The 72,089-nt window shown below is 39.0% G+C and overlaps 1 protein-coding gene, 1 long non-coding RNA gene and 1 other non-coding gene across 3 annotated transcripts in view; 1 reads left to right on the top strand and 2 right to left on the bottom strand.

The window, feature by feature from the left end:
• LOC138355756 (uncharacterized) overlaps positions 1-7,225 on the bottom strand; it is a 14,140-nt gene extending 6,915 nt beyond the window's left edge. Inside the window, exons 1-3 of the long non-coding RNA XR_011224028.1 lie at positions 7,031-7,225; positions 3,615-3,778; positions 2,270-2,368 (exon numbers count right to left, since the gene is read on the bottom strand). This is a non-coding gene — a long non-coding RNA (uncharacterized lncRNA). The remainder of the gene's footprint in view (positions 1-2,269; positions 2,369-3,614; positions 3,779-7,030) is intronic.
• A 14,422-nt stretch (positions 7,226-21,647) lies between these two features.
• Positions 21,648-27,705, top strand: LOC123772091 (uncharacterized). The gene is made up of 3 exons (XR_011224027.1): positions 21,648-21,798; positions 24,292-24,419; positions 25,783-27,705. It is a non-coding gene; the product is annotated as an uncharacterized protein (transcript).
• A 9,369-nt stretch (positions 27,706-37,074) lies between these two features.
• On the bottom strand, positions 37,075-64,865 carry LOC123772092 (branched-chain alpha-ketoacid dehydrogenase kinase). Its single transcript, XM_045765028.2, is given in 11 exon segments — positions 37,075-39,415; positions 42,106-42,257; positions 42,470-42,640; positions 44,005-44,143; positions 44,610-44,766; positions 45,002-45,154; positions 45,440-45,553; positions 46,032-46,142; positions 50,546-50,566; positions 50,568-50,615; positions 64,518-64,865. Coding segments are annotated over 10 exon segments (1,263 nt in total). The 5' UTR covers positions 64,722-64,865; the 3' UTR covers positions 37,075-39,415; positions 42,106-42,112.
• Between the last annotated feature and the right edge of the window lie 7,224 nt (positions 64,866-72,089).

The raw sequence follows: 72,089 nt of genomic DNA, 5'->3' as shown, positions 1-72,089 counted from the left end.
CCAGCCAACATCATGTGACTGATGCCATGGTGGTATGGTAGCTGTCTTCAGAACACCAGTATATCTTCATACTTTTATTCATTGCTTATAGTTTATTTTTTGCATTTAAGGTCATACTAACTTGTTCACCTTTGCATTACATGATAGTCAAGTATTGTCATGTGTTATTTTTGTTCATTACTATTTCAGTAAATTGTTTAATTATTTATTTGATAATTTTCATTTGTTTCCACCTGCAACTTACACACTGCAAGGCCAATTGCAGCATTTCTTTCATTTATGTGAGGGAGAGCCATATCATCTTGGATCAGTATAGCTGTGATACCATAACCCGTCACACAAGATATCCAGTTGTAAGACTTTTGCCATCAGTGGTGGTAGAGTATGCAACTGGCATACCTTTGTTACAGGTTCGCTTCATCTCACAGCCCCAGTGGATTTTCTCACACATTTGAATACATGAAACAACTTTATTTGATACATTCCAAACCAAAGTACTGTACAGTACAGTAATTATCAAACCATCAAATGTGTGGGATAATCATAGTGCGCTAAATATCACTAACGTCGCCAATACAAGAACAAAAACGCATACGGCGAACAATATCAAAGGTATTGAATTTACCAAGAATTTTATCGAGGGACAATTGACAGTGAGGGATGGTCGGGAAGCAAGACACGTAAGTCCTGGAAGTCAGGACATGTAGAGACAACGGTTTGGACAATAAGAAGCAGGGCAGCGCTCCATTAAGTGCCCGTGAGTTAAACGTGTATGACCAATATACAACCTCGCCAGAGCCGTTTCCCACCACCGGTTACGGTGGTAGGAGGAAGGCCACGGGAACACACTACTCTTAAGAGCACGCAATTTGTTACCAGTAACAGAAGACCAACAACCCTGACAACGGGCAAGAATGGGGAAATGAATAACTGGGTAAAAGTCATAATAAGGAATACCTTTACGGGAGATGGGACAGGTGCGGATAGCTTCCTTAGCGGCAGTGTCCGCACGCTCATTTAAGAACACACCAATATGGGTGGGAATCCAGCGAAATTCCACTGTCTTAAATCTACTGGAGATAAGAAACAGCCAATGTTGAATTTCAACTACCAAAGGATGGACTGGATTAAAGGATTCTAGAGCCATGAGGGCACTGCAAGTGTCAACTACAAACACAGAGGAGGATTGACAGCGAGAAAAGAGTTGATGAAGAGCATAGAGAATAGCATAAAGTTCTGCCATGAAGATGCTAGTCTCCGGAGGCAGGAGACACAAAGGTGCAGTCAGGAAAAACAACAGAGTAGCCTACACCGTCTGCAGACTTAAGACCCATTGGTGAAGACGGAAATAGAGTGGAAGTGTGAAGAAAAGTAGTTCAAGGAAAAGGTGATTTAGAACTGTAGGAGGGGTAAAAGTTTTAGTCATGTGGGTCAAGGCTTACAGAATTTAGGAACGGGGACCCCTCCATAGGGGCAAAGACGGAATGACACAAGGGGAAATATTGGTAACACAAACTGAAAGAGCATTTTGTAAGAGAGACAACCATACAGAAAGAGATAGGTGGTGAAGGGGAACAGGAACCACAGGATGGGTAAAGTTCAAGGCATGACATAAGCAAGAGTGAGGGTGCTGTAAGGACCGTGCAAGGTGGAGAAGACAGTAGCGATCATGGCGATCCTGTAGAAACAGGACGCCAGTTTCAACATACAGGCTTAGGGTAGGTGTCGAAGGAAAGGTACCAGAGCTGAGCCGTAACCCAGTATGATGCAGTGTGTCCAGATGGTGAAGGGTAGAAGGAGAAGCAGACGAGTAAACAGGGCCATAATCGAGTTTAGACAGAATGAGAGAGGAATGTAAAGAGAGGAGCAGTGTCGATTAGCTCCCCAAGAAGTATGGGACATGACCTAAAGTTAGTTAAGGGCCTTAGAGCATTCAACTTGGACGTAAAAAATATGGGGCGACAAAGACAAAAGAGTGTCAAAGATTAGCCCTAAAAGCCTTAGCAGATTCTTTGTACAAAAGGGGATGACCCCTGTTACCTAACAGTAAATAGGTATCTGGGAGTTAGCTGTTACAGGCTGCTTCCTAGGGGGGTGTGTGTGTGGGAGAAAAAAATTTTTAGTAGTTAACCACTGAACTGCTCTGTCTCCAAATAACACCCTGGTGCACAAGAAATAAATTCTTTCCAAAAATTTTTTTTCTCTTCATATATTGTTAAAATGCAGAGTCTGATCACGGGGAAACTAAACAAAAAATATTGTATGTGACTTTAGCTGCGATGGAGCTGGGAAGTTGAGCAAATTATGGGCGCTGAGCGTTGGAGCGATGGGGGTCTCTCGGCCCCGCCACCCCGTGCGACGGCAGTTGCTGCGAATAAAATGTTGCGCAATTATTTTTTAGTTTCTCATTCATTTCTTCTTTTTTTTTGCTGTAATATTATTTAAAAGTGTGCAATTTGTGGAATTTATATAATTCAAAGTATAGAACATTGCTATGCTCAAAATTATGGGCCTCATATATGCGACATATTCTACAATCAAACAGTGTTTTTGCTGTTATTACACTATATACACACATTGTATATACCCATCTACGTATGTATTCACCATAACGATCCACTATGTTGGTATGGTGAGCCCAAAAAACATGAGTGAGCTGCCACACCCTGCCAGTCCTCCCTCCCTCCTCCAACACATTACTCGCCAACATTCCTCCTCCCAAAATACTGTTATTGTGTTTATTACACTATTTACACACGTTATGTATAAGTATGTACATGTTTTATTCATGTACATACGTACATACTTGCCATCTCCTCACCTCTCTCTCTTGCCTACTTAATGCTCTTGCTTCCCTCATCTCATCACAATCGACTTTATAATGGTCCAGGACGGATCGAAATGTCGTCGTCTATTCAATTTCCAGTGTGTGGTTTGGTCAACAATGAAATCTTCATGCAAGATCTTATAAAGAAAACCCCTAGAACGAGTTTTGCAGATACTGAAAGAGTTTAAGGTGAGTAGGGGATGGTTTGAGAAATTTTGAAAAAAGACGTGGTATTCATAGTGTTGTGAGGCATGGTGAGGGTGCCAGCTCAGACGAAGTAGGGGCTGAAAGATTTGTTCGTGATTTTAAAGATTTTGTAGATACTGTATTGATGGATATATTCCACAACAAGTGTTTAATTGTGAGGAGACATGGCTATTCTGGAAAAAATTGCCGAAGAGGACATACATTACCCAAGAGGAGACAGTCACTGCCCGGACACAAGCTAACTTGGGCTAACTTGTGTCAGGATAGGCTAACTCTTGTGCTGTGTGGCGATTTGAAAATTAAACCCTTGCTCGTGTATCATTCCGAAAATCCAAGAGTTTTAAAAAATATATAACGTGCAGAAAAACTGTGATGTAGAGTGGTTTGCCCTGCCATCAAAAAAATCTGCAAGAGAAAAGTTTGACACTAAAGGGCCTGCTTCTCGACAATGCTCCTGCTCATCCTCCAGACTTGGAGGATGCATTGTTGGGGCCACTTTTTTTTTTTAGGGATATTCCTGCATGGGCCCTAAGTTTCTGGCTAATGAACCAATGACATGAAGGAGGAGTTTTCAACCTACCTTGTGTTAGGTGTGCAGGGGTCAATAGGCTGAACATAATGTCAGGAGCAAAGGGGGGTGTTTGCCTCTTCAAACACAATTGTGACCATCTTCATCTCTTCGAACTATCCTAAATGCTCTCTTCACCTGTCTGACCAAATTGGGTGTCCAGACCACCTTTGAATCTGAAATTGTAAAATTTATAGTGATTTCAGAATATTCAGTCCATTTATACTAACAAAATTATATACAGTATACTGTAATTGAAATTTTACAGAATGATAAAGGCAATTTAGTAACTTTGTTAAAATGCACATGGGGGAAATACATGAAAATAGGTTAATATGGTTTGTAAGGTTGATGGGAAATGTTTATTACTTTTATGATTTAAAAGATGTATAGCCCTGATACTCCATCCTGGGTGCATTCCACCAGGTAATGACCACAGCAAAAGTTTTCCACGAGGCTCTATTGTCACACAAACTTTTCACATTTTCAAACTTGATTCATCTTTCCCCCCCCCCCCTCGTTCCAGGGGTTTTCTTTAAAAGGTCTTCATGCAAATGCCTTGGTTTCTCACAAATGATGGCCTCTGAAATGCTATCACCTACTAACTCCTTGTTGTGTATCCAAATTAATAAAAACTTTTCAACATCCTCAAGTGTTTGTGTTCTTTGTTTCGGGATTGTTGATATGCCTTTTGCCACTTTAACGCTCATAATGTGCTTTTTCTTAGCAAGTATAGTGTTTATTGTTGACATTGATTTGTTGTACTGCCTAGCTAGTTCAACAACCTGCGCACCGTTTTGACGTTTATGAATGCTCTCTTGTTTTTCCTCTATGGTCATTCTCACATGTGTTTTCTTGGCTTGAACCTTACCACTGGCTTTCTTGGGACTCATGGCAAGATATATAATAACAAATTTTATGTTCAAATAGCCAAAAATCCCAAAACAAATGTAATGCTTTATAAAGAATTCAGGCGCGATAGTTACTAGGCAGGAGACACTGGTAAACTGAGGTGCGATCACCATGCCACCACGCACTAGGTCAGCCCATACGCATATCAACAAACTCATTTCCCGAGGCAAAGTTTGTAACCCGATTCAAATTTTTCGAAGAAATTAGGCTCGTAACCCGAAAAGTTCATAAATATTCATTCGTAAGCCGAGGTATCACTATATATAACTAAAAAATTAAACTCAGGATTACTTTCAACCCCCACCCCTTTTGCTCTACTCCATCGCCACCTACCTTCACCCCCCTCTATGATGTACTCTTCTATAGACACCTACCTTTGCCCCCCTCCTCCCCTCTACTCCTCCATCATCACCTACCTTCACACCCCCTCCCTTCTCCTCCTCCATCGTCACCTTCCTTTCACCCTCCTCTATGATGTACTCTTCCATAGACACCTACGTTCACTGCATATAATGCTCCCCTCTACTCCTCCATCGTCACCTACTTTCACCCCCCCCCCCCCTCCGCTCTACTCCTCCAGGGTCGCAGACAATTTCACGAGCGTGAGAACTACGAGTTCTCTAACCACTCTCACACTCCTACTCTCTCACCAGTGAGGGGGAGGGAAGGAGGGAGGAAATGAAGGAAGAAAAGGTGGGGGAGAGAGAATAGGCAGGGGGGAGGAGGGCCTAGATACATTTCTTCCATATAGATAGGTAGACTGAGGGAGAGCTGCTTGCCAAGAGCCCTATCAGACAGGCTTCCTATTCCTCAACCCTCCCTAATATGCCACATCCTGGTCAGGACAACTTGCTCGATTGTTATTCTTGGTGTGACTCGAGAACTGACCTCGAGGCGGGGCATGGGCATGGATTATCTCCCTGGGGCACGCACCTCCCTGCCCCAGCTCTCTCTCTCTCTCACATAATCTATCAAGGGTCTAACATGAGGTCATTGTGCCTACCAGAAGTGTATATGTCCAAGGCTGGCCACCTGTCTGGACCATTCAAATGTATAAACACGTAATTAGTCTATTAAAATTATATATAATGCTACAATTATAAATTATTTTGTTCATGGTCATTCGTTTATCAGTATTTTAATATGAGGTATATATACGCATGTATGTATATGTTGACGTACGCATATATGATTATGTGTATGGAATGATTATGATTATGTGTAATCATATATGATTATATCTAATGGAATGCATTAGTAAGTGATGTGGTGGAGGCTGACTCCATACACAGGTTCAAGTGTAGATATGATAGAGCCCAATAGGCTCAGAAACCTGTACACCTGTTGATTGACGGTTGAGAGGTGGAACTAAAGAGCCAGAGCTCAACCCCAGCAAGCATAATTAGGCGAGTATATGAACGAATGCACATGTACACTTTCAAATTAATTAAGATACCTTGAGATACACAATGACTTAGTTTAAATAGTTTAAACACATTATGGTACTGATTTTGACATGCTGATGTCTGGAAGGGAGAGGGGGTGTGGGGGGTTATTGTCTGAGGTGGAGGACCAGAGGAGGGGGTCAGTGGAAGGATGGTGGCTGGAGGGATGCCATTGTTCTAATGGTTATGAAAACAATTATTGATGGCAGGAATTCAGTGGGTGTGTACTTCACCCGCACCATCACCATACTGTGCCCTGCTACAACCCCCCCCCCCCACTCCACCCATGCTGTGCGGGGCGTATTACACATTATGGGATAACCGACTGTCTGTCCATTCCTGTCTGCTCGTTATTGTAGAGGTGACCCACGTGTTACAACAATAGTACAGTAATTCACCTGGAACTGTCGTCGTAGGGAGAGGAAGGGCTGGTAGGGTAGGTGGAGCAAGTCTAGGCTCCTCAGGAAGGGTAGGACAGAGGGAATCAATGCCTCTTAGGGGTCCTATGGGCACATATCCTAAGTGCCAGTGGTGCCGGGCAGGCGTCGTCCGCGTTGGGTCACATGCAGTTCAAATCTGCCCCACTCGGCCTGCGCGGGCTGCCGCGCGGGTAGGCCGTGCGCCGTCGTCGTCCACCAATCAGGGCACAGCCCTGCCTATACTGTAAAATGTCTCCTTGGCGGGCACTTTGAATTCCCTCTACATTATGCTGCCCTTCCTTTTGAAAATTGTCTGCTTTATCGACTTCCTTCAAGACCACACGTTAGCCTCTTATCACGCCCTCTTACCACTCTCAGGGAGCCGGCTCTTCTATACAATAGTTACCACTCAGTCCCCAAGGTGAAAGTGTCCGGGCATACGACTTGTTACGTGTACTTATTTGCGATTCGTTTGGGCTGTCACGTGTGGTGATTAGTGTTGGGTAAGGCTAGGCCAGGTCAGGTCAGACTAGGCCAGGTCAGACTAGGCTAGGTAAGGCTAGGCCAGGTCAGGTCTGGTCAGGTCTGGCTAGGCCAGGTCAGGCCAGGCCAGGCTAGGCAGGGTGAGAGAAGTAAAGCGGCAGGTACTTACGTTTCCGAGAAAGTAGCGGCGGTAGTATATTGTTGATTTAGATTCGACGACATCCTGAAGCTAGTAGGTGTTGTTGTTGTGTTGATTTAGGGGCGACGACGATCGTGGGATCGGATGCGCCCACCGCATCCGATCCTAGTAGGTGGCGGCCTCATCGCTCTCGAACTTCTTGTTGTTGTAGGGGATACGAGGCACACCCAATATCCCCCTTACATTGATCACATCGCACACTAATATTTTTACTATTTCGGACACCAGATTTGTCTGTTTCGTATATGTATAATTGTTCAATATTAAAACCACAATAGAATGCTCTAAGTACTTTCGTATATTAATACATCTTCAGAAGGAATGGTTCGCTCTGAAGATGTATTAATATAAGAAAGTACTAAAGGAAATTCCTGTTTCAATTCTTCCTCCGTGGTCTGACACTCTTATTATATATTGTATATACTGAATTATATATACTATGCTTATATAATATATACTGAAATATTGTTACATTTAACGTATGAAACAAAGTATATATCTGTATTTTTAATAAAATATAAAACATTAATATTTATCAACGTATCTCTGTGAATTACATAATTTATCAGTATTGTACAGCCTGTGATCTCCACCTGGCTGGCCACTGATACCTAAGTAGCTTTCATGTGTCCGGACACCGGCGATAGGATTGTATTATTTAACTTTAAAGAGATATTTCTTGAAATGTTGTCACATTAACGTCTACATCTTCCTTCCTTCTGACATATAGATTTTAAGGTTAATTAGCATATATGGAAATAAATTACACAATTTATAGGCTGGTGTGAAGGGCTTCACACTCTTAGAGCAAGCCATCAAGAAACTGTACAGTATCAAATGCATATATCTTCGCTTTCACTTCAGTTATATTTATGACAAGTATTTAAAGTGTAGCTTATATTTCTGCCTTTCTGTTGACATAGAAAACTTTCGTTTATTACATTATCTAGATAAAATTAGCATTGATCTTCAAAAGGTTGTAGTTGTAACATCCATTATAAACAACATTATTATTGCAAACAGTAGGAGTTTTCTGATCAGGGGGAGAAAGATACTGGCAGTATGGGGCTTTAAAGTTTATTGAAGATTAAATTCTGCAGAACATGTAAATATATAAAGTAAGAATTAACAGTAACAATTCCAAGTCCGAGGACTAGATTTAAACTAAAAAGTAAAACCCGTAGTAATTATGAGACCTTAGCCTATAGTGACATGGAAACATTCAGTCGGTCAGGTGAAGCAGTCGGTCAGGTGAAGTCACAGTGAGAGGTTGTGTTAACCGGAGCTCCTGAGTGTTGTTATATTATCATAGCAATATGGAAGTTGTAGTGAAGGACCTGGTGACTCTAGTGGGAGCCCTGAGGACAGAGTTGGACTCTCTGCGGGAGGAGGTGCGTCAGCTTAAAAAACAACGAGAAGTAACGAAGGAGGAGACCAGCAGTAAAGGGACCTCGTCTTGGAGAGTTGCGAAAGACAGGGGCCTTAAGAAGACTTTGATAAAGCCGCCTTCAAACGCCATAGCAACTTCAAATTTATTTGACGTTTTGGAGGACGAGTGCTGTGGAGAGACTGTGGATCGCGCAAAAGGGAAAGCAACGAAGAGAAAGGAAGCGCAGGCCCCTCAGAAAGTAAAGGAAGTACCTAAGCAAACATTAGTTGTGGGAGATTCCCAGATAAGGTATTTGGATAGAACGTTTTGTGCTAGAGATAGGGGGAACAGGTTAAGGGTTTGCTATCCCGGAGCTGGCATTGGTGATATTATAAACAACATGAATGATATTATGGCTGGTAATGGGAACAATCCCATTATTTGCATTAGCGTGGGAGGAAATGATGTTGGTCGAGTCAGGAGTGAGGAACTGATTCAGAGGTATAAAACAGCCATAGAGTTAGTTAGGAGCAAGGGAGGAATCCCGATCATATGTGGCATTCTTCCAAGAAAGGGAGTGGGAAATGAATGGATATCGAGGGCACTTGGTGTCAATTGCCGGCTGGAAAGATATTGCAAATCAAATGCAATATCTTTCATAGACAACTGGGAACACTTCTATGGAAGAAATGAAATGTATGCTCGTGATGGGGTGCATCTATCGAGAGCTGGGGTTGTTGCTGTTGCGAACTCGCTAGAAGAAGTGGTTAGAGGTGTTTGTTTGGGTTTAAACTGTTAGTAGATAGAGGTATGGGAATTGATTTGGAGGAAGGAGGTAATAAAAGTATGTGTTTGTGGGAGAAAGGAATTGGCAAAACGATCAGGGAAAGAGAAGGTCCGCAAAATAACAATTCACTTAGGGTATATTACACTAACAGTAGAAGTCTAAGAAATAAAATTAACGAATTAAATGCTCTTGTCTGCACAGAAAAAATAGATATTATTGCACTTACCGAAACGTGGATGAATGTAGAAAATAGAGAACTATTAGCTGAATATCAAATATATGGATTTAAACTATTTCACACAGATAGATATATTAGACGAGGAGGTGGAGTAGCCATATATGTTAGGGACAATTTGAAATGTAGTCTCAAAGAGGGAATCAAAACAGAGCCACACACAGAAACTATTTGGATTGAATTAAACGAAAAAGCTAATAATATTATAATAGGAGTAATATATAGGCCACCAAATTTAGACAGAATGGAAGCAAAGCATCTATGGGATGAAATATCTAGAGCATCTAGATCTAACAGTATTTATGTCATGGGTGACTTTAATTTTAGCGGAATAAACTGGTTGAACAAAACAGGGAATAGTGAAGCAGAAGATTTTCTAGAATTAATTGACGATTGCTTTCTTACGCAACACATTAAGGAACCAACACGGGAAAATAATATTTTAGATTTAGTGTTAACTAACAGGGAAACGCAAATTAATGACATCGAAATAGGGAGTGAGCTAGGGAGCAGTGATCACAAAGAAATCAGATTTAGCATAGAATGGAATAGACCAGTAGGAGAAAATTCTGTTAAAGTGCCAGATTTTCGAAAAGCTGATTTTAATAGCCTAAGAAATTTTTTGGGTCAAATTGATTGGAAAGGCTTGGGTATGGGGTGTGGGCCGGTCTTGGAGCGAGACATGAACCCAGCGATAGGTGACTTAAATGGGGATTTCGATGTGGATTCAATATATAACTTATTTAAGAATATTCTAAACAAAGCACAGGAACGTAGTATACCATACAAATTGAATAGATCGTATACTAATGACCCAAAGTGGATAACAAAGAATTTGAAGAACCTTATAGGTAAAAAGAGAGCTTGGTACAAAAGGATTAAAAATGGGGAGGTCACTTTAGAACAGGAATTCGTACAACTGGTTAGAAATGTTAAAAAAGAGATAAGGAAAGCAAAAAGAAACTATGAAGTTCGCATAGCAGGGCAAGCAAAGACAAATCCTAAAGGGTTTTTTCAGTTATATCGTACTAAGACTAGGGAAAGGATAGGTCCATTAAAAACTGAGACAGGTCAAATAACAGATAGTGATGAAGAGATGAGTAGTATTTTTAATAAATATTTTGTATCTGTATTTACTAAAGAGGAACTTAACAATATGCCTTCAGCCGAACAAGTCTATGTGGGTGGGGACGAGGACAGGTTGACGAGTTTAGCAGTTACCAGGGAGGATGTTCTTAAACAAATAGTAAAACTCAAACCAAACAAATCCCCAGGGCCGGATGAAGTGTTTGCTAGGGTGCTTAAAGAATGCAAAGAGGAGCTTTGTGACCCACTGTCAACCATATTTAATAAATCAATAGAGTCAGGCAGAGTGCCAGAGTTTTGGAAAGTTGCTAATGTGATACCAGTTTTTAAGAAAGGAGATAGATCACTTGCGTCTAACTATCGACCAATTAGCCTAACGTCTATTGTGGGAAAGTTACTCGAATCTATAATAGCAAATAAAATTCGTCTTCATCTTGAAAAACATAAATTAATAATTGAGTCGCAACATGGTTTTATAAATGGCCGTTCATGTTTAACAAATTTGTTATCTTTTTATTCTAGCATTGTTGAGGCAGTTGATAGTGGTAAGGATTGCGATGTTGTATACCTTGACTTTAGCAAAGCTTTTGATACAGTGCCACATGAAAGACTGATTAAAAAAATAGAGTCTCATGGTATTGGGGGTGCTATATTAAGCTGGATTAGGGCATGGCTATACCAAAGGAAACAGAGAGTTAGTATAAATGGAATCAAGTCAGAGTGGGAAAATGTTGTAAGTGGAGTGCCTCAAGGCTCTGTCCTGGGACCTCTGTTGTTTATAATATATATAAATGATTTAGATTCAGGTTTGAGTAGCAACATTTGCAAATTTGCCGATGATACGAAAATCGGTAGGGAAATTAATTCGGAGGAGGACTCACTATCACTTCAAGTTGATCTAGATAGGGTTTTGAAATGGTCAAAGGATTGGCAGATGCAGTTTAATGCTGATATATATGGAAGTTGCAATATGGAAGTTGTAGTGAAGGACCTGGTGACTCTAGTGGGAGCCCTGAGGACAGAGTTGGACTCTCTGCGGGAGGAGGTGCGTCAGCTTAAAAAACAACGAGAAGTAACGAAGGAGGAGACCAGCAGTAAAGGGACCTCGTCTTGGAGAGTTGCGAAAGACAGGGGCCTTAAGAAGACTTTGATAAAGCCGCCTTCAAACGCCATAGCAACTTCAAATTCATTTGACGTTTTGGAGGACGAGTGCTGTGGAGAGACTGTGGATCGCGCAAAAGGGAAAGCAACGAAGAGAGAGGAAGCGCAGGCCCCTCAGAAAGTAAAGGAAGTACCTAAGCAAACATTAGTTGTGGGAGATTCCCAGATAAGGTATTTGGATAGAACGTTTTGTGCTAGAGATAGGGGGAACAGGTTAAGGGTTTGCTATCCCGGAGCTGGCATTGGTGATATTATAAACAACATGAATGATATTATGGCTGGTAATGGGAACAATCCCATTATTTGCATTAGCGTGGGAGGAAATGATGTTGGTCGAGTCAGGAGTGAGGAACTGATTCAGAGGTATAAAACAGCCATAGAGTTAGTTAGGAGCAAGGGAGGAATCCCGATCATATGTGGCATTCTTCCAAGAAAGGGAGTGGGAAATGAATGGATATCGAGGGCACTTGGTGTCAATTGCCGGCTGGAAAGATATTGCAAATCAAATGCAATATCTTTCATAGACAACTGGGAACACTTCTATGGAAGAAATGAAATGTATGCTCGTGATGGGGTGCATCTATCGAGAGCTGGGGTTGTTGCTGTTGCGAACTCGCTAGAAGAAGTGGTTAGAGGTGTTTGTTTGGGTTTAAACTGTTAGTAGATAGAGGTATGGGAATTGATTTGGAGGAAGGAGGTAATAAAAGTATGTGTTTGTGGGAGAAAGGAATTGGCAAAACGATCAGGGAAAGAGAAGGTCCGCAAAATAACAATTCACTTAGGGTATATTACACTAACAGTAGAAGTCTAAGAAATAAAATTAACGAATTAAATGCTCTTGTCTGCACAGAAAAAATAGATATTATTGCACTTACCGAAACGTGGATGAATGTAGAAAATAGAGAACTATTAGCTGAATATCAAATATATGGATTTAAACTATTTCACACAGATAGATATATTAGACGAGGAGGTGGAGTAGCCATATATGTTAGGGACAATTTGAAATGTAGTCTCAAAGAGGGAATCAAAACAGAGCCACACACAGAAACTATTTGGATTGAATTAAACGAAAAAGCTAATAATATTATAATAGGAGTAATATATAGGCCACCAAATTTAGACAGAATGGAAGCAAAGCATCTATGGGATGAAATATCTAGAGCATCTAGATCTAACAGTATTTATGTCATGGGTGACTTTAATTTTAGCGGAATAAACTGGTTGAACAAAACAGGGAATAGTGAAGCAGAAGATTTTCTAGAATTAATTGACGATTGCTTTCTTACGCAACACATTAAGGAACCAACACGGGAAAATAATATTTTAGATTTAGTGTTAACTAACAGGGAAACGCAAATTAATGACATCGAAATAGGGAGTGAGCTAGGGAGCAGTGATCACAAAGAAATCAGATTTAGCATAGAATGGAATAGACCAGTAGGAGAAAATTCTGTTAAAGTGCCAGATTTTCGAAAAGCTGATTTTAATAGCCTAAGAAATTTTTTGGGTCAAATTGATTGGAAAGGCTTGGGTATGGGGTGTGGGCCGGTCTTGGAGCGAGACATGAACCCAGCGATAGGTGACTTGAATGGGGATTTCGATGTGGATTCAATATATAACTTATTTAAGAATATTCTAAACAAAGCACAGGAACGTAGTATACCATACAAATTGAATAGATCGTATACTAATGACCCAAAGTGGATAACAAAGAATTTGAAGAACCTTATAGGTAAAAAGAGAGCTTGGTACAAAAGGATTAAAAATGGGGAGGTCACTTTAGAACAGGAATTCGTACAACTGGTTAGAAATGTTAAAAAAGAGATAAGGAAAGCAAAAAGAAACTATGAAGTTCGCATAGCAGGGCAAGCAAAGACAAATCCTAAAGGGTTTTTTCAGTTATATCGTACTAAGACTAGGGAAAGGATAGGTCCATTAAAAACTGAGACAGGTCAAATAACAGATAGTGATGAAGAGATGAGTAGTATTTTTAATAAATATTTTGTATCTGTATTTACTAAAGAGGAACTTAACAATATGCCTTCAGCCGAACAAGTCTATGTGGGTGGGGACGAGGACAGGTTGACGAGTTTAGCAGTTACCAGGGAGGATGTTCTTAAACAAATAGTAAAACTCAAACCAAACAAATCCCCAGGGCCGGATGAAGTGTTTGCTAGGGTGCTTAAAGAATGCAAAGAGGAGCTTTGTGACCCACTGTCAACCATATTTAATAAATCAATAGAGTCAGGCAGAGTGCCAGAGTTTTGGAAAGTTGCTAATGTGATACCAGTTTTTAAGAAAGGAGATAGATCACTTGCGTCTAACTATCGACCAATTAGCCTAACGTCTATTGTGGGAAAGTTACTCGAATCTATAATAGCAAATAAAATTCGTCTTCATCTTGAAAAACATAAATTAATAATTGAGTCGCAACATGGTTTTATAAATGGCCGTTCATGTTTAACAAATTTGTTATCTTTTTATTCTAGCATTGTTGAGGCAGTTGATAGTGGTAAGGATTGCGATGTTGTATACCTTGACTTTAGCAAAGCTTTTGATACAGTGCCACATGAAAGACTGATTAAAAAAATAGAGTCTCATGGTATTGGGGGTGCTATATTAAGCTGGATTAGGGCATGGCTATACCAAAGGAAACAGAGAGTTAGTATAAATGGAATCAAGTCAGAGTGGGAAAATGTTGTAAGTGGAGTGCCTCAAGGCTCTGTCCTGGGACCTCTGTTGTTCATAATATATATAAATGATTTAGATTCAGGTTTGAGTAGCAACATTTGCAAATTTGCCGATGATACGAAAATCGGTAGGGAAATTAATTCGGAGGAGGACTCACTATCACTTCAAGTTGATCTAGATAGGGTTTTGAAATGGTCAAAGGATTGGCAGATGCAGTTTAATGCTGATAAATGTAAAGTTCTGAGGTTAGGTAATGATGATAGAGTTACAAGATACGAGCTAGATGGTGTTGTGATTGCGAAGTCGGATTGCGAAAGGGATCTGGGAGTTATGATTAGTAAGAATTTAAAACAAAAGGATCAATGCATAAATGTTCGTAATAAGGCAAATCGGACACTTGGATTTATTAATCGCAGCGTTAGTAACAAGACACCTGGTGTGGTTCTCAAGCTATATCTTGCTCTAGTTAGGCCCCATTTAGATTATGCAGTTCAGTTTTGGTCGCCATATTATAGAATGGATATAAATTCACTTGAACGTGTCCAGCGTAGGATGACTAAGTTAATTCCCCAAATTAGAAATCTTTCATATGAAGAAAGATTAACAAAGCTTAAGTTGCATTCACTGGAAAGGCGAAGAGTTAGGGGTGACATGATAGAGGTTTACAAGTGGATGAATGGACATAACCGGGGGGATATTAATAGGGTATTAAAAGTATCAACACAGGACAGAACACGAAACAATGGATATAAATTGGATAAGTTTAGATTTAGGAAAGACTTGGGTAAATACTGGTTCAGTAACAGGGTTGTTGATTTGTGGAACCAATTGCCGCGTAACATTGTGGAGGTGGGGTCCCTCGATTGTTTCAAGCACGGGTTGGACAAGTATATGAGTGGGATTGGGTGGTTATAGAATAGGAGCTGCCTCGTATGGGCCAATAGGCCTTCTGCAGTTACCTTTGTTCTTATGTTCTTATGTTCTTATGATAAATGTAAAGTTCTGAGGTTAGGTAATGATGATAGAGTTACAAGATACGAGCTAGATGGTGTTGTGATTGCGAAGTCGGATTGCGAAAGGGATCTGGGAGTTATGATTAGTAAGAATTTAAAACAAAAGGATCAATGCATAAATGTTCGTAATAAGGCAAATCGGACACTTGGATTTATTAATCGCAGCGTTAGTAACAAGACACCTGGTGTGGTTCTCAAGCTATATCATTGCTCTAGTTAGGCCCCATTTAGATTATGCAGTTCAGTTTTGGTCGCCATATTATAGAATGGATATAAATTCACTTGAACGTGTCCAGCGTAGGATGACTAAGTTAATTCCCCAAATTAGAAATCTTTCATATGAAGAAAGATTAACAAAGCTTAAGTTGCATTCACTGGAAAGGCGAAGAGTTAGGGGTGACATGATAGAGGTTTACAAGTGGATGAATGGACATAACCGGGGGGATATTAATAGGGTATTAAAAGTATCAACACAGGACAGAACACGAAACAATGGATATAAATTGGATAAGTTTAGATTTAGGAAAGACTTGGGTAAATACTGGTTCAGTAACAGGGTTGTTGATTTGTGGAACCAATTGCCGCGTAACATTGTGGAGGTGGGGTCCCTCGATTGTTTCAAGCACGGGTTGGACAAGTATATGAGTGGGATTGGGTGGTTATAAGAACATAAGAACAAAGGTAACTGCAGAAGGCCTATTGGCCCATACGAGGCAGCTCCTATTCTATAACCACCCAATCCCACTCATATACTTGTCCAACCCGTGCTTGAAACAATCGAGGGACCCCACCTCCACAATGTTACGCGGCAATTGGTTCCACAAATCAACAACCCTGTTACTGAACCAGTATTTACCCAAGTCTTTCCTAAATCTAAACTTATCCAATTTATACCCATTGTTTCGTGTTCTGTCCTGTGTTGATACTTTTAATACCCTATTAATATCCCCCCGGTTATGTCCATTCATCCACTTGTAAACCTCTATCATGTCACCCCTAACTCTTCGCCTTTCCAGTGAATGCAACTTAAGCTTTGTTAATCTTTCTTCATATGAAAGATTTCTAATTTGGGGAATTAACTTAGTCATCCTACGCTGGACACGTTCAAGTGAATTTATATCCATTCTATAATATGGCGACCAAAACTGAACTGCATAATCTAAATGGGGCCTAACTAGAGCAAGATATAGCTTGAGAACCACACCAGGTGTCTTGTTACTAACGCTGCGATTAATAAATCCAAGTGTCCGATTTGCCTTATTACGAACATTTATGCATTGATCCTTTTGTTTTAAATTCTTACTAATCATAACTCCCAGATCCCTTTCGCAATCCGACTTCGCAATCACAACACCATCTAGCTCGTATCTTGTAACTCTATCATCATTACCTAACCTCAGAACTTTACATTTATCAGCATTAAACTGCATCTGCCAATCCTTTGACCATTTCAAAACCCTATCTAGATCAACTTGAAGTGATAGTGAGTCCTCCTCCGAATTAATTTCCCTACCGATTTTCGTATCATCGGCAAATTTGCAAATGTTGCTACTCAAACCTGAATCTAAATCATTTATATATATTATAAACAACAGAGGTCCCAGGACAGAGCCTTGAGGCACTCCACTTACAACATTTTCCCACTCTGACTTGATTCCATTTATACTAACTCTCTGTTTCCTTTGGTATAGCCATGCCCTAATCCAGCTTAATATAGCACCCCCAATACCATGAGACTCTATCTTTTTAATCAGTCTTTCATGTGGCACTGTATCAAAAGCTTTGCTAAAGTCAAGGTATACAACATCGCAATCCTTACCACTATCAACTGCCTCAACAATGCTAGAATAAAAAGATAACAAATTTGTTAAACATGAACGGCCATTTATAAAACCATGTTGCGACTCAATTATTAATTTATGTTTTTCAAGATGAAGACGAATTTTATTTGCTATTATAGATTCGAGTAACTTTCCCACAATAGACGTTAGGCTAATTGGTCGATAGTTAGACGCAAGTGATCTATCTCCTTTCTTAAAAACTGGTATCACATTAGCAACTTTCCAAAACTCTGGCACTCTGCCTGACTCTATTGATTTATTAAATATGGTTGACAGTGGGTCACAAAGCTCCTCTTTGCATTCTTTAAGCACCCTGGCAAACACTTCATCCGGCCCTGGGGATTTGTTTGGTTTGAGTTTTACTATTTGTTTAAGAACATCCTCCCTGGTAACTGTTAAACTCGTCAACCTGTCCTCGTCCCCACCCACATAGACTTATAGAATAGGAGCTGCCTCGTATGGGCCAATAGGCCTTCTGCAGTTACCTTTGTTCTTATGTTCTTATGTTCTTAAACTAATTCTGCAGAAACGTAAAGCTTAACTGGTACTAGAATTAAGGCCGAGTGCAAATGTGTAGTAATTATATAACACAAGGATATAACATGCAGGACACAAAGAGTAACTAATAAGTGAGAGACCACATAATTACAATACAATACAATTTTATTTAGGTAAGGTACATACATACAATAAATATTTACAAGGATTGTTTAACTTATAGGTAGAGCTAGTACATACAATGCCTAAAGCCACTATTACGCAAAGCGTTTCATAACACATAATGTACCCGACCAAGAGGCCGGAAAGACCTAATGAATAAGGAGAAGGGGGTGACTACAAGTAGGGCTTACTAGCACCTAGACTGGGCAAAGTATTAGCTGCGGACAGCGGGACACTTGGGGACCGGCGCTGCACCCCCCTTCCCACATGCAGTGGGGAGACAATGGGGACAACTGTGCAAAGCATGACGGGGGTACAAAAGCAGCCGCTTGCAAAGGGGGGGAGGGTGGGGTTTTGCGAGGGCAGCGGCGAGGGCAGGCGGAGTGAGGGCAGAGCCCCTCTGTGCGCCCGTATTTATACGGCCCCAAACTGCCCGCGCAACGCCGCGGGACGCGCTGCGCAATTGTTTCTTTCTCCCCCATCAGAAACATCCCCGCTTGCGATCAAGCAGTGACCATTTTCTGATCAGGGGGAGAAAGATAATGGCAGTATGGGGCTTTAAAGTTTATTGAAGATTAAATTCTGCAGAACATGTAAATATATAAAGTAAGAATTAACAGTAACAATTCCAAGTCCGAGGACTAGATTTAACTTAAAAGGTACACCCGTAGTAATTATGAGACCTTAGCCTATAGTGACATGGAAACTAATTCTGCAGAAACGTAAAGCTTAACTGGTACTAGAATTAAGGCCGAGTGCAAATGTGTAGTAATTATATAACACTAGGATATAACAGGCAGGACACAAAGAGTAACTAATAAGTGAGAGACCACATAACACATAATGTACCCGACCAAGAGGCCGGAAAGACTTAATGAATAAGGAGAAGGGGGTGACTACAAGTAGGGCTTACTAGCACCTAGACTGGGCAAAGTATTAGCTGCGGACAGCGGGACACTGGGGACCGGCGCTGCACCCCCACCGCAGGCCAGCGGCCGGACCCCCCCCCCCCCCCCCCGAAGGGCGAGTGCCAGCTGGCCGCGTGAGGCACTCAAAGTGGCAGAGCAACAACGTCCCGCCTGACGTAGGATGTGAAAGCACTACTCTTCCACCTGCCGACTGCCATTATTTCTGAAGTGGCGAGCCCATCCCGAGACAGCTGGGTGGCCCTGCCGATACGGAAGGAATGCGGCGCGTAGTCATCTGGAGGCAAGCCTAGCGCCGAGAGGGCAGAGCGTAGGATCTTGGAGAAATCTCGCCTGCATGGTGACAGGAGCGCCTGCGGCGTGTTTGAATATGGGCCCCGGGCCCAGGCCCCTGTAATTAAAGTATATAGACAGAGCACGGACCGGGCAGTACTTGCTGGAAGGGTTCGCTCTCAGGGAGAGGGTGGGAGTGCGCCCTGCGCTGTGCTTGTAGGTGTTGAAGACGATATCTATTCCTGCCGTCGTAAGTGATACCTGCTCAAGGTTGAGCGTGTGTCGCCCATGCTCCACGTAGACCGCCTCACCCGGGCGTAGGCAGGCGTGGAAAGCCAGGGAGAAGAGCGCCCTGTAGCACGACTTCTCATAGGCAGAGTTACATACGCCTCCCAGTGCCCGCAGCAGGCGATGCAGGAGGCTCCTCGTCACAGGGAGACGCCGTGCAGGGGCCCGCTGTGCGGAGTTACGTGCCCCTTTGAGGAGTTGGGTGACCAGGAAGTGCCGAGTTGGGTCCCTCCTACCGTGTAGCTTGCAGACGAAGGCGATGGCCGCTAGATAGGCGTGCAGAGAGCGGTAAGCCAGGCCCCGCGAGAGCAGGGATTGCAGGAAGTTCCCCAGAGTCGAAGGTGCAGCATCAAAGGGGCATTCTCCTCGCCGCCCTGCCGAGACGTAGGCGGCGTACTCCACCCACTTAGCCCTGTAAGTACGCCTCGTCGCTGGCTGCAGGGAGTTGAATAGTGTCCTCACAGTTGCAGGGCAGCCGGAGGTGCGCAGGAACTGTTGTCGGCGTCTCGGCGAGGCCTGCTTCTCGCAGGAACAAGGGCGGCAGCGTCTGTAAGCGGGAAAGAGCATCACAAACCCCGTTTAATTTTCCTGGGAGGTGGGAGGGTAGGAGTGTAATGTTATGGATGAGTAAGAGCACTGCCAAGGGCCTGACAATTTGCATTAGTAGGGGGCACCTAGCAGAGTGTGTTGAGCACGCTTACCACTGCACTGTTGTCCGATTTACACACCAGCCTCTTATTGGCCAATACCGGGGCGAAAAGTGCTATGCCCATGAAGAAAGGGTAGAGCTCGAGCAAAGCAATGTTGAGCCGACCCCAGACCTGCGACCACTGTTCCCCTGAACCTAGGCTGCCCCTAGCGTTAGTCCATACCCCTTGGAAGAAGCATCTGCACACATTGAAAGTGATGGGGCATTTCCCCACCCGCCATCTGGGGGAAAGACTGCAAAGGGGGAGGTGGGTGGGCTTTGCGAGGGCAGCGGCGAGGGCAGGCGGAAGTGAGGGCAGAGCCCCTCTGTGCGCCCGTATTTATACGGCCCCAAACTGCCCGCGCAACGCCGCGGGACGCGCTGCGCAATTGTTTCTTTCTCCCCCATCAGAAATATCCCCGCATGCGATCAAGCAGTGACCATTTCAAAGTCTCATTTGTATGGATACCTTCTCATATAGGTGTTGTCCAGCATGATGACACAAACAAGGACAGCTAAAACTGAATGTGATAAGCCTGAAGTTGAGTGGGATATGGGCATTCCAATCTCTTCTGTCAAAGCCGCAATATTTTAGGAAATTAGGGAAGACAGAAGAGCAGTCACTGACACACAAAAGCCAGAAAGCAAGAGTATAAAGAGCTATGACATGTTTATATGCCTCTGTAACCTTTTCCACTACCGCCCACAAGATGATATATGGGGTGCATAATTAATGAACTAAACTAAGTAAACATGTTTAGAATCGAGAATTATATGAACGGACAGCATAAAACTTCCACTAGTGTCACAATGACAGTGTGACATTGTAATTGCCAGAATTAGGCTAGGATATCGATATGTATCGCAGACGGCTGCAGGTAATGAATAGCCCCCAATGGTGAATATTCCAATTGTAAACTATGTGAACAAGAGCTGGGACATACTCACCAACACTATATCTGTGATTGCCCTGTTATAAGTGACTTCAGACCAAATGGTATAAGGTACTTTGAACTCTGTAATTACTTCATACACTTGTAGCGAGTAGATTATATTAGTATAATCTATAGTATATTAGACCAAATATAGCGAGTATATTAGACCAAATATATATATAGTATCTTAGTGTCTGTGTTTATTGTCACCATACTTTACGTAACAATAGAAACGTTACATATGTATGTATGTATGTACTCACCTAATTGTACTCACCTAATTGTGCTTGCGGGGGTTGAGCTTTGGCTCTTTGGTCCCGCCTCTCAACTGTCAATCAACTGGTGTACAGATTCCTGAGCCTACTGGGCTCTATCATATCTACATTTGAAACTGTGTATGGAGTCAGCCTCCACCACATCACTTCCTAGTGCATAATGTATGTATGTATATGTGTGTGTGTGTGTGTATGTGCAGAAATAATAATAATAAAACAATTAACATCGTGTAGTGTACTCTATATATCAAAATATATTACTTTGAAACTCGTATCATTCACTCCAAAAAAAGTTGGGCTACTTTTATTACAAATTCGCTACTTTTAGAGCGTCAGCTCGCTACTTTCAGCAATTTAGATCTGGCAACCGTGGGTGAGTGTGAGGTGCGCGCCAGTGTTGCTGGAACAGGTCTGGGGCTCCTTACTCCTCTACAACACATCACTGGCGGCTGGAGTTGCTGGTAATACTACATACTATATATATATATAATATATACACACGCTCCAGTAAGTATATGGGACACGGGTGGTATAAGATAATGTGTGTAATGAGGCGCGTGTGAGGCAGGTGTTGACCCCCCCCCCCCTCATGGTGGCTCTCAAGGCATTGTTTACATAGCTGAGCTTTATTTGATTTTCATATTTTGGCTTCTGCTCTTCATACCAACCACTTAGGGGTGGACGGTAGAGTGACGGTCTCGCTTCATGCAGGTCGGCGTTCAATCCCCGACCGTCCAAGTGGTTGGGCACCATTCCTTCATTCCCACCCTCCCATCCCAAATCCTTATCCTGACCCCTTCCCAGTGATATATAGTCGTAATGGCTTGGAGCTATCTCCTGGTAATAAAAAAAATTATGCCCTTTACATATACACTATATATATATGGTATATATATATATGATATATATATGGTATATATATATATGATATATATATGGTATATATATATATGATATATATATGGTATATATATATGATATATATATGGTATATATATATGATATATATATATGGTATATATATATATGGTATATATATATATATATATATATATATATATATATATATATATATATATATATATATATATATATATATATATATATATATATATATATATATAATATATATATATATATACACTGTGTATATATATATATATATATACACTGTATATGTCTCCGTGGTGTAGTGGTAAGACGCTCGCCTGGCGTTCCACGAGCGCTTTGTCCTGGGTTCCTATCCTGGCCTGGGAGGATTTACAGGGCGCAAATCCTTAATTGTAGCCTCTGTTTAACTCAACAGTAAAATGGGTACCTGGTTGTTAATACAATTCTTTGCGGGGGTCGTTTTCCAGGGCACAGGTTTAAGAACTTGCCCGAAAGCTATGCGTACTAGTGGCTGTAGAAGAATGTAAGAATTGTATATATAAATAATAATAATAATAAATAATATTACATATATAATTAATTTTTTGTTTTTGTTTTGCTAGGCCTTTTCTTTGGATTTTGTCACTCATGACTTTGTGCTAATGACTTGCCTTCTTGTTACCTTGACTCTTAAAGCTGTTGTTACATCGTTCACACTTTATGCTTTTTTCTTAATTTGTATTTTTGAAGCCATTAATTATTCCAAATTACATTGTATTCTGCTCTCCGTTCTACCATTAGGATGATTCCAGGATATACAGGAGCTGTCAAAACTCTGAGGCAACTTCTGCATGTCCATATGAAGTGATCAAACTTGAGGATGTTGGGGCTTGTTAAGGCTGTTGCCCCTTGTGAGAGTTTCATTGAACCATATAAAGAAGTGTGGATTAATGTTCCTCAATTTGTTCAGTATTTTAAAGGTCTTAATGAGATGAAGCTTGTCATGTTTGGTGTGTATTGTTAATTATATGGACCTCAGTCATTCCTGGTGTCAGATTTGACTTAATTATGAAGTGATTTTATTATTCTGCTCAGAATATCTCTTGGTATTTATTCAAAGCAACTACTAATGCTCTTTTGAAGGTGAGGTCTCCATGCTTGGAGACAGCAGTATAGATCCCGGTAGTATAGTTGGGTTCGTTCTCATTGCACATTCGAGAATACCAGGTTTCAATCCCAGGTGGGACAGAAATGGTTGGGCACATTTTCTTTCACCTAATGCCTCTGTTCACCTAGCAGCAAGTAGGTACTAAGGAGTTAGTCAGCTTGTTGTGGAGTTGCATCCTGGGTGGGGTCAGTAATTCAACCTTGGTATAAGTCTACCATGTATGAATACACTCTGGCTTCCTTTCTCCCGACACAATGAATTAATTAATTAGATGGGGTTGCACGTCGAGGGATTTGTGCAGCTATATGATCTTTTCCTTTAAGGCAAAGATTCATTAATCCTAGGGGTTGGATGTTTACCCCCCCCCTCCCCCACTTTTTTTTTTGTATATTATACACCATGCTCCTTGCTGAGCAACTTTTTAATGACTGTTGGATCAATATCTTGAGATCCTTTTTCTTCAATATGCTGCAAGTCATGCTGTCAGCATACTGTGGTGTGAATTATGTCCCACATTGCACTGGTGAGCTACGAAGGGCTAACCTCTGACATTAGACCAGCAACTGAGTGTAATGTAATTTGGCATTAATTAAACCTTGCCTGTCACAAGTTGTATTGAACCTCAAGCTTGAGATGTTTATATATAGTAACTGGTGTACATATTACACGTTCGATATATTTCCGATTACTGGTACTGTAGACCCTCCACCCTGTACGCACTCATGACAGCTGCTTACATGGCCTAGTGTATACAAGTACCGTATTATACAGTATTTTATTAATGAAAGAAGAAAAGGCCGCAGGTGTTTTGTACTGTATTCCTTCTCAGTGACAAGCAAACTACAAAACAGTATACTGTATTTCTGTACAGTTCTGCTGGCACGTATATAGGTTATATTATTTTTTAATTACATGTTTTAATGCTTCACTTTTATTCATTGGCGTAATTTGAAAACTTGCAGATTTGGTGACGGACGAATTTGTGGTTACTTCTGTTGCTCGACTCCTGATGTCTGCAAATCTTCAAGACAGCACACTTTCACGTACTTATTTACTTGTGGCATTGGCTCTGAGCCCAGCTAAGGGCAAGGTATATTGACTTTGTTAAATTTATAAGTTTACTTAGCAGTCACACTGCCAAGTAGAACTCATTAGCCAATTTTTTCAGTTATGCTTACAGTATATATCTTAGATGCTGATAGGTGAGAGGATGAACTGTTTGAAGCTGATTATATTTTGAATTGTCCTTTTAAGTGTCCGGGGAAAAAATATAAACGGAATAGATTGGAATTCAAATTGTGCCTTTTATATTGTATTATATTCACCCAAATTTTATAGTGGCACATATAGATCATAAAGCCATTGGTAACATTTGTCGGTCAAAAGTACAAATATGCTAGCTCGTGTATATACGTATACAGTATACTGTACATAAAATATGCTTGCAATGTTATGTTAATATTAATGATTGATGGCTAGTATGGTAGCAGTCTTGGTAAGAAAGACACCACGAACAATAACACAATTTTCTCCTCTGGCTCTCTACTCCTGTTTTATATTAAACAGAATTTGGTTTAAACTTGTATGGTTAAGAAAGGGCATTACCATATACGTTGCTGAATGCTCAATTTACTTAAAGATTACACAAATTTTCCACTGACCCCTAAGAGAATCATTTGTAGAAACAGATGACTTAAGTACTGTATACAGTATTCCTCTACATAGGTTATGGGATTTTATTATTTATGAAATAGTTACTTTTGGTTAATGCCATAATTCCAATAAAATCAGAGGCCTCTCAGTTAACAGGTAAACAGCAAATACACACCCAGAATGATTTGTATACAGAATAGGACAGAAAAATTTAAATTAGCATAGCTATTGTGAATGTGTTTGTTTCACTTTTGAATTTTTTTTTAAATATTATGACTCAAAATATGATTTTGAGTCTTCATTTACTAATAGAAAGTACATATGCAGTTTGAATATTTTGTTTATTTTTTCTGACATTTGGCATCGAATTCCAATCTAGTGACCGGCACCGCAGGAAGAGTAGTTATTTTCTGTTCACTATGGTTATACTAATAGATTAAACTTTTTCTATTGCATCCTACTTCCTGGTACTCGGGGTCCCATTTAAGATGAAGTTCTCTCTAATTGCAAACTTAGTTTAAATAGCTTACTTATGCACCACCAAATCTGCATATTCATATACCGTGCAGATTGAGGGCTTCCTTTATTTACTTCTGCTCATTTTAAACTTAATTACACAGTATTACAATAATATATACATTGTAAGGTTGGCTTTTCATTACTTATCTTTCACTGGAGAGTATGTGCAAACACAAATTACAAATAGTATTCTGGTGTGCTTATGTTAATTTAGATAATAAGATGTAATTTTATGAGCTTATATGTATTATTTGTTCATGTATTTTCTCCAATGCCTACAGGTGAACTGACCTTGTTGGGTAGCAGCAGAAAACAAGAGCACGAGAATAGGGTCATATCCTTGGTGTTCACCTTACTGGTGTCTATAGCCTAGCAGTTGTATGTCTCCAGGCTACATGAGTCCTTACTCGCCAAACCTAACCAATGGTGCCTCCTACTCACTCTCACATTCATCATCAAACTATCATCCTACATCCCTTACTGTAACTTCTCCTCCACTCCCACCAGGATATTCTCCATCTAATTATAGTCTTCATCATTCACAAATACAAGGATCCTCACCTAGTGTATTCGTCTAACTTTCCAACAGCACAAGCCCACTCTGCCATCTCTCCTCCAGATTACCATCCTACATGGATTCCAAGGGCCCCAACACCACCCAGATATTCTCCAACATCTCCCACTTACACCACTTTTGCCCCACTAGAATATTCACCAAACTGCCCATCTTACTCTTTTTCCTCATCATCTGAACCTGCTTCTCCTCCTATTTACCAACCTTCTTGGATTCCTAGAGGAAACCAGACTACATCAGAATCTACTACCAACAAACTTCCATCAACAAGAGATGAATATGTACCAACTCAGCCATCACCTGAAATAATGGCCTCTTACAGCTCCACTTCTCCCCCACCGTACCGTCCCACATACATACATAATGGGGCTCAAGCATTGCCAGAATATGTACCATCTCCCACAAATAGTGTGTGCTCCTTAGGCTCAGACGAATCATCCCTTGCCTATACACCTGAATTACCCCACTACAGACCAACTTCTCCTTGCATTCAACTTTCATCATCGTATTCTTCCAAGTTTCCTTCCTTCCAGACTTGTCATTCTTATGTTCCCTCCTCCGAATTAGGTTTTCTACCAGACACTGCTGGTTCTTGTGCCACCAGCCCCAATACACCACCACCACCACCATCTTATTCTCCAGCCAGTTCAGTATGTAGTTCCACATCTTTGCGTTACTCTCCGTCAAGTTTGCCATATACACCTATTACGTTGTCTCCACCTCGGCACACTGTATCATCAGCTTCTTATTCTCCATCATCTCCTGGTTACTCCTAGCTAATCTAGCTTAGCATTATTCTTCCCAAGTATTTTTATTCTACATATAAGGTTCAGTACTTCCAGCCACAAGTCCTCCAAAATTTTAACTGTTATATATTCTAATGACAAGAATGTACTTCCAGTATCATTTTGGAGTTAGAAGGAAAAAAAAAGTATGAACTGTTTTGATGAACAGTGTTTTAAAATACATGGTCCAGTTTTTGTATTAAATTTTAACTACAGCATACAGAAAGGCAATTTGACTTCATTGTCATTTTCCTACCAAATGTTGAAAATGTTGTCCATAGTATTTCATGTTCAAGACCCAAATACAAAATGTTAGTGCTTGGTGGTGAAGCTTATTGTCAGAGCCATCTGTAGCAGTCATTTTTTTTTCTGGTCTTAGTATGTTGTGTGCTTGAATAATGTCAGAATTTTGCTAGTTCATCAATAATTTGTTTTGTACAATTTCTTTTCGTGCATAGAATATTTAGTTTTCAGATAACAAGTACTAAATCTTTTATAGATGCTCAAAATGAAATGATAATTTTTTTTAACACGGTTCTAGATACCCTAGAAAGTTGGCTGTTAAAATTTTTAAATTTTATTTCATACCATATACACACAGAAATCACAATAGCCTGATTTGTGTGTGTAATGAAGTAAGAGCGAAGAGATAGAATAGCTTATTGACAAAGCTCGAGTGCATGGGGGAATTGTGTAAAATCCTGGTTTGTGTCTCGGAGTCTGCAGGATCCGTGTGAGGTCAGTTGAACTCCCGGTTGCAGTTCTTTTACCATGTCGTAGCACAGTCGATTAAGGCACGTCTGGGATCCTCTCCTACGTAGGTTCGAACCATCATCACGGCCCTTGTGGATTTGTTCATACCATATATATAATATCTCACTATTACAATTATCATCCATACAGTGATTACAATGTGTAGTAAATATTTGTGTATACAGTGTACTCTCTAACTACCACCTAAAATTGGTGTGTTAAAGGGGATATACTGTACATAATAGCCAGCTGAAAGTCGGTATAAAATTTATATAAAATCTTGATAATACTGATAAGTTGCAAGTCTGGTCGAGGACCGGGCTGTGGGGACGCTAAGCCCCGAAATTGTTCTCAAGATAGCCTCAAGAAGATATACTAGAAGGGGGGGGGAGGGTTTACCCAGTGTTGATCAGGTGACAGAGGCCACATCTTCACTGCACTTTCATAACTGTCTTTACTACACAACAATCACCACTAACCAACTGTAATATAAATGACCATCCTCATTACTGAAACTATTTTCATTAATTACCGTGACCATCATCACTATCTGGGCACCACTGGGTTCCCCAGCTACAAGCTTCCCCTAACCCTTCACCACCTTCCCTGCCTTTCACCACATTTTCATCACTGTAACCATCTGTACTGAGCTGTCATCAAAAACACAACTATATTAGACAAACATTTTATTATTGTGTAGAATATGATATGCTTGATGAATTTTAGTGAGGATGGAAACTGGTTATTTAGCTAGGTTGGAAAATAGCTTAAAAGATTGGGATCAACCTGACCTGCCTATGACCAACCCTGGTCAAAGACCAGTCACACTACAAAACTTTGGAGAGGCTAACTCCAAGCGTCTGGCCCCCCAACCTCGGACACATTCTCTTTTCTAGGTATAAAAGTTAAAAAAAATTTAACTGGGCTCTTAACAGGAATGCCATTGCTGGATCTTTACCTGTATAAAATCAGTTTATCTGCAGGACTATCTTAAAGGTCATATGCAATTAGAAATTTGTTAGATTGCATTAGTTGTCTTTTCTAGCAGTCTAGTAGTTTTAGCTGAGAAAACTTATGCTGGAGGAGCCCCTTGTGGCTCCCTGAAGCCATGATACCGAGATGGCTCCCAGCTACTAGATCAAATCAGCCATGGAGTTCTGTTTGGCCTATCAGGGACCAGAGCCAGAATCTGGCCACTGCCTCTTTCTGAAGTGTCTTTACTGCTATCTTTATGGTGAGCAGGTGGCTAAATTGATGGTGTCCCACATCATGTTTTCCTGGTGACAGTGTGAAGAAATTTGGCACTTTTTTTTGACACTTCCTGTCCCTTTGTCATCATTCTTCCATTTCAGAATCTGTATTATGCATTATTTCACCTCTGGCCTGCTGATATGCCATCTGAGCCTTTCTGGTCTCTTGACCATGTTCTCATCTTTCTTTCCCACAGTTTACAGTTCCCCCTTTGATTCATGATTTTTTCTTAAAGCCAATTTTTCTGTTGGTGCTAGCCTGCAATTAGTAGGGTTGGGAAGCTACATGCTCTTTACAGGAGGCAGGGCTTTTTTTTTTTCCCTGGTGGACATTGTTCATTTGCAGCTGTCTCCTTCTTTTCTGGCAAAGAATGAGTTGTGTGCTTCCAAAGAGGTTGATGCTTGGTTGGTTCAGTCGGGTGTGCTTCATGTGCTGTGTCTGGTGGTGGAGGGGGGGCTCTGCCACTACCTTTGTGCCACCGATTCTGCTTCAATGGACAATTTGTGGGTTTATCCTTTTTCCGTAATTTCCCTGTTCCAAGGCTCATGTTTCTTAACACTTTCGCGCTTAGGATTATCCATGAGTCGTCACCGTATTTTCTTACGTTTCCGCATAACAGACGACGCCTGTAGTCCATCGAAAAAATATTTGTATAAAATCCATTTATTATCCGATCAACTTGGGAATAGTATACAAATGTTTGCCATGAAATTTACGTTTTCTCTAATAGCCGAACAGCTTATAAAAGAAAACGGCGTGGATGTGAATCATCGTGGTAAAACAATTGTATTATTGACACGACGAGTGTAATCGACGTAGTTTTTATATATGTTGCCGGTCGAACGCATCCTTATGTGACCTTTAATACTTATGTTCTTATAGAACATTCTATTGCGAGCACATTGGTACAAAAATGAAATACATACATCGACAAATAATGTCAGGACAGTGAATTGAATATACACTTTTCAAAGCGAGTTTCGCCGATATGCTGCCGCGGGTAACACTTCGGCCACTTCCCACACTGTTTTGGGTGGGCTACGACATTGAATCTATATTTATATGCATATGTCCGTGTAGAGAATTTTATTGCGATTCCAATGATACCACAATTAGCGATGTAGGACAACTGTAGGCTTCGCAATCATTAAGAGAGTGGAAACATTTTGTTGCTGTTTGGCGCTCTTGGCGAGTGATCTGAATAGTTTTTTATTTGGTGTTGATAGTCCTTATGGTTTGGCGGCATTTTATAGATATGTTCTTATAGACAATTTTATTGCGAACACAGTGATACCAAATTTAAATACGTGCGCCTTCAATTATTATCAGGACAGTAAAAAGAGTGTACACTTTTTCGGCCTTACCGCGTAGGCGCGCGGAGCGCCGAAAGCATCTAGGGTATTATTTTTTTTTGAGCGCCAAGAGTGTGAAAGTGTTAAGTTGTCTGCATTTGCCAACCTGCAGTCTACCCTCGTGCCTTTGAAGTTCATAAGTATGCTGCTCTTGCAGTGGTCTGCTAACATGTCCTGGGCTGATATTTGAATATGGGGGTTGTGGTGGTCTTACATGGTTTTTGCAGCCAGGTATTTAGTTAAATGTTCCTGGGCTTTATTATGCCTATATTGCTTTGGGTCGTTTCTTGTCAGTTGTCTTTGTCTTGAATACGTGTAGTCTCTCATCCCTGGCAAGTCCCTTATCTTTGATTGATAAGGATTAAGCACTCAAGTGGTGGCATGGGCATGAGTAGCCCATAATATCTCCTCTGTGGGTAGTTAGTTTCAGAGAGCCACAGTGGCTTCCTGATTCCCTCCCTTCCAAGTTCACTGGTGATTAGTGCATGTAGTCTTCACATCTGCTCCAAACCTGTCTTGGAGTGGTGGGGAGATCTGGACATCAGACAACCCCCCCCCCTCCCCCAACTGTGTGTTAGTGCTAACAACCTCATGCTAGTTTCGAGAGATTCAGTCGTTTGTGTACAGTGTTTGGAGATGGCAGTTTCAATGCTTTGATCTCTGAACCCAGCAGTGGCCTGTATTGGTTAGCTGACTTTCTTGATGCTTTCCCAGTGGGATGACAGTTTTGTGACCTGCTCTGTGCACCTCTGAGGAGAGGAAAGTGTGGCCAGGTTCTGCCTCTGGTCCCCAGTACCCAGCAGGCCAAAGAGAACTCCATGGCTGGTGTGACCTAGTAGCTGGAAACCATCTCAAGGAGATAGCTTCAGAGAGCCACCAGGGCTTATCCAGAAAGAATCATTTCACTATATAATAATATAACACTGGTTTTTTAATAGTGATACTTTTCCATATTTTCTATCTACAAGATTATATTGAGCTCGAATAAGTAACATACCAAGGTTGGCCTCTGTATTGGAGTAAGAAAAACACATTTTTAAATTGTTGTGTTCAATTTGTTTCTCTCATTCAACAATTGGTGACATTTGAACAAAATTTGAATGGGTAAATGACCTTTAGAAATTCTATTACTGTCTGTGATACTCTTGTGCCTTATCTTAATCTGTACCATGTCTCTTCTCAACAATTTGACTGAGGTCATTTGAAGGATTTTGTGGCTACAATTTTTTTTCCAAAGTCATGTTAATGTCCTCTGAAGTTCACACAGTCTCATTAATCACATATGACAGTTTCGTTAAAGTTTATAATATACATGAACATGCTGTACATGTATATTGTATGCTTTAACCATATGGTAGTATTTTTAATTTGATTGTGTGTGACTATTATTTGGTTCCCAGGAAATGCTATAAGTGCCGAGAGGTATTAATTATAAATTACAAAATTAAGGTTTAAAACTAATCCTTGGAACTGAATACTTAAAATATTGGGAGCAATACAAAATGTTATATCACAAACAGGTTATCTTTAAAAATATATATAAATTAGGAAGCAAGGTAATTTTACACGAGAGAGAGAGAGAGACTGCATTAAATGTCGGTAGCAACAGGGAAGTCTTTCGTGCCTGTAAGACAGGTTCATGGAAGGTTCAGCAACCTTTTGAGAAATTAACGCTTTATCCCCATCCCTCTAGTGTTGGATGGTAGGAACTGTTCAACATGCAAGATTGGTCATATGGATGTTACCTGTGTGGGATTTAATAAATCCATTTTATAGCACCCTTTGTTTGATCATAAATGAGGAAATTATAGTGTTGATAGCTGCTAAGTGTATAAAATGACCAAACTAAAAAGCCAAAAATATCAGTGAAGTTACTGTAATAGGGAATGATCCCAAATCAGATAAAAAGGTTTGAGTCAAATGTCAGGTGATAAATATTAAAGTTACATAATGGTTAAATTACAATACGTTTGCAGCCGTGTTTTGGAAATGTGTTGAAAAAGGTCAGCAAATGTACAATTTACTATTTATCAAGTTTTACATGTGATTTACTTCCGAATAAATTATACATTGAAGACTAATACTATTAAATCTTTTTCTAAACTTCTGTTCCATAATTTAGTTGTTTTTGGTTGTTTTTAGAACTTTTCCAATAATCTGATTTTAAATTAGTTTGATAGTTATTAATGCATGGCTTTCCTACGTGTTTCTGACACGAGGGCACAGTATCTACTTCTTGAAGTGCGAAGTGCTTATTTGTTGAATCTATTTTTCTGAGATTTCATTAAAATCTTTATACATTGATAGACCATCACCACTTAAAACCTAGCATGACATATAATATTTTCTTGTACATAAAAAGCATTGCATAGATTCTAAAAGTGTAAAGGTTTTGTTAGTAAAGAAGTGGCAATAAAAGTACTATACTGAGGAGGAACAGTATTTTAGGTGTGCCACAGTACAGTACTGTGTTCTAAATCATCACAAGGTAATTGGTTAACGTACTTTCCAATTTTTATACATTGCATGTCTAACAATTATTGTATACCCATTAAGAGCATATTTTGATCTTATTTTTCTTTCATTTCTAGGTGGTAACATGATGCAAATGCCTGTACAAATTTGCATTCAGTTGTATTACCTTTACCTTTGTAATCACAGTGAGTATATGGTACTCACTTTTGTCTAGGAAATGTAAGACCATTCTGTCAGCTTTTGATAAAATTTTCTGACATTGGGGCCCTCTTTATTACTTAACTATCTTCTACATTCTCTTAAATGTGATCTAGTCTCAAGTCCTTCCTCCTACCACTGTAACAGGTTGTTCGAACAGCTATGACTAGGCTAAGTATCAGCCCCACACACTTAACTCAAGTGCATCTAATGAAACGACACCATGCTCCTTATTGTCCAAACTGCATTGTTCCGCTTAGTGTGGTGCACCTTGTAGTGAATGTATTGATTTTCAGGAAAGTCTTGCTTTCCTAATGTCCGTCCGAATCGCTTGTCCTTTGAAGTCCTTGGTGAAACTGATGCTTTTGATGTTGCTGCTTATGTCTGCTTGTGTATTGGCATCCTCAGTGATGTTTAGGCCATTTTGAATATCCTGCAACATAGGGTACTAGTCGTCCTGGTTTGGTGCCTTTTTTGTTTTTTTTAGTATTTATTACTACAGGGTATTTATAACAGATCGGGAACACTGGATCCATTAAAGACCTGGCTCAATGCAGTTGTTCTTTCTATTGTGAAAGCTAGTACAATAAGCACCTCATCCCAGTGCCTTGAACAGTTGTCTGTCCAATCTCAAAGAAGATAATTCCTTATGACTTCTACCCTGTGTCACAGGGCTGTAATATTTGTTGTGATTTAATAAAGCACTGTACTTTGCTCTTGGGCTGCCTCAATAACTTACAATCTAGCAAGCCCACCAGGTGGGATGGGTCAAGGCTCGGCCCCCCAGGTCATAAACTACCAAAATTAGTGTGTTTTAAGAATATGATGTGAGGAGGCCTAGTCAAGGACTGGGCCCTTGGGATGTTGAGCCCTGAAATCATTACAAGATAACCCCCACACAGGACAAAGAAATGCATAGTTGTTTATTTAATCACAGAAATCTGTGACAAAACCCCTTTGTACTGCCTGTTGGCATTTATGCTCAGTATCCCCTTTGGACAGTAATAAAGGCTTGCAAACAAGATATTCTAGGCAGGTTTATACCTCTGAAAGGGGTACACTTGGAATGTTCCTTATACCCTAGCACATAGAAATCCTTTTCAGCATTCCCCCCATAAACATGGAAAAGTACTAAAGTTGCACATTAATAATACATTAAATGAGAAAGGTGGCTAGTATGAAGAGAAACGAGCACTTGTCACAGTTAAAGTCACAAGTCATCAAAATACATCCTTCATGACATAGTCCAGCAGCGAATTAAATCATGCTGCCCCAGAGGAGCCCAAATTATCATACTAATTTTTTTTTTTTTTTTTAATTTTGCCCCCAAGGGACGAGTTTATTGGGCAGCGCCACTCATCCTGTAAGTGGACATATTGTACTGCCATATCAACATGTACAACACTCCCCAATAGGAAGAAAACCCACTGGGTTGTTCATCCTGTCACTTGTACCCAGACACAGCTGGGACTTGCTTAACTGTTTCAAATAAACAGCTTATCAAACAAAAGGATTAACATTCGTCAACCCTCCAAATCTTAAGTTATCTTGCCGGTGCAAAATAGGGAAATCTTTTTAAGAACAGTATCTATATTTGACAGTGTTTTCCTAGCTCAAACAATGTGGGGTTTATTATTCCACATATTTCTAATGACTCTTAGATGTCCCCACACACTCAGATAGTGGTCAAGGTGGTGTCCATCACACTCGCTGCAGATTCTGCAACTCCTCTACTCAACTGTTTCCATTCTGAATCTCCATGGATATTTGTATCCATGACAGATTGTTGCTATTACTGATTCTCTCCAGTGATCACCTCTTTGTCCATAATGATTGGGATTGCCAGCTGCAATCATGTTGTACCAGCGTACAGATTCACCGAGTTGTTGTTCTATCCTCCTTTCCTTCTAAAGCAACCTTGTCATGGTGATATTGCCTGATGATACCTCTAATTTGTAGCAGAGTCTTGGGTATGAAGTACAGTACTCAATGTGGTCTTCAGCAGCCAGCGCATCTGCTCGTTCATTCCCACAGATTCCAACATGGGAGGGGATCCACAGAAATTTGACGACTTCCTTGATTGTTTAGTACTCTCACTGCTCTTGATCTCGGCGGCTAGTGCAAGGTTTCTGCCTGATTTTTAGTAAGGCTTTGTAGCGCTGCTTTAGAATCAATGCAGATCACTGCACTGTTAGTGCTTTGTTCAAGGAATCTTAATGCTATAACAATGGCAGTTAGCTCCGCTGTAACCGATATTCTCGGATAATCATTTGACCACCACCACCACCAATCTCTTGCATTGTACATACAAATATGTAACTTTCTGGCTATCTATTAACTAACTCATGTACTCACTAACTTCTCTTAAAACTAGCCAGGAGCTTGCATGGTATTAGTCATGCATTAGGCAGCATTGTGGGTCTAACTGCTCCCAGATGTCCCCAACTTTCCACCTCTGACTGCACCTCTTCCCATCTCAGTGATGGAGTCAGCTGACCTCACTATGGAAATTCCCGTAGCTCTTGATTCTACCTCTGGTGCTATCATTGATCCAGTGCACATTGCTATTTCTGTCCTTACCCCGCCCTGATGCCTCCTCTCTCACTAGACCCTGTTGGTTGGCCTATGCTCCTTATTGCCAACCCCCCCTCCCTCTCAATTCACTATTTTTGCTGGATTTACTTGTGCCCCTTCAACCCATGATTTCACAACCTGATCCTCTCTAGCATCCTATATCCTTTGCCTTTCTTTTCTCATTTTCTTTTACCGTTATATTTGCTCTTTACTGTGTTTATTCTTCAATGGAATATACCTAATTTCTGTGCTAATTTTCATGAATTTTCATATCACAAATTTCTCTTGTTTTGTGCTCGTCTCCAAGAGCTGTTGATTGTTTTGGTCACTTCCACAGATATTCCCTTCTCTTCTTCCCCTCCAACTTTTGCTGGGACTGCTAACTCTACTCTCTTGATCTGGAATATTCCCCTTGTTCCCCTGTTTTTTCAGTAGTACAGTTGTTCAGAAAATGAGTACCATTAGCTCTGGTACTCGTCTTCCTCCTCCTCCTTTCCTTACTTGTAATCCCCTTACTGAATCTTGCATGCGCCTGCATCTCCACTTTGACGAACTCTATCGGAACTCCAGTCTACCCTCTTCCTCTGCAGAATCTGATGCATTCACAAGGATACTTTATCTCCCTCAGTGTTCCTTTCTGTATTTGCAGAATACAATATAGTATCGATGGCAGTGTTTGGGAGGTGGCATCAGTCCCCGAGGACAGGCTTAATGCTGCTGTTCTTTCTATTCAGAAAGCCAGTACTTTAGGGACTTCCACTAAGGTTTTTTTGCCTCTTAGACTTGAGGAGCTGCATCTGCAAATATTTTTGAACATATGGTCAACGTGGTTCTTAGAACCACATTATCACTCTTCGCCCCCCCCCCTCCCAATTTGGCTTGTATGTTACAGCACAACTGTTATCTTTGTAGATGTAGAGGTCTAGATTCTGCCTTTGCTGCATAGACACCTGTTGTTGCCATTCATTCTGACCTGGAAAAGGCTCGAGACCCCCTGGAGATACAATATTTTATCCCAACTACATTCATTTGGCCTTCATGGCAATCTTCCTTTTCTAATACCTTTGATATCTTTTGCCTTGTGCTTCGGTCTCATTGGCATCATAAGTGATAATTATTTTTGTTTTATTTACTTATTCATATATACAAGAGTTCTTGCATTCTTGTACAGCCACTAGCACACACAACATTTCAGACAAGTCCTTAATCCTATGTTCCCCGGAATACGACCCCACCAAATTCTTTAACAAGGTACCCATTTTACTGTTGGGTAAACAGGCTTACAGTTAAGGATTGGCGCCCAGTAAATCCTTCCCAGACAGGATACGAACCCAGGCCAAAGCGCTCGCAAAATGCCAGGTGAGCGTCTTACCACTACGCCACGGGGTCTACAATTTAGGGGATTACACGGGGATTTAGTACATTTGAATACCCAGTAACACTGAGGGTGCTGCATAATCCTCCTGGCTTGGTGTTTTGTTTTCACCATTATTCCCCCTATCTTTTAGCATCTAATTGAACTCAAAATTATTAAGAGTTTACAGTACATTTTCTCAATAGGATACCAATATTTTCTGTGTTGGGGATGCAAAGTATGATTAAAATGCCGAATATAGAAATCCATTTATTATGAACTTGAACAAAAACACAGTACAGTATTTTAACGACATTAATTATATAAGGTACTATCTATATCACAGGCTAAAAGATCTAAACAATATGACAATGATTTATGCATTTAAGGTGTAACAAATATTATATGTATATACAAATACCCAAATAAGAAATTTAAAAAATATATTCTTGCCCACCAATAAATACTGAATACATACATGTGGTAATAGTGCTGCATAATCAAGTCCTATGTATTACAGAAAAAACATTAAGTATTAGTACAATGTTACAATTAATTCCACAAGTAGAATGTAATTACTGTTCACTGGTACTTGTACTATTTTATACAATGGTAGGATACAATACTGTTATGCATGTGATAACTTGCCAACCACAACATTTTCTAAGCAATATCATGCTTTGTTTCCAAAGTGAAAGTTATAATAAATACCTTTTATACATTATCTTTAAGTGATAATGGGAATAAGTAAGTAATGGGTATGAAAATTTTTTATTCCTGTGGCACTTCAGTGGGATCATTTAACACTTCATGGGTATGTATGTGAGGTACATACTTGCAGGTGTGTGTGAAGGTGAAGTTATCTTATAGTATATATAGGAAGACCATTTTCTGGGTAATATACTACTGTATACTTAAGAATTGTGATAATATAGATAAAAGATCATTTCAATCTCTCAATTATTAGGTTCCAGCACTTTGCCATAATTCAGAACGTGTTACTCTTTTATACATGCAGTAGTAAGGTACCAAGCCAGGATCACACTCCTATTGGTAAAATGTCCAAAATTCAGATAACATTGAAATTTATTATGTTCTGCAGTTGACTACTGTACATGGTACAGTATTTGGACTAAGGTTGGAGTAATTATTTGTATAAAATTCTCTGACTTTACTTCCCCTGACATTCCATTAGTCTTTCTGCAGGTGTTGGCATCTTAAGGACTATCAAGAAACTATTACTCAGTGCATTACGTGGCCATCCTGGCTTAGCACATTCTATTTAATAATTACTTGTTTTGAAACAGCTTTGAATACCATATACAGTAGTTTATTATTTACACTTTACATGCTAAATACACACAATTCAGTTTCATTTACATGCCAGATGTGTTAACATTTTCTGTAGTTAAGTGCAAAAAATGAAATATCCACACCTTATGGAAATTTGCCACTCCCTCCTACATTAGAAAACTTATACATCATTTTAATTCTGTACATTCAATATTCACCAGAATAGTTTATTTAGCAATGCTCATTAATTTACAATCTAACCAATACTGCTAATTTATAAAATTTTCTGTATGTCATGGTTCCATATTGTATTGTGCAACATTGCCATCAGACTGACAAATTTTCTTTGAAATACAAACACATACTTATTAAGAACACTTTCTACTTCTAGCAGCAGTAGTAACGGTGCACATTGAAACTATTAAAAAAAATCCTCTTAATATCTGGAAGTTATTTATGGTATGTATAACCCCCCTCATTATATTAAAGAAAATGTACATTGTCACACTTATTACATCACAGATAAATAAGAACCAACACACTTTGCAACACACTGTGCAATGGTGTACAGTGCTACTCAAGAAGTCACATCCAGTACACTGATTCTCTTTGCAAACTACTTCCACCCAGCTTTGCCCCCTACCATATCCTTTGTGTTTATTTTATTTCTCATAGGCTCACTACACCCAGCTTTCCTATCTTCAAATTTACTTGACAAAGACTTCAATTTATTATTTCATTCAACACTGCCCCCAACCATCTATGAAAAAGCACTCTTTAACCTTGCAGTTTATCAACTCATGCACTCCATATTTGTCCATAACATTACATTATTTACTATTATCACAATACTACATCTCTTAGATTGTTCATTTGTAACACTCCAATTCTTGAGACATTCACATCTCTGCCATCCATACACAGGCTTGTACCATCACTATGCAGCCCTCTGCCTCTATTCCCATCTAGTATTTCTAACTAAAGATTTCATTGCACCAGCAACTGTCCTCCCCTAATCTCACCCAACTTTCAACTTTGTATAAAATCCTCTTTAAATATCTATTAATCACAACCCCATTATTTATTATATCCCACCTATTCATCATTCACATTTATTTCACAAAAAATTTGCTTCTCTCTTCACATACTCTTTAAATTATTACTGTAAGGGAGAGGGGGTGAGAAGGCTTACCAGCCATGACCACAGTAGTTCAAAAGGTAAAATATCTACTTGCCTTATTTGTTTTTCTTGGTCAGATATATTTACAGGAGATATCAGTAGCAGACCCACACACGAAGACACTTCTGTAAAGTTCATACAAAATGTAATACTGTACACAAGAAATACTGCAATACTTAAGCAAGAAATTAACAAGACAAAACTAGACATTTTCAATATAGGGACTGGGAATACCTTCCTTGACCAGCTATGCCAAGCAAATCTCTTAACTTAATACAAATATGAATGTTCTTGCAAAAAATCCCTGCCCCGTGATAAACAAATTATTATATACTGTACAGCTGTCATCGAGCTACAACACCCAAACAAAAAATTTTGTTTTATGATGCTCTGTTTCAAAACTAATCCAGTAAAGCTCTCGGTATAGAAGGAAATGAATTACATAACCACAAGATATTCTTGCTGAGGATACACCTGCGTGACTGTGGGTCCTTGACCACTCCATATACAGTACCCGTGTTTGTCACGCTGGGTGACAAACTATTAGAGGTTAGGTTGAACAGCAGAGGTGCAATAGGTACTCCAAGAGAGAACTTATCAACATCAGAGGCCCGAGACTGTTCAACATGCTTCCACTACACATCGAGGGGGCATAACTGGCCGACCCCTCAGTGTTCAAAAGAACTTTACAAGCATCTCCAAAGGATACCTGATCAACCAGGCTGTGGCTCATGTGTCAAGCTACGAGCAGCCGCGTCCAACAGCCTGGTTGACCAGTCCAGAAACAAGGAGGCCTGGTTGATGACCAGGCCGCGAGAACGCTAATCCCCAAAATTATCTCAAGGTAGGTTGGGGCAGTGTTGTTGCCTCCCCGTGCTAAATCCTTGCCTGGTTAGGTTGGCTTGGCTTTTCTAAATGTCTTCTCTCAGTGCTGCTCTGACAAGGTGGTCATTTAGGGACTTTCCTTCCCTCCAGGCTGTCATAGGTGGGATGGCTGGGAAACTGTTCCAGGAAAGGTGTTCTCCATGGTTTTCCTTGAACCACAACCAAACCTCTGCTAGCTTTGTCTTGACCCAGGAAGAAAAGGGTTGATAGGATCCACCTTTTCTCATCATCATTGGGATCCTGAGGAAGGAGCAGCTGGGTTTTCTGTTTTCTCCTGCAGCTTATCCCTCACTGTGTTCATAATTTCCACTGGATAGCCTCTATCTACAAACATCTGCCAGAGGTCCTCGAGCTGGGGTAGTAGGGTTTCCTCTCTGCTATTAATCCACTTTAGGTGTAAACCCAGCGAGTAAGGGTTTACTGACCTCTTCAGGGCCAGAGGGTTGCTGGAATCTAATTTCAGATATGTAAATGCGTTTGTAGAAGGCTGTAGTTTGGAGGAGTCTCAGTCTCTCCAATGTACACTGTTGTGTCCAAGAAATTGATGTTTAAGCTGCTTCTCTCCAGGGTGAAATTTACGTTGTTGTGGAATGTGTTTGACCAAGCAAAAATACACCATAAACAATCTTTCCCACCTTCCATGATGCCAAAGATGTCACCTTGTCAGCAGCCACAGTGTACTTCAGATACATAGATGGCATCATTGAAGGCAGGGAAGAACAGTGCTTTTTTTGCTTGATATCACACACAGTCTGCAACAACCTAAAGGTTACCCTTGAGAGAAACAGCTCAAACAAATTTTTTGGACAACAGTGTAAATTGGAGAGACCGACTCTTCCAAACTGCAGCCTTCTACAAATCAACGAATTTACATACATAACTAATTCAATTACAGCCACTCGCTGGCCATGAAGAGGTCCTTACTTTACATTTCTCGCTGGGTTTACGCCTAAAGCGGATTAATAGCAGAGAGGAAACCGTACTACCCCAGCTCAAAGACCTCTAGAAGATGTTTGTAGATAGAGGCTATCCAGTGGAAATTATGAACACAGTGAGGGATAAGCTGCAGGAGAAAACAAGGATCCAGCTGCTGCTTCCTCCGGGTCCCAATAATGACAAGAAAAGATGGATCCTACCAACCCTTTTTCTTCCTGGGCCCAGCCAATGTGCTAGACAAAGCTAGCAGTGGTTAGGGTGTGGCTCAAGGAAAACTACAGAGAACATCCTTCTTGAAACAGTTTCTCAGCCGTCCCACCCATGATGGTCACTGAGGGACTTTCCTCGCCTCCAAGCTACCTTGTCAGGACAAGCCTGAGAGAAGACATTTAGAAAACCCAACCCAACCTGATCAGGCAAGAATTTAGTGCAGGAGGCAACAAAACCAACCCAACCTAACTTAACAGCTGGGTACTAAACCCAGCGTGACAAACACGGGTATAAGGACCCAGAAGCACATGTACCATCTAAAGTATGCATCATCAACAATAATCTTTGGCTTTATAAGTGTATCTGGACTATGCATGTTGGTGAGTATAAACAAAGGTTTTGTTAATTTTTTTTTTTTTTTTACTCGATTTTTAGAATGATTAACCACTTATCCGTACACAACAGGTTATTAGTGCAGTCTCTGTACAGATTTAAATACTGCACAGATAATGCCCTATGTAACTCTTGAACAATGCAAGCAGTTAAATACCTTGATCATCATCCACCAAGTAACAATTCTGTAAATATATTCTATTCAGCAGCATCACGATGACAATGCAATCACAAGATAATGAAATATAAAATTAAAATCATGTGAACTATAAAATTCCTTAAACACAAATTTTTGCTGGGATGAACTGACACCCTAAGGTACTAATGTAGGGTTAAATGGCAAATCATGTACAGTACATTAAAATTTACTCCTTTCTTCGTAAAAACTCACTGCTTTTTTAAATTCTAAATGATGCTCCTGGACTGTTGATATGTTTCAGGCGAAGGTAAACATCTGTTCCAATGCCCTGCATGGCCTGAATTTCTAAACTACCACCCATGTACTCGGCATATGCTCTTGAGGTTGGCAGACCAAAGCCAAATCTGTAAAGTAGGCAAGTATTTATAAGGGTTCTTAAGATTATGTTCAAGTGGCGGTGATTAAGTGTACAATAAGTGAGTGGCACTGGATGATGAAGGTAAGTGAGAGGGCACATTATAAAATTTAGAAGATAACATACAAACTAGAACATACATATTTTTACAGAAAAACATGAACAGGTATTGAAAAATTAAAGCAGTTTATGGTTACTGACCCATGCATAGGTCCTCCTGCAGGGTTAGGATTTACTGCCTCAATCATGTTGGAGAATAGACCTTCTTGTTGCTCTGATTCAGAATAACTGCTGCTGTTAGCTGTTGTGAAGTTATAATCCAAAGCTCTAACTTTGAGGTGATGAGGGATACCACCACCACGATCACTGATCCTGTATCATCACAACATAGAAAATAAACATCAGACATAAAATGCATACAAAACTGTTAAAAACAAACCTATACACATTATATATAAATCATGTCAACCTCCTCTTTGCATTTCAGCAATACATATACTGTACTGTATATTATTAGTGTAGAGTTTTTAATGCAATATTTTGCAGTAAAAAAAAAAAAGTAGGAAAGCAATGAAATAACACTTATATACAAAGGTCATTGGTAAATAGCAAAGGAGAGTACAATATTAGAAACTGAATGTGCATAACTGTGTCAGGAGTGTTTATAGCAGCACCGATGTGTTAGAGCGAAAAGAATTCCAATACCTTACAGAAATGAAATCAGGGACCAAGTACTGCACTATGGAGTTTTTCTTAAACTTTATTTTGGCAATTTTATGTATGGGATTTTCTTTTTATTAATTTCACTGCTATTGACCACCTGACCTAACTGTTAGAGTAGAAACATTCTTACCCAAATGTTAACTACCAATGCTATGTCAACAGTATCTTTTCTTAACCATTCACAAGTATTGCTACTAATGTTCTCTCTGGAGATGCCTTTGCTACCGAATTGTGAATTCCAAAAACTGATGCTACCCATTTGCTTGTATTCCCAGAAATATTAGGTTGGTATACAGTAGATTCCTCATAAGTGGTCCCTGGTAAATCAGTTCACAGTTGTGGCCACCACAGACTCAGAATAATAAAGTGACCATGATTATAATATTTTCTGTATTACTTGTTAGCAAAGAACACAGCTATATGATACAACACAGGTTGTGTTGTATCAGAGGGTTCAGTCTAATCAGTGAAACTTTTACATAGTATCAATAAATAATAATATAAAAGTTAAATATAAAACTAATACAGTACTGTAATATGTTCCTAGAGACTCAAACCATTGCAATAGGGATTAATATGAAATAAGAATTATTGCTTCCACAATGATAGTGTTACAGTATTGTAAATATGACTACTGTAATAATATAGGTACTGTGCCACATTATGTACTTAGTTGGTGTGTTCTATTGTCTTGGTCAATAACTGGTGCAAAATTAAAAAAAAGTTATCAGGAAAAGTAAAGTGAAACACTTGAGAGTAAATTTATGGTGAATGAATAATTCCTCTAATATAATAAACTATTAAGTATGGGCTATGCTCTCACAAATCTTTCCTTAAATTTCTATTTAGTTCTTACACCAAAAATTTTACTTTAAACAAATTTAATAAATTTTGAAATATTTTTAAAATTATAGTTGTACCAGGAATGCAATCATAGGCTATATAATAATAAAATGTTAAAAAGGTATACTACACAAATAGCAGTTAAATCTAATATAACTAATCCTCCTTGCCTGATTATGAAGTCTATTTCATTAGAAGCAATTGTGATGTGTATGGGCGGGAGATGAATCATCTCAAATTCCGAGTGATTCTCTATCGTTGCTCGTACTGCGTTCTTCAGGATCTCCGGCAAGATATAATCCAGTGGTACTGAATAAGAAGGTTATATAGACAATAAAATCTTAAAAAATAAGATTAAAGTATTTAATAGAGCAACAGTCATTTAAATGAAATAATTCTAAAGAAGAAATTTATACAGTTCATAAATAACTTTTAAACCAAGCCATATGTATTACATATGCTGCAATGTTACACAAGCAATTATTTTTCAAGATCAAAAGTGAAAAACAGGTATTGCAAACAATACTGTATTATTATGCTTCATTATACTTTACATTGCAACCCAGCTGGAATGATTCACATTAATGAAATCACACTACAGTACTGGTATAGTGAAACTCTTCGAGATGGGAAGGAAATGTAGTGCAAAACAAACCTTGTTTTAATGGAACAGGGTGACTAAAGAAGAGTCCCATTATATGAGCCAAACTTGGGAAAGCAGTGCAAGGCTATCTGCCATGATTATGTGCAATAGTTTTGAAGAATGAAAACTTACATTCAATGTATGGAAAGACAGCATTAACATGGCCAGATAACTTCAATTGAGGGACTCTGCCATACTTGTGCGAGGCAACACGAGTCACAAACTGGCAACTTCGTTCTATTACCTCTTTGAGTTTCATTGCCACATTGATTATTCCAACATAATTTGGCTGGAAAGAAAGAAAATTTCAGGGCCTTAAAATAATTAATTATGCCAATTAATGCAGCACCCAAAGATGATGATTTAAGGGAAAATATAGTTACCATTGATAAAAACAAACATTTCTGTTGGTAACAATGAACCAAAAATTACATTCCACAACAATTCAGATCTTCTGTATGTATATACATTACTTCAATGTGCAGTATTTTACAATTATAAATTTAGCATTGTACGGCATATACCTTATTTTCCCTAAGCGCAAGGTGGTGCTGGGCAAGCATACGGATGCCAAGACGAGACGTAAGAGTTTTATCTAAGAATCGAGCCACCAACTGTTCATCCTGAAAGTGTCGGCGGCACTCTCTGAACCCTGCAGCTAGCTGTGTCACAACATCCTATGTTAAATAAATTAAATATACATAAATATGATAAACAATAATCAAATGATTATTTATACAAAATCAAATGATAAACCCGATTGGTTCCCAGGCAGTATTGTTTAACTACAGTACAATACTTAAATTCCAAGCACCCTGTCTTAGACTAGAACCTCTGCTGTGGTGTAGTGGCACAGTGGTACAGGACTGCTTAGTATCATGTGAGCAGAGTGTCGCAGTCTCAACCAGGGCACTTGTAATTTTCAAGTATTTATACAATAAAATGGCCATGTCACTTTTTACCTTGTGGTCATCAAGGAGCTCACCAAGCTTCCTGCTGTAGTTTATTTCATCATCGCGGGATGTTATTGGTGCGTAGTTGTTCAAAATGTTGAAGGCTCTGATGTACAACTCGTGCTGAAACATGAAATAGTTCAATATGCTGTATTAATTCTCCTGTTGTGTCAATGTTTCACTCACTTCCTAGATTTTTATTTATATATGTATGTGTATACACACACACACACACACAGTATACTTTATCAACCAAAGCAGCTATTTAATTTATATATGACCATATCTCTCCATGTTAAGACAGTATCCAAAAGAAACAAACATTCTTACAATAATACTGTATATATATTATAACAACACAGTATAGATAGTGTTAAGATTAACAGAAGAAACTATTGCATATATGAGTTTTATTCTAACTTAACATATTAGCTTCCCTGATGCTACATTTCAGAAGTATGTAAATATGCCCCAATCTCCTGCAAGCCTCGTCTTTCCTAAAAGTAATTGTGTGCATCTACCATCTCAAAATGCGTTAACAAGAAAAATAAAGTAAATCTCAGTAATAGGTTGCAACAAATAAAATTTTAAAGTAACATACCACTCCTAGTATGATTGGATTACAGCCAACGATGAAGGGAAGGCTACGAAATGCCAGTACTCTTTTGGCAATTCTAACAGGTAACTCTTTTTGCAAATACTGTGCACTTTTCTGCAAAGAGAATAAATTAAAAGATAAATGAAAGAATTAGGAATTAGCAAAAACAAAAGTGAATTAAGAATTGGAAGAATTTAACATTTAGTAAACAGGAAGCTTTTTTAGAAAAGGGTAAGGAAGCACAGCAAGGAGACCAATGGGAATGGTAAGAAACATGGGAGAATTTTATAGGGTGAAGAGGAAATTAGATGTGGGTGGAGATAATTTGAAAGGCTATTGGGTGAAGTGATGAAACAGGTGCTGTTGTGAACATGACTGACTTTGGTGGTGGTGAGAAGAGTACAAGATCGTATAACAACTGAAACATCGAAGGATGTATATCAATGACGAAGTTGGAATATGGGAAAGTTGTGGGTTTTGATTAGGTATATACAGACAGTACCAAGTGTTTTGGAAAAAACAAATATATAGCAGGTGTGGAGAATTTGTCAGAATGCATGGAATAGTGGTAATGTGCTAGAGAACTGGAAGAGAGAGGTGATTGTATCTATTAAAATGAAGGAGTGTATAGCAAGGTAGCATTTGTAGAGGAAAATTATCAATAAATGATGACAAGGTTGGTTCTGTGGTGAGAAACAGTTTGTAGATTATATACAGTACAGTATTTGCATGAAAACAATTTATAGAGAAGGGACACATGAACGATTTTGAGTTGTACATAGTATTGATGGACTTGAAAGGAGCACATGACAAATAGAAAGACCTTTGGCAAACAGAGCTTGTATAGAGTTTGCAATGTGCTGTTATATGCTGTGAAAAGATTATACATAGGTAGCAGTGTATACATAAAAGGGTATGCTGAAAGGGTCAATCAGTTTAAATACCAAGCATGTATGATTGTTAAAGGCATTTGTGCAATCCAATTTGAGAGTAGTCAGGCAGGGAAGGAAAGTGGTTAGTGCAATGAAAAGCCTAGTTGTGAAAAACAGGACAGGAATAGATGTACTAGGATGTCTGTGAATGAGTGGTGTACCGACTTTTGTGTATGATTGCATGACAATGGTGTGGAATGAACATGAAAATACAGAGCCATGTAAATTTAGAATTGCGGAAGTATGTGTGGTGTCAGAATAGATAATGAGTCAAAATTCCACGAGATGTGGAGGTCAAGTAAATAAGCAGGACATCTGAGGAGAGCATGCCAGGATAATCTGGGCAGTATTAAAGAATGGATAATGGTAGACTTGTGAAGAGAGTCTACTATTAATGCTTGTCCTACCATGGGAATCAAACTTGGGGCCTTTTGGCTTGACAAATGATGGGGTGCTGCCCTGTGGATGACAACGGGAGTGTTGTGGTGTAATTGTTTATCCATGATGATCTATACAATGTGAATGATATAATGAATGGAAGTTATATTTTTAGTGTTATTAACTTCATATTTTACAATATAATAGTACTCACCTTTTCCTTCTTTGGGCTGAATGCCTCCCCATCCCATGAAAGTGAGAAATGGGTCAATGATAAGCTCTGTACTGCATATATATATATGGAATAAGTGCCATGAAAATAATATTTATTAGGGATGTACACATTTTACTTTACTGGCTCTGCCATCTGTAGGAATATTTTGCAACATCTAAACTGTTTTTGTTATCTAGGCAACCTTTGTAATCTTCCATTGTAAATATATTTCGGATCACTCGCCCTTGTAAGCATTCCTCTGAACAAATCCACAAGAGCCGTGACGAGGTTTCTAACCTATGTCCAAGAGCATCCCAGACGCTGCCTTAATCGACCGAGCGACGACATGGTAAAAGAAGTGCAACCAGAAGTTCAATTCTGAACTTCCCAGACGATTAAGGCAGCGTCTGGGATGCTCTCGGACGTAGGTTTGAACGTCACGGCCCTTGTGGATTTGTTAATTTAATGCATCACGCTATTGTGATTTCTGTGTAGTTTAAACAGTCCTCTGTTTACAAATTTACAATTTGTTCACAAGCTATCGTTTTTCTCCTTACCATTAAATAAAACATTCTAGAGCAGCTAGCAATCTTTTTGTCTTTTTATTATTTCTTCCTCTGCTGCTTTATCTCTATTGTATCCCTGTCCTCTGAATTAAATAACTAATGCAGGAAACAGTATAATGCCCAGTTAGGTTGTACAGACTGCATTTTGAATGAGAAGCAGACTTCACATCAAACAATTATAGCAAGTCTCTCTAAAGCAAACTGCTTGAGGTCCAGCAAAAGGTAAATCAAAAGATCATTTTATCTTATAGATACCCTAGCAAAAGTACCCTAAAATGGCACATCTTTTAATTTACCCGTATTTTACTATACAGTACTTTATTCCGTACTGGATATAGCCTTTTTTATGTTTACTTAGCATTATTTATGTGTAGAAGTATAAATATTTCTTTACCAGCATGCAAATAATTACATAGTGTGGGGTGTGAAAGTAATGACATCTGGCAACCAAAGTTTGGAAGACAACCAAAACTCTGATGTAATATACACAGATTTTGCAAACGTTTCCAATGTGTGTGTGTGACCACAGTATTTTTGCGCACAATCTGATCAAAGGGAACTACTGTACTTGCAAAGTAGGAAGATTTCTTTAAATTTCTTAATGAATGGAGTCAAATGTGCAATAGTCAACAAAATAAAACTTGGATCATCCATTGTGAAAATGTTAGTCCCTGAGGCCTGATTTGAGACTAGGCTGCAGGGTGTTTGATTCCCTGAACCTCCACAAGATAGAGTACTGTGCTTACACCAGTACTTTTTCTCATCCTCATATTGGACCCTGTTCAAAACAACCCTAACACCAGGGCGGCAGAGCTACTCTGCTGCAAAAAAGTAGGGGGGGGGGGGGACATGCAGAAGAGTCCAGTATGCTCCTACAGTATAAGGCTGGTAAACTAGTCATGGTGGCCACAACCAGGGAGGGGCACAACTAGCCAAAGGAGCCTACTCAGGAATGTACACAAAACTAGGATCCCCCACAGACAGGGAAATACAATCAAACCATATCAAAAGCCCCCCAAAAGAACCAACAGTTTCTCTTGATTGAAATGTAATAAACAAATTTCAAACAATTTTTAGCCCCCAATTCAATCCAAGATGGAAACTGCTGAAACCAGTGTCACAGCTAAAGAGTTACAAAAATCACCACAATCAACAGTTAGTGTGGAATGTCAAGAAATAAATCTCTGCATAAAACAAGGATTCAACTGTAAATACAAAATGTAATATTTTTACAACAGTTCAGTTTATATAGTACTACTATTACTATGGGTTTTGCTTCTACAGCCAGACTCAAGATGGACAGAGGATCGCCAGACACTGTCAAGAACAGTACACGTTTGGTTTAAAAAGCTACTTACAATAACGATGAAGAAAAGACACCAACAAAATTTTTATCTGCATAAAAGATTATCCAAAATGAAGAGAATGTACCATATGCCCACTATAACATTGCATTTATGAAGATAGGCACAAGAAGCATGCATCATCGCCTGTTGAACAAGTGAACAACTGTCAGCATCAACCCAACATTAGCTTAAGACAAGCACAAAAATTAAAATTAATTGTTAAGCTACTCCATCTTCTGGCAAAAAAAAGCTCGGTAAAACCATGTACTGTATAAGGATGAGAAGTGACAGACGTAGCCTTGTCCACACTGACCACCTGCAATATGGAAAATATAATAAAAATTCAGTTCCTGGTTCCTATAACTGCTTCAAGCAACAAAAAACTAAGGATAGAAACTTAAAGAAACGAAATGAAAAACTGCAGGTTGAAGATAGTGCAACAAATGAGGATAAAAAGTGACAAAAAAGGTTGTGGCATTACCAACTTTATTACTATTTATGCATAGGAAGTGAGTGAAGATTAATAAGAGGCCATAAGCCTCAAGATACAGTTACTGTATTAATATTAAAACTATATTTGACAAGATATTAATTGATAGCTATATCTAATAAAATAATAATGAGCAAGAAAGAAAACTAGTGAATTTTTAGTTTCTATATGACAGTTACAAAAACATTCACAGGTGATAAGATGATCACAAATCTCTCACAGACCTTCATATAGTAAAACTTAAGTCTTCCTCAAGAGGTTTATACGAGTTTCTGTACTAAATACTTTGGTTAGTTTATGTATTTATATCGCTGTAAATTTACAACTGTTAAGGCACAACAGATACAGTACAGTAGAGAGATTTCATATGAAGTAGCTGTTCTCTAAACTACATAATGAAACTAAATTATATTCCCATTTGTTTGTGTTTAAATCTTCAGCCTAAATCTAAGCTAACAGTTATGATGTATTGACAGTTACTTAGGAGGTATCCTGAAGTACTCTGGTGATGGCATGTTCACAACAAAGATGAATGAATGGCTTCACATGCACAAACCAAGACAAATTTGACCAACAATATACAGTACTTACAATAGTTGTAGCCTCATCATCATGTCCTTCCATGGTAAAGAATGGCTGATGGTGTTAGCCTCACACTTTTCTGTAAACAAAAAAAAAATTAATACCATTTCCTAATTTCAACTGAGTGCAGAAGTTCACATCAGTTAGGTTCAAAAAAGCTATTATAACAAGGAGAATGGTATTAACCCCTGTACTGCACACCTGGTTTTGGCAAAAATGTCATAGTGCAATTGTTAAGGGCATATTTTTGTTGTTTTTATAAATGTTCAGGTAAAGTTAATGTTAAAATGTTTCCAAACTCAACCATTTTCATTTCAAAACCCAAAGTGATGAAAATACTGTATTAAAAAACAATAAAAATACAATATAGCCTAATTAAACAAAAAATAAACTCTCAAGAGTGCCTCAAGGTGCTCTGCGCAGCACGGTGGTTAAAAAAGTCATCTAGTGTTGTCTGAGGTTTAACACTAGAGTGTATATCATGGAATGCCAGCACACAGTTCAACCACTCAAGTCAAATATCAAAAGCAGATTAACAGTCAATTAGAAATAGTACATAAAAGGTATCCAATGCAATTTGTCACACAAACTCCCCACTACTGGTTCAACCATTTTCATTAACATTTCTCCTGCATTATCCACATACAGTACTGTACTATGTATTCTTATACACTTTGAACCTAATCATAATATTTGCCCACAGTACTGAAAGTACCTGTAAGTACCATAAATATGTGACCACATGTTCAAGGCTGTCCCTCATGTAGGAAGGTTTGAGCCTCGAGCCTTCATTTGTCTATCACAATGACTTTCATATATATACAATAAACTGAACAATAACAATACATTTAGGAGTATGCAAATGGCATGTACATATATATAACCAAGTCAATACCCACAACATTCCACTGTATGTATACTCTCCACATCCATAAAGCATCATGCAATATTTCATATTTTTCTTATTTATAAAACATTATAACATTAATTTAGCAATATTGTGAAAAATCAAATAGGCACATTAACAGGTTCATAGGCATAGGGATGGTCAAACATATCTGTGGAAGACCAAGAATTTAATCATTCAACTAATTTATTTAAAGCTTAATGCTGTATTGTATTACAAAAATATTTAAGTTTTTAATCTGCTTCCTTGTGTCATTGAAGCAATCTTGCTGCAAGACCAAGCTTCAAGATATTTTCAGGAATCAACAATGGACATTGACAACTTCATGGACAATTATGAAGCACCAAAATGCACAATTAGGAATTCAAAGGGTATAACAGTGACCTATGATTTCAGGCAAGATTAGTCGGGATCAAACAGGAGCAACCACATCACATGCAGTCATACCTACTTAAAGCCATTTGCCTGCAAAGTTCACATTCCAGTGAGGTCATATGATGTTAATATCTGAAACCAATTCTTCACTTTGGAGTGTTTGTGGGGTAATTTTACTGATCATCCTGAGAAAGAGATAAAACGCAAATACTGTACTAAAATATCAGAATTCGTTTAGCATTATACTGTAAGCATAAACTTGGCAAAGTGTCAAACTCTCCCAACACCCACCCTCTCCTTCCCTCTAATCATAGGGTTCATTGAACTCTATGCTTGATTTTAAAGAACTGCTTTGTGTGCAAGACCAATGAACTTGTACCAAAACACTGTGCTTCCCTCTCCATTTCTATTTATCTCCTATCCCTACCCGCTCTCTCCCAACTTTTCCTCCACTACCACCTCTTTTCCCTCCACCTACTCCCTTTCCCACCATCTCCCCATTTCCTTCCCCCTCCCCCATTTTTCCTCTACCTACCCCTCCATCCATCTCTTTCACCCCATAATTTCTCCATTTCTCACTACCTGTTGAGTCCAAAACTGCTCGTATTATTTGTAATGACATCAATTATGTCAAAATCTGGCTGGCCTAAATGTAAAAAAATGCTTCCTTACTCTTTCTCAAGTCAACTTTAATATTAAATCATATCTGCAAACATATCCATATATGTTTGGCATAATTGGATACATACAGTACTTATATCCATATATAAACCCTTACAGCCTATTGATATAGCTGGCTATAACAGTAGGTGATGTGGGTATAGCCTTCAGGTTGTATACCTTGTCATGTCCAAGATGCACCTAGCTACCATCCTATTTGTGAAGCTGAGGGAATGGTACAAATCCACTGGTGGGGAGAGTTTGTGGATGTTGGAAGGTTTTGCTCCTCGGCGAGTGTTTTAGCACTCCACTCACACCATCTGTTCACGTGGCTCCCCCAACAGGTTTATTATTAGAGTTCCGCATCCATACTCATGGCTCGTATGTGGGGCTTACTATAAGGACATCAACCTCAATAGTTTTACTGATTACAGTTTTGTCATTGGTGCAAAAAGTAGCATCTACAGTACTGTCGTACTATCGTACTGTACCTTTACTTATACAGTGCAGGGTAGTTTGTGTACTCCACTCATCCTGCAAGAGGATGTGTGAGGGCTGTGCACGGGTGGGGTAGGGGCTGTGCACGGGCGCACAACCTCATGCACAAAAACCAAGACATTCTTCCTACTGAAGAGTTAAAATGGACTCCAGGGGTACGGTCAAGACACCACACTGATACCATGAAAAACATGAATATGAAGATTTTTTTATTGGCAAGGATTGGTGATAATTGAATTTCCCCCCCCCCCCCCCCATCTTTACTTATAAAAATATTCTTCAAAATTTATATACCTTGACACTCTTCCCTTTCTATTGGAATTGTACTGTACAACATGGGGGGCACAATCATAATAGGGGAACAATGATTGTGCGTGGATTGGTGTTGATGGGATGGCATATGGGTGGGGTACTGTGTGAGTGCTTACCTTAACAGTGACTACTAGTTGGTAGGGCATAGAGCTGCCTTCCTCGTAGTCTTCTTGTGTTATAATTTAACTCTTACTGAGGTTCGAATTCGTTGTTTTTGGGTAGGGTGCATGGCTGAGTTGTGTTGGCAGGTGCAGTTTTTAAATAATCAAAATGTATGAAAACAGTTGACCATGTAGCATTCCCTAGCAAGGACGACAGGCCAGTTGGGTATACAGGTACTAGTATATAAAAAAACTCTTGGGTAGCCCAAAGCCAAATTTCAGTAATTTATGTGATTAACTTGAGATTGCCTCGAGATGATTTCAGAAGTCAATTCAATGAGAAACACTGGATATGGCACGAAAGCCTCACAGAAAACAAACATAAGACTATATAGCTGTATTCCTAGCGAGGACAGCTAGTCAAAAAAGGTTTAGACATGGAATACTTTATACTCGTTTCTTGGAAATGCAATACGTCGGCATTGAGAATAATTCCTACAAAATACTCTGCCTGGACCAGCATAGGCTACATAGCTACTATATCAGCCCGTCTTCCTAAGGTTTACCAGCGTCAAGAAGCTGTCGTATTAAAGTGCCCTTATCATAACCTACCAGAGGACCCAAAACAAAACGGGACAGGTATGTCAATTTCACGAGCCGCCACCAATTTCTAACGAGACAATTTTTGGCCTTAAAGTACAGTATAACTATTTAAATCTATGTATTTTCTTGGCTGCCACTATACGTACAGAATCTTAGAACTAGCTAACATCCCACTTTCAAAATAATTTAAATCCATTCCCCCCCCCCCCTCCACACACACACACACATACCATTTCTGGGTCAATGCACACACATTATATAATCAAAGCAATGTAATTAATGAGCAAGCTGCGCCGCTAATGATATAAAACCAGTAACTAAATACTAACTGTTGGAAGGAACGGGATCGTTGACCCTCCTCACCCACAATTTGGGAGAGGCCTTACACAATGACCTTATGTCACTAACTGAAGGTAGGAAAATGCAAAGAATTAAGAGACGAATCTATCCCGTAATGTTCAAGAAAAGAAATCTGATCTGGAAAGACATATTTCCCAAAGTCCTGGCGAGGTTATCTTGAGAGATCTTATCTTGAGATGATTTCGGGGCTTTAGTGTCCCCGCGGCCCGGTCCTCGACCAGGCCTCAACCCCCAGGAAGCAGCCCGTGACAGCTCACTAACACCCAGGTACTATTTTACTGCTAGGTAACAGGGGCATAGGGTGAAAGAAACTGCCCATTGTTTCTCGCCGGCGCCCGGGATTGAACCCGAGACCACAGGATCACAAGTCCAGTGTGCTGTCCGCTCGGCTCCCCAAGTTTGCACACACTATTTGTAAGCTTACATTGCCTGCAAGTCTCTTAGGCAGTCTCATGACCATGGACCATAACATTACCTACAGTAACGTCATTAGATCACTACCCCTGTAGCATTATACAAAAAAGTGTCAAACAGTAACTCACAAAAGCAAATTGTCTAGTGTATATAATTTTGGGATTCAGTTCCCGAGCTAATTATGTGACTAACCTTTTTTCCCCAAAACCACACTCGGGATGGGTGTGGGCTATATAATAAATGAAATAAACTAACTTCGTTTATATACAGTATTTTATTACTCAACCAAGAGTTTAAAGCGATGTAAAGCAATCTACCTTGACCCCTCACCTTGGCCTGCCTTATTTCTACCATCTACCTGTGAGATCTTTATTTCTACTATCAATCTGAGATGTACTTAAGTCCCCACCCGAGATTACATTTATTTCGATTCCCACATGTAAAATCTGCTTATTTTCATGCATGCAAGATGCGCTTCATTTCTAACCTTTAACCGAGATTCGCTTTATTTATACCTTCCACCAAAAACACCTCCATTTTGACATCCATAGAGATATCTTTATTTTCACCCTCCACCTATGATAGTTTTTCCCCGCCCTCCTCCACACACTTAATGCTCAGTTATTGTTAATTAATGCTTTTGACATTATTAATGCCATACACTGATGTTACTGCGATGAATCTCTTCTCCCAATGAGATCCGAGTTATGACCCGCCACCTGAGAGATCCTCTTTACTTCTAGCCTGCGACCACTCCTGTATTCCTGTGAGAATTTCAAACTCAACTTGTTGAACCTGCTGTATTTCTTGAATCCATAATTGTAAAATCTACTTATATTAACATTTACTTTATTTTGACTCTTGCTTAAAACAAAATTAAGACGAACCATGGCGCCATATTAACGGGTCTACAAGAAAATGCACCATTGCACAAATAAGCCTATTAATAGCAAGCTAAGTATCATTTTGGTGACAAATTTACTTTATTTTGAAAAACTATCTGCGAGATTTGCTTTATTCTGAACCCTCACTTGTATATCTGCATTATTTTGATCCCCCAACTGAGGTCTAATATCGAGCCTCGCTTAAATGTTTAATGTGTGACCTTGCTCAATATAACGGTAAGCCGTCTCATTCAGTTAACCAAGCACAGTAACTTTTTAATATATCGAAATTTACACACATTAAGATGTTTTAGATTTTTAGGACTTATTAACACATGCCCTATTACACAGCACACACTGTATTGCTAAAAGTTTATAAAGACCACTTTTCCATATGGCAAACCGGAAAGATGCGCAACCATATAAATTTAATTTAAACAAGTCTAAGAATTTGGGAAACCATTTAATCACCCCATTTGCTTCATAGTATTTAAATGTTTTATTTATGTCACAATTAATTGATATCATAAATTACCTAGAGGACTGTAACTATCAGGTCAATCAGACATTACTAACATTAAACTTGTTTCAGTGCCTAGGGTAGCTGCACAAATGCAGATGTATCTAAAGGTGTTAAATATATATATAAAAAAGTGTCTGGCCAGCTACTATCTTGAGAGCGTGCGACCCACATATGAACAATAATACCCAAATAAAGGCAGCAGGTGCAGGCTGGCAACTAGCGCAAAGGAGAGCAACATCTGGCAACCTGCCCATGTGATCACCACGTGCACCCTGCCCCCCCCCCCCCCACCCCTCTACCTCTCATACTCGATCAATACTCCCCTCCCTTCCTTACTCTTGGTTAACCCCTAAAGTAAAAAGAATACAAATAATGTCACATAGCTTTAATTACATTAAATACGATCAAATTTAATGATAAAAGCCTGCATTATACCTGAAATAAATTGGAGGATACTTCAGGAAATTTGGGGTGGCAGAAGCAGTCACTGAAATTCAAAGGGCAGAAAGCACGAGTAGTGTGGTATGATATGTTTAGAACCCAGAACTATACGCGAGGACAGCAGAAAGCATCCATTAGACAGTATGACATTATAATTGTCCCAATAAAGGCTGGGATATCGATATCTATGGCGTGTAATGAATCCCCCCCCTTTGATGAACATTCAAACTGTAATCAAGGGCTAGTACACGTTCTCCAACACTATACCTGTGATTGCCAGTTTTCAATTATTTCAGACCAAATGGTATCTGGTGCTCTAACCCAGAATTTGCTAGTGCAGGCTAGTCGACTTTCATTTCATGTTCTCTACCGATTCCACGTATGACTAACCATCCTGCAAGATGAATACTAGATGAACTCAAGCTGGTTTCTGACATACACTGTTCCATCATATAGAATATGGTAATAGCACATTGTTGTGTATATCCAAGCTCAATAATAAAAAAAAAAACGTGGAAGTCTGTCAACCTTGGGTCTGCGTAGTCGATACGGAAATCACACTGACAACTTGTGCTTGTGACCTACTTTCGTCCTGCTACCCCATGTTTGCAGTGGAAGGGGATGTTTCGTGCACAAGCCGTTACATATAAATCTAAATTTTATTCATACATTACTACTTCACTGTCTAGTTTTAATTTATATCCTTCAGTGAAATTTACCAAGTTGGCACGTGGCCGTCATAAGAATAGTTACGATAATTTACCCGAGGGCCACAATCTCTATTGGCCTCGACGGGGACAGGAAGCTTGTCAAGGAACCTCCTCCTCCCCCTATTTGTTTTCCTGACGAATTATAAACTGAAGTGTTGTCTTGACAATTACGACTTTGACGGGTTGGTGATTCCATGGGTTATTACGGGTGAAAAAGCATCTCCTGTTTTGTCCTAAAATGAGGCTTCCCGAGCTTTGAACAGCTCCTTCCTTCCGTCTTCAACTTTCTCTAAGCAGGTATGTCCTTTGGAAGGCGAGGTCTCTCTGCTTTTAATAAAGTATTGCAGACATGCTTCACGTCTATCCTCAATCACTTCGAGCCTTTAGTTTCATAAACATCACACGTACAAATGAAATTTAAATAGTGCATTAATCACTGGCGCTTTGCCACAAGTTTGTACCCATCCGAATTGTCGATTGAGTTCAGAATTTGTTATAGCATTTATATTGACAAATGTTTTTTTAAGTCAATGAATGGTAACTCGTGCCTGGACATCTTGATATGTACATAACAAAAAAAGATATAATACACAAAAAATGTCGACCATTCAAGATGACAACATAGTTGCTAATCAGGTTACTCTGCACGATCTGTAATGCCGATTACAAACTCAACATGGGTGTAAGTCGCTATTTAGATTTCTTAGCATAACTCTTCTCTTACGCTGGGTCTGATTACCTGTTAAAATACGTAGGGGTCATGGTACAGCACTGTAACTGGCTGAAGTCGACTTCGTTGCGAAAAAGGCGGATTACACTCACGAAACAATATGGATGCTAACAAAGTATAAAACCTTATATACCAGTGATGAAATCACTTATTTGAAAGTATATTACAAATATATTGAATGCTAGGACGGGTGATCAACGTCAAGTTCAACATAATTAACTGGTGATTTATTTCTCTCGAATCGTAAAAACAGTGTTATTGGCACCATATAAACAAAATATTAATGTAACGTTTTGGTTAGCTTTACAAATATCGTCTGGATTACCAACGTTAAGTCAAACTGGAGGGAACAGTTGCCCGGTAGCCCAACAGAATCATGGGGCCCCTATACCTTAGTATATTTTAAACAGAACAGGAGTTTCGACAGCTACACTGTAAACTGCCCTCCGAATCGTGGAAAAGTACTCCCCCCCCCCCCCTCTCCACCACCATGGAAACGTATTCCGGTTGAAATTTGACAATTTAACACAAAGGTAGAAGGGTCTTTAGAAAGAGGATGTTATCTATAAACGGTTTTAACGTGAAAATTAGGGGCTGCGAAAGGCTTTCAAAATACAAAATTCGGCGATTTGGGACGATATCAGGTTGAACTGCCTAGGATACTCATTTGGGCTCAACCACCTACACCGGTACAGCACCGACCTCGCTTATTGCAGGGTCAGTTTTCAATCCAGAATTGTTTAAGTACTGTACTTGCTCGACAGTGAGACCGGAGTGGTGAGGTCTTCGTGCCCTGCCTACTAACCCTGTTGTATCTGTTGCGTTACAAAGTAACTGTTCTGATGTTCAATTCGTTTGTAGAATTAGGCCTTAAAGTTATGAAGGTGGTTTTCACAATTTCTTTCAATGCCTTCCACTTGCAGACTCATTTGTATTTCCAGCTTCCACGCGTGATTTCTCATCCTACGCCTCTCACTTTAAAAAAGGCTGTACTTTAGCCACTCTTCATAACTATTGTTTCAGTTCTGGAAGTTTTTTAGCTGCATGTCTTGGCACCTAGGTATCTTCCATGTGACACCCTGGACCCATGCAACTCCCCACGTGACCATGCCTCCTGAAAATAGGAGTGACTTAACCTGACGCTCCTAGCAGCACTGCCAATCATAAAATTACTAATATCGTACTAGGCTCTACATAAATATGAAGGTAGGGATGAAATAAAGAGGTTTATACTTATTTAACTCGACAATAAAAATCAAATCTCCTCACTGGCAGCATATGTGCGTTATTTTAAGTTGGAAATACAGGACAAATGAAAATGATAAGGAAACGCCTCAACAGGAGAGTTAACACTGGGGGAGGGGGGTACAATCTTTTTTGAATTGGCGGGACTTGCGGAAACCAACAGCAGGCGTGCATTACATTTAGTAGACACTTGGAATGGGACATATTATAACAGAAAATAACTTCTCGCCCACCGGATTGACTATAACAACCTCACAAGAGTGAGGTGGACGCCCCAAGAGCGTACCTCACACCGTCTGTGGGTTAAGTCGAGCTCTTCTGTCATTATGTTGTTACTCGGGGGTGGGGGGGGGGGGTGGCCAAGGACCCCCCCACACTCACGAAAACACGCGGGAAAACTTTACAGACACATACAAGCATGAACATTCTTGAATACAAAATTCAACATACTGTTCTTAGAAACACTAACAAATTTATCACAATGTTGTCAGGTACAATAAGGAACATGTACAATGCATGAGGTACATGTCTTGCAACATTTAACTGGCAGTGGGGTGCACAGGTGTTAAGGTGCAATGTCATACTTCAATGTCATACGTGTCACCTTAACATTTATCTCCGGTCATTCACGTCACGACGCTATAATGGGAGTCAAAACTTCAGCTGCCAATTAGGGTCCGGTAGACATCACACTCTTCTCAAAGGTAAAGTTAAAGTTGAAATATTACATCAAGTAATTTTGGTAATTAAATACAAAGCCTATGATAATTGTAGCCCACTGCCACCGACCCCGTTTTCAAGAACGGAAAACGAGCTAAATTACGTAAAATTACGAGTATAACTTTGTTTATGAAATGAATTAGAATTTAAAAAAATATTTGTCTTTATATGCATCATTATGAGGAATGAGCAAATGGGATGAAGAACTCTCCAATAGGGTCAGAACAACACTCAACCCCCTTCACTTCCCTTTCCATGCAAAATTCATCCCATCAGGAGAGTACGAAAAAACAGATAATCACGAGGTTTTGCATTATGGACATTTTAAAAAGATTTTAATGCACATGCATTAAACATAACTATATAGTGTACTGTGTAGCATGAACTGTACTAGAATACATGTCTTGCCATATCTTGTCTGTATAAGCAGATATTCAGTGTACATGACCATCAATACTTTGAAATTAATGTATTCCCTGTGTAACTTTCAGAAGAAACTTGAAATTACAGCACATGAAGACTGAGGAAATGTGTTGACCTAGCCGTGATAGCTGATGAGTGGTTGCTAAGAATGGTAAGCAAAAATTAAGACAAATGTAAATACAGTAAGAAAGTGACATCTGATAACCAAACCACACATCATAAAATGGAGAAACAACGACGTTTTGGTTTGTCCTGTACCATTATCAACTACAGTATAGTGTAACTGATGACACCACCTTTTATAGTCTGGTAGGAATGTTACCTTTATGGAAATGTTTTATTGAAATTATATTTAAGGTATTCAAAATAATCAATCATTGCATGGATAATTTTAATAATGGTCAAAAAATATGTTGCAAAGTATATTGCAGCTTTTAAGAAAGCACGTTTGTCCATCACCGACAACCAGCTGGCTGAAGGGCACTGACCATGTGTTGCTAGCAGTGGCGCTTCAGTAGCTGGCACAGTGAGTGTGGTTATATTGGAAAGGGGGGGGGGAGATGGACAAGGTACATATCATGTACAGTTTATAAAACATTTTGAACATTGTTTTAGAAATTGAATGAGATGCTTTTGAAATTTGTGTACAGTACAGACTTTGAACTGTATTGCAAACTGTCTGAAATTAACCCATCCTCTCAAACAGTGCATTGTATTTTGGCATTAAATTCCCCTAAGGCCAAAAATGCGTGTACTAAAAATAATAGTGGCTAGCTAAATTTACACTTCTGGTTTTCTATTCATGGGTTTTCTGTCAGGTTTGGGCAATTTAGTACTGTACATCAGTTTAGTGATGCCATGAATACTCGAGAGGATGGGCTGCTTTAATAACTGCCAAGTTTGTAAATGACAATTTCCCTGCTGGTGTTTCTCTGAAATAAATGGTAAATTGATGAATGGTGGCTTGGGCATTATTCCAGTGGAAACCATACATCTCTTAATAAAAAATAATTTTCAGTAAGGTCATTCAACACAATTTCTCCACTCTCCATATCATCTTTCCAGCTTTTTAAATATGATGATTGCTGAATGGCAATAAAATAGCACAATTAAAATTGCATTAACTTAGAAATGAATTACTCCAATTCTTCAGTGGGCTTGACAATTGTCTCAAGTATGTATATCAGTGAAATACAGTGAGCCACTGTTTAAAAGGCAACATTTTCAATGGCATTCCTTTCTAGCACATTTTCCATTATGCTCTTTATAGCATTAGATCCTGCACATTTACCACCCTGTTGAATATTCTATTTTGGGTGGATTGTGTAGTACAGTACTTCATATTCACCAGATAGTGGTGGTAAGTGGATAAGTGAATATCCAGGTCTTGCATTTGTTCAACTTGCACTCTTTCATTAACAATTTCACATTCTGATGTAAAGCAAAAATAGTGTACACAACTTGCTCCCAACACAATGTTTAGGATGCAGAGGCAATTTTTAAAAAACAATCTTTACACCAGGATGTGACCATTGGAAGTGATCATACATTTCTGCAAGATTATTTAAGACTAGCCTCTTTTGTATGAGCTCTTTTGCACCATGTTGACCAATCCACACTAGAAAATGAAGGGACGCTGACGTTTCGGTCCATCCTGGACCATTCTCAAGTCTTTTGCACCATCTTTTCTAACCATCACAGTCCTTGCCAGGCATAATTCTGCTGACTTCATTGCAGAAAAAGTTCTTCACCATCTCAGCAAGTCCAAGCTCCTCCTTGGATTTGGATTGGGTGATGACAAAAGCCCTAACTCTCTTACCAATTTCTTAGCTTTATGCCATCATGTAGTTACTTGACTGAGGAAATTCTTGCTCTATTTTGATATGCCAGTCTTCAGGAAGTGTCAAGATTGTAACCACCTACCATTGTGGTTTCTTCAAACTTTCCTTTCAGTTGTTACAGTATAGTATCATAACCTTGATTATTAAGCACAGGTTCTTCAGCAGACATGTGGAATATCTCTTCTTTTACAACAACTGCAATTTTAGTAGTTTTTCCTTAACATATTCCTTTATTTCTTCCTCTTGATAGATGATATTCCAATACTAAAGTACTTAAGACTTTCATTTAATGATTGCAAAGGTGATTTGGTCCAGTATGTGTCCACCTCCATGTCACTTTCTTCATCAACTGATGTGCTTGAACCTTCCTCACTAACAGAATCCCTTTTAATGTCTTTTCTACAATTGTCCCATATTATTTGTTCACTATTCACATGTGGCAGTTTTTCTATCATCTAAGATAGCATCTTCCTTAATTGTTTTCTACAGCTGCTGTGCCCTTTAATATGAAATGGGGTTGCAGCATTGTCTACATGAACTCTTATCCATTGTCACATGCTATTATCACTACTCACAGATGCATCTGTCCAATATACTGCACCAGTTATCCACACTATAGAAGTTCTACCAAGACTTAGGCGCTGTGATACCAAATGAAAATCTTTGAAAACGGTGACATTTGTTAACAATAGGAACTAAAAAAAAAAATAAAGCTAAAGATTAAAGTTGAAGCTTAGTTCGACTCTGAACACACAAAACTGTCATCCACATGTCAGCTTCGATAACTGTGCACAGAATTTGATTGTAAATTGGCTCAGTGTGAAAGAACTGAAGCTAAATGTACCAAAAATAATAAAGAGCTAAATTTAATTCAAAAAGGAGCTAAATTGACAATCCTGCTGAGTACACAGAGAAAGATACTGTCAGACAAGTGTGAACTTGCCTGATGCACATTTGCTGCAAGAAGTGTTATAACTACTACATCCCTATACATGTACACTATTACACTATTTTCACACATGTTCCCAAAGCCTTCCCAAAATGGAACCTATACTACCATAGAGAATACAGGTACTGTACATTTAACTCAACATTTTTTCCCAACAAATTATTTATTATAAAACCATTTTTTAATGAAATATTTGCTTAGCTTCAAACAAGCCCAACATGAAGGTACTACTATACCTCTATTACAAGCAAGATTATGAATTATTTTTGTTGAACTTTTATGCAAAAATGTTTTCTTTTATCACATTGGCAATCCTTCTGTACATCATGAATCACTGAGGCCTAAAATTTTGTATATGAATGTTACTTTATGTACACTACAGTACAGTACTGTACTTTAACATCCTACCAAATTTGATTTAAATCCGAAATGGTTGGGGACCGTGATGATTTGACAAGGAGTCGATGCTTTTCATCATTAAATTTAAATCATTCATAAATTTCTTTAACAATTCAAATATACTTGCTTACTTTTCTTTTAGTATTGACCCCCATTAATAAAATGTATTCACATCTTAAAATTAACTTTACCAGTACTGTATTGAGTAATAAATCAATGTTTTTCTCCAGGTAGAGTAATTCTGTCAAGCAAGAATAGAGAATGTAATCAAATGCAAATATAATGTGTACGAAATGCTTCAGAAATACGAAACTTAATGTGAAAAATTGTTGTACAGAACACTTCAAGAAGCCTGAATATAATTTGACCATCCCTCACGTCACCTAATGCCTTTGTTCACCTCTCGGTAAATGCGTACCCAAGAGCTAGTCAAGTGTTGGGTGGTTGCCAAAACGTAAATTAAAAAAAAAAAAAAATCAGGTAGAACAAAATCACGCCAAATGTAGGGGAGGTCCTTTGACAAGCCACCGGCTTCCTGTTCTCGTCGAGATCACTAAAGTGTTAGTGGGCCTTTGGTAAATAAGCCTAAAGTATGAATTATATACATAGTTTTGACGGGGACAAGCAGCCTACCATTATTTTCATAATCTGCTGACGAGTTGACTAGGGACATTTTGGCTGCTCAGATGCAACTCATCTGCATTACAATTTCAAAGCTTAACCCAGCCAATTTGGGCCTACACAAATTTGACCTTAAATTATTATTAATATACTTTTTTTTGTAAGGTTTGTACCCGAGGTTCGAACCCTCATCACGGCCCTTGTGGATGTGTTCACAACCGAGGTTGTTAACCTGGTGGGTACGAAGTGGTCCTCAGACACTGACCTTCTGGGCTGCTGCTTCTATGGCTGGCTGGTTGTAGTAGGCGGCGACGGTCCTGGCCCTCTCCCTCTCGGAGGTGTGTGTGGCTCGGTACTCGACCCTGTCCGAGCTGAGGAAGGAGGCCGTGCGTAGTGTGAGGCCGCACGCCCTCCTGCGGCCACGCCAGTACACCCCTCCACCAGGCACACACCGCACCACTACCGCCATACTCCTCTACACGTGTTCAACTGTACACTAACACCCGAGAACTAAACACATGTCCTCTCAATATATTATTCCCTTCAACAGTTACTTTCACCACATAACCTTCAGGGCCTCGAGTACGTGAGTTTCCGTCTTACACAACACAGGACGTCCCCCACAGCCAGTATTCACTCCTCGTTTACTTTTCTACACTACGAAGCAGTGACCTCGTCGCACACGACAAATATGCCGCATGGAAATGGGTGTAATAGTGAGGGAGGAGAGGGAGTGAGGCACAGCACGTCCGTCCTGTCTGCCAGCCGCAGCCTGAATGACGTGACTGCTGGTCGCACCAGAGTTGCCAGGTCCAAATTGCTGAAAGTAGCGAGCTGACGGTCTAAAAGTAGCGAATTTGTAATAAAATTAGCCCAATTTTTTTTGGAGTGAATGATACGGGTTTCAAATATATTTTGATATATAGAGTACACTACACGATGTTAATTGTTATATTAATATTATTTCTGCACATACACATACACACACACACACACATATTATATATATATATATATATATATATATATATATATATATATATATATATATATATGTCGTACCTAATAGCATATATATATGTCGTACCTAATAGCCAGAACGCACTTCTATGCCTACTATTCAAGGCCCGATTTGCCTAATAAGCCAAGTTTTCATGAATTACCTGTTTTTCGACTACCTAACCTACCTAACCTAACCTAACTTTTTCGGCTACCTAACCTAACCTAACCTATTAAGATAGGTTAGGTTAGGTTAGGTAGGGTTGGTTAGGTTCGGTCATATATCTACGTTATTTTTAACTCCAATAAAAAAAAATTGACCTCATACATAATGAAATGGGTAGCTTTATCATTTCATAAGAAAAAAATTAGAGAAAATATATTAATTCATGAAAACTTGGCTTATTAGGCAAATCAGGCCTTGCATAGTAGGCTGAGAATTGCGTTCTGGTATATATATATATGTCGTACCTAGTAGCCAGAACTCACTACTCAGCCTACTATGCAAGGCCCGATTTGCCTAATAAGCCAAGTTTTCATGAATTAATTGTTTTTCGACTACCTAACCTACCTAACCTAACCTAACCTAACTTTTTCGGCTACCTAACCTAACTTAACCTATAAAGATAGGTTAGGTTAGGTTAGGTAGGGTTGGTTAGGTTCGGTCATATATCTACTCTAATTTTATCTCCAATAAAAAACAATTGACCTCATACATAATGAAATGGGTAGCTTTATCATTTCATAAGAAAAAAATTAGAGAAAATATATTAATTCAGGAAAACTTGGCTTATTAGGCAAATTGGGCCGCGCATAGTAGGCTGAGAAGTGAGTTCTGGCTACTAGGTACGACATATATATATATATATATATGTCGTACCTAGTAGCCAGAACTCACTTCTCAGCCTACTATTCAAGGCCCGATTTGCCTAATAAGCCAAGTTTTCCCTGAATTAATATATTTACTATAATTTTTTTCTTATGAAATGATAAAGCAACCCTTTTCTCTATGTATGAGGTCAATTTTTTTTTATTGGAGTTAAAATTAACGTAGATATATGACCGAACCTAACCAACCCTACCTAACCTAACCTAACCTATATTTATAGGTAAGGTTAGGTTAGGTAGCCAAAAAAAGCTAGGTTAGGTTAGGTTAGGTAGGTTAGGTAGACGAAAAAACATTAATTCATGAAAACTTGGCTTATTAGGCAAATCGGGCTTTGAATAGTAGGCTGAGAAGTGCGTTCTGGCTATTAGGTACGACATATATATATATATATATATATATATATATATATATATATATATGTCGTACCTAGTAGCCAGAACGCACTTCTCCGCCTACTATGCAAGGCGCAATTTGCCTAATAAGCCAAGTTTTCCATGAATTAATATATTTTCTCAAATTTTTTTCTTATGAAATGATAAAGCTACCCATTTCATTATGTATGAGGTCAATTTTGTTTGTATTGGAGTTAAAATAAACGTAGATATATGACCGAACCTAACCATCCCTACCTAACCTAACCTAACCTATCTTTATAGGTTAGGTAAGGTTAGGTAGCCGAAAAAGTTAGGTTAGGTTAGGTTAGGTAGGTTAGGTAGTCGAAAAACAATTAATTCATGAAAACGTGGCTTATTAGGCAAATCGGGCCTTGCATAGTAGGCCGAGAAGTGCGTTCTGGCTACTAGGTACGACATATATAATATATATATATATAAGATGTTTTTTGTATAGTGACTATTGTGAGCCTCATGTTGATCACTTGTGACACAAAAGATTATTGATGTGTGTATTTGTGTGGGTGATTAGATATGTATGTGTATGTATATATGAATACGTATATATATATGTACATGTATGTATGAGAGTGTGTACATGTATATATAACATTAATAATTTTGTAACTAGCGTCAAAAATTGTTATTTGCTTAGCTAAACGAACTAGAGGGTTCAGTTCCTGAACCGATATGTGTCTCTGTAATCCTTTATACCACCGCCCACGGGATGGGTGCATAATAAAGAAAGAAATTGAATTATATATATATATATATATATATATATATATATATATATATATATATATATATATATATATATATATATATATATATATTACGAGAGCAGTATTTACGGGCTATTCATGCCCGTGCCACCTCTTGGGTGGCTTAATCTTCATCAATCGAGAGCAGTACGCCCTAACCAGACGTTATATGATGATATCCTGAACAGTTGATAAATAAAAGTAATTGCGGAACTCCAGTTTTCTAATACTTATCATAAATGGTATAAAACCTTATCATAAGCCAAGGGATTTGTAGATCAATGATTAAAAGGGAATTCGGAAGTAATAATAACACAGCTGATGCCATCTGTCGGCAGAAGAGAACACTATCAACTAGCTGGTCAACAGTGGCCATAAGATACAGCTTACGCCATCTGTTGACATCAAATTACACCTATAACAAATTACCCTACAAAATACAACTAACGCCATCTAGTTTTTTTCCCAACGCACTATAAATAGCCAAACAGCAACCCATAAGGCAGGTTGTTGTGCTCGGGTAGGAGGTTCCAAGCTCCGCCCACAGATGGTATGGGGTGCATAATAAATGGCATATCATTGGTAGAAACTCTTTGTTGACATTCACACAACAGCCAATCACAGAAAAGGATCAGCTAAAGGCTCCATCCACTTAATAAATCATCTTTATTCAGCACACCATCCTTGCTTATGATATTCTGTTTCAACTTTAATCGACCTAAAAAGTGAAGGGTTAAGTATGTATAAGCATTAATATAGTGATAATTAAATACTGCAGGATGTAACGAGTGTTACAGAAACATGGGCTGGCTACCTGACTTGTGACGTCATCAGTGGGAGTTGCCTCACACAAATAATATCGATGATACAATGCTCCGTTCTCTTTTGAACTCGATTATTCAGTTAGATGGAAATTTCTGTCTTGTACATAACGAAGACGTTGTGTTTGAAATAAAGAGATTGTTTTGTAAAAAGACTTATTTCTTATTTTGCATATAATTTATAGAAAGAGTGTTGTCATTCCCAGCAACAGCCAATCACAGGAAGGTATTTGCTAAAAGTTCGTCTCCTTATTGTCGTCCTCAGGAGCGACACACAGATCTAGCTTATGGCTTTCTTGTATATTAAAAAATATGAATATTTCGATTACTATGATTATTAAATGTATGAGATTATAACAGTTGTTACACAAAATGGCTAAATTTTGCCATTGAAAAGAGCTCATAGTGGATTTTGTAATAGAGTTTTATGGTAAGGGAGTTATACTATTTTTCTAAATATCTTCTGATATGAGAGTTGACTTCTCAAGTTCAAGTTCAAGTATGTTTATTGAGACAAGAAAAAATACATCTTAAAGGGATAGAGTAGCTTAGACTACTTCTGCCCCCCTCTTCTTCAAGTCCGTCAAGGAACTCACAAATTCAGTGAGTACAAAGGCACAAATCACAGTACAAGAATCCCATTTCATTGAAAAAATAATATATTTTAGGAATAAATCCTTGTCTATGTTAATAAATATCAGCGTCTTATTTGCCTTATTTTGAACATATATGCATTTATTTTTTAGTTTAAATTCTAATAATAAAACCTTTCGCAATCTCAACACCATCTAGCTCGTATCTTTTAACTCTATCATCATTACCTAGCCTCAAAACCTTACATATATCTTACATATACTCAACAGCAACTCAACATCTCCCTTTAACACCAGGACCAGCTAATTCATATAAAATAACCTCTTTGTTGGCTTTATCAAAAGCTCCTTGTAAATCAATAAAAATTCTATAATAATCATTTTCTGTTGACATCAAATTACACCTATAACAAATTACCCTACAAAATACCAGTAACGCCATCTGTTGCTTTCCCCGTGCACTATAAATAGCCAAACAGCAACCCATGAGCGGGTTGTTGTGCTCGGGTAGGAGGTTCCAAGCTCCGCCCACAGATGGGTATGGGGTGCATAATAAATGAAATACTGGCATATTATTGGTAGAAACTCTTTGTTGACATTCGCCACAAGCAAATCACAGGAAGGAATCAGCTAAAGGTGCCATCCACATAATAAATCATCTTAGTTCGGCACACCAACCTTGCTTAACTTTAATCTCACTTTAATCTACCCAAAAAGTGAAGTATTAATGATTTAAAAAGTTTTAATAAAGTAATAATTAAATATTGCAGGATATAACAGGTGTTATATAAACACGGCCTGGCTACCTAACTTGTGACGTCACCAGTGGGTGTTGCCTCTACACAAATAATATTGATGATACGATGCTTCGTCGTCTTAATGCACTAAATGATTCAGTTAGATGGAAATTTATGTCAGGTACAAAACAGAAATTGTTTATCCTGTGTCCAACAACAAGGTTGTAGTGCCAAAGAACGTATTTCTTAATTAACATTTTATTCATAAAAAGAGGTTGGCATCCCCGGCAACAGCCAATCACAGGAAGGTATTTCTTCTGAAAGCTCGTCACCTTATGGACGTTAATCGGAGCGTTCATCACATTAATCTAGCTCGTGACTTTCTGTTTCATCTCTTGTACTCATGTTGGTAGCCTAAGAATCTGCCTTTAAAGGAGACGTTGAGTGTAACCGTAGATTGTCAATGAGCAGTCTGAGAGCAATAATACACCAAGAACTTCAACAAAATCTTGTAAATCTGAGGGAAAGTGAAATCGACACCAGTAATTCCATCTATCATCATTCTATCATGCAAAAGCAACACATGAACAAATCCTCAAGTGCCGTGGATTTGTTCATTTGATGCATCACGCTATTGGGATTTCTCTGTGTAAGGAGCCACACATCTATGGTTCATCCAATAAAATCAGCAGACTTCTAAATGTTACTACTGCTCGGCTTAGACTCAGTTACAAGTATCTCTGGGAATTCTCATTATCTGCTGATGTAGACCTGACCAAATGTAAACTGTGTCAACAATATTATTCCTACACCCTGCGTCACTATGTGATGGAGTTCGTAAAGATACGTGAATTCAGAGACAATTCTATAACCAATGTTCCAACAATGTGTAAATATTTCATTCAAAATGTTCTGCTACCAAAAATTTTAGCTAAATATCCCCAGTTTATTAACTGTACGTTCATCAGACCTACAGTTGAAGGTTGTTTGCTAACTGTAGGTAGTAACTAAGTGATTGTAACCTATCCACCGCTGGCCACAGGATGAAGGGCTGTGTGCAGGACAAATATAGCAATTGTGACACTAGGCTCTCCTCATGTCAGTTGCTTAATGTAGAAACTGTACTTGTGGTCGATCTCAAACCCATTGATGATGTGACGAAATTTATGGAATTTTGTAACTAGCTCATCAAGACTGTAAGTTGTTTAGCTAAATGAATTGTGAACCCATTATGTGCCTCTGTAACACTTTCCACTACCGCCCACAAGATAGGTATGGGGTGTATAATAAATGAATTAAACTAAAAAACGTTTCGCCAGTTTTATTTCCTTAGTTTCCGTGATGGTTTCATTACCTTGCAGAATCTGTGATGAGAGTGACGGTCACCGCCTTGACCACTGTCTACGTGAATGTGAACACTTGAAAAACATTAGAAATATATGAAGAATAATAAACCCCACATTGAGTGACTTAGGAAAACACTATTTGTCATATATTGATACTGTTCTTAAAAGATTCCCCCATTTTGTACCCGCCAGATAACGTAAGATGTTAAGGGTTTGACAGATATCAATCATTTTGTTTCAAGTAGCGAATCTTAAACAACAACAACAACATCTTGGGTGGAGAACAGTATTTACGGGCTATTCATGCCCGTGCCACCTCTTGGGTGGCTTAATCTTCATCAATCGAGAGCAGTACGTCCTAACCAGACATTATATGATGATATCCTGAACAGTTGATAAATAAAAGTAATTGCGGAACTCCAGTTATCTAATACTTATCATAAATGGTATAAAACCTTATCATAAGCCAAGGGATTTGTAGATCAGTGTTTAAAAGGGAATTCGGAAGTAATAATAATACAGCTGATGCCATCTGTCGGCAGACGAGAACACTATCAACTGGCTGGTCAACAGTGGCCATAAGATCCAGCTTACGCCATCTGTTGACATCAAATTACACCTATAACAAATTACCCTACAAAATACAACTAACGCCATCTAGTTTTTTTCCAACGCACTATAAATAGCCAAACAGCAACCCATAAGGCGGGTTGTTGTGCTCGGGTAGGAGGTTCCAAGCTCTGCCCACAGATGGAATGGGGTGCATAATAAATGGCATATCATTGGTAGAAACTCTTTGTTGACATTCACACAACAGCCAATCACAGGAAGGGATCAGCTATAGGTGCCATCCACTTAGTAAATCATCTTAGTTCAGCCCACCAGTCCTGCTTATGGAATTCTGCTTTAACTTTAATTTAAACAAAAAAGTGAAGTGTTAATTATTTAAAGTGTTAATAAAGTGATAATTAAATATTGCAGGATATAACAGATGTTATATAAAAATGGGTTGGCTACCTAACTTGTGACGTTATTATTGGGGGTTGCCTTGACACAAATAATGATACACGGCTCTGCCCTCTTATTCGAGTAAATTATTCAGTTAGATGGAGATTTCTGTCAGGTGCAAAACAGAAACTGTTGTTCTTTTTCACAACAACCTTGTTGTTGTGCACAAGGACCTATTTCTTAGTTTAAATTTTATTCATAAAAGAGTGTTGGTATTCCCCGCAACAGCCAATCACAGGAAGGTATTTCTGGAAGCTCGGCCTCCTTATGGACTCAGCACATCGCTCT

Source organism: Procambarus clarkii, chromosome 69 (genome assembly GCF_040958095.1).
Source record: "Procambarus clarkii isolate CNS0578487 chromosome 69, FALCON_Pclarkii_2.0, whole genome shotgun sequence".
Lineage (NCBI taxonomy): Eukaryota > Metazoa > Arthropoda > Malacostraca > Decapoda > Cambaridae > Procambarus > Procambarus clarkii.
Note: the sequence above shows the minus strand (reverse complement) of the source record. Positions and strands in the feature narration are given on the sequence as shown.